Source organism: Megascapheus bottae, chromosome 38, assembly GCF_031878675.1.
Source record: "Megascapheus bottae isolate mThoBot1 chromosome 38, mThoBot2.hap1, whole genome shotgun sequence".
Lineage (NCBI taxonomy): Eukaryota > Metazoa > Chordata > Mammalia > Rodentia > Geomyidae > Megascapheus > Megascapheus bottae.
In genome coordinates, this window is record NC_143546.1 from 1,701,723 (window position 1) to 1,771,004 (window position 69,282).

The window sequence follows — 69,282 nt, forward strand, 5'->3', positions numbered from 1 at the left end:
CGCCCTCGTCGGCCCCCCACCTGGGCCTGACCACGCCCTACCCTCGCCGGCCCCGCCCCAGTCCTGGCCACGCCCTGCCCTCGCCGGCCCCGCCCCGGCCCTGACCACGCCCTCGTCGGTCCCCCACCCGGGCCTGACCACGCCCTGCCGTCACCGGCCCCGCCCCGGCCCTGACCACGCCCTCTCCGCCCCCGCCCCACGCCTCGCTCCGGCCCCGCCCTATCGCCCCGCACGCCCGGGCGCGGAGCGCGGACGCTGGCGGGCGCGCGGAGCCCGAGCCCCCAGGCCTAGCTGCCGGGCCTCGCTCCGCGAGGAAACATGGCGGCCCTGACGACGGTGGTGGTGGCGGCCGCGGCCGCGGCGGGGGCGGGGGCGGCGCCCGGGCACGGCGTGGGGGCCGCGGCGTCGCCACAGGTGACGGAGGGCGGGCGGGCCGCAGGCCTGGGGTCCGGGGCTCGGCTGCGGGGTCCGGGGGTCTCAGGCCTGGGGTCCGGGGCTCGGCTGTGGGGTCCGGGGCTCGGCTGCGGGGTCCGGGGGTCTCGGGCCCGGGGTCCGGGGCTCGGCTGCGGGGTCCGGGGGTCTCAGGCCTGGGGTCCGGGGCTCGGCTGCGGGGTCCGGGGGTCTCAGGCCTGGGGTCCGGGGGTCTCGGGCCTGGGGTCCGGGGGTCTCGGGCCTGGGGTCCCGGGGACGGCTGCGGGGGTCCAGGGGGTCTCAGGCTTGGAGCCTGGGGGACGGCTGTGGGGGGGATGTCATGATGGCACCCGGAGTGGGCCGTGTGGAAGCGGTTGTTATTGTAAGCCACAACTATATCTTCATGATAAAGGAGACGGCAGGTGGGCAGAGCACTGGCGACCCCCAGCCCAGGCCTGGGGCCCGGGAACAAAGGACCAGGGCCTTGCTTTATTCAGGTGGCTGCAGCCGGCAGCCCTGCCCTGTTCTGAGATTCTCTCCCCAGACGGATACTTCTTTTTCCACAAAATGTGTGTGTGTGCACGTGTGTACACGTGTGTACTGGTCCTGAGGTTTGAAGCTGTCCCTGAGCTTTAGTGTAGATCTACGGCTTGAGTCACAGTTCCACTTTGTGCCTTTTTGGCCCACAGACTTTCTTGGGGGTTGGCTTCAAAATCTGATCTTTAGATCTCAGCCTCCTGAGTAGTTGAGATTACTGGCTTGCCCCACCAGCACCTACCCACAAAGTGTGTTTTGTTTAAAAATTGGTTTGACCAAAAATGATCCCGAGAAACGCGCTAGTGTTGATGCTTTATCTGAAGATCATTCCTCATTGATCTTATTACTGATACCAGCGTTTCTGTTCTTTGTGTAGAGCGATGGCTGTGCTTCTGGTGGAATTCGGCCTCAGCTGCAGAACTGGAAGCAGAAGGTTAGTCGCATGAAGAGAGCAGAATTCCTACACACAGCAGAAAAATTAAAAAATCAGTAAGTATAACATTACTAGTAATTTGAAAATGGATGGTATAAGATTAATTCAGTGGGGCCTTAGCTACTCCCACATGATTGGAAATGTCTGTCCAATATAACAACAGAAAGATGGGCTGAGATCTGCAGATCACAGTTCAAAGCCAGCCCAGGCAATAAAGGCTGTGAGACTCTTGTCTCCAACAAATCACTAGAAAATTGGAGGTGTAGGGCCGGGAGTTTGGCCTAGTGGTAGAGTGCTTGCCTAGCATGCAGGAAGACCTGGGTTCGATTCCTCAGTACCACATAACGTAGAAAAAGCCAGAAATGGTAGACTATTTAATAAAGTGTATTTTTACCATATTGAAGTAGTATATTTTAAGGACAATACAATATCTATTCCTTTACACTTTATCAACATACTGAGTACATTTGTCATTTTACAGCTGTGCTGTACATATTTTAACATTAGTCACGTAACATTTCAAACTAAAGTTGATAATTGTCAAACTTAACTCCTCTTTCTGTCGACTAATACTTTGACTCCTAAACTTTGTTAATCAAAATAACTATTTTCTTCCTCTGTAAATAAATTGATCGGAATATAAAGTTCTGCTTCCTACAAACATCTTCATATTTTAAATACATAAATATATTGGAAACGGCCAGGCGCTGGTGGCTCATGCCTATAAGCCTAGCTACTCAGGAAGCTGGGATCTGAAGATTGAATTCCAGGAAAGCCCAAGAGACTCTTGTCTTCATTTAACCAGCAAAAAGCCAGAAATGGAGTTGTGGCTCAAGTGGTAGACTCGAGTGACAAAGTGAGGGACAGCACCCGGCCCCTGAGTTTAGGCTCTAGTACTGGCACTCTCCCTCAAAAAATATATATATGTCTGGGTGTGTAATATGTAAATAAGTATATTTGTTAATTAATTTGAATCAGTTACACCATTTCTTTCTTTTCCTAAAGAGTTATTATCATAGAAAAAGATAAGCACAGTCATTTCTACAACCAAAAGAGTAACTTCAGAGCTGAGCATAACATGCTGGAAGAATTGGAAAACAAACTGATTAACAGCAGGAAAACAGAAAGTAAGTAGAGTTTGTGATGCCACTCTGCCCTTCCTTGCCTGCCTGTGCCGTGTTTTCTGTTAAGTACTTGGTTGGTGTTGCATTTGTCTTTTGGGTCACTAGTCATTCTAATGAGGTTGTTTTGTAGGTATATTTCAGTTTGAGAGAAAAGAGAGAATGGCGGGGCGGCATTGACGGACTAAACAGTACATGCTGCTAAAATCTCTTAGAAGTGGCTTATTTGCTGGGCTGTCTGACCTTCGCTCACAGCCCTGGCCTTGGTGACAGAGTCCTGGCTCCCAACCCAGGGCACACTGTGTACTTAGGAGTGTATGAAATGACAGGTCACATGGCTCCCTCGAGCCTGTGTTTCTGCCTCAGGAGGGCAGAACAGGAGAAGTGAAAGTGCCGTTGTTGGCACAGGGGATCCGCCCCGTGTGTTGTGAAATGGAGTCGCTCTCAGTGCCATGCTAAATGCCTGCCCTTAGACATCTGTGATGGCACTTGTAAACTCGAATCCGCATGCCAGGGAAATCCATATAATACTAAAGCTGCTTGGCTTTGCTTTCAGGAGAGGTAACGGTCCCCAGTCAGCTAAGCTTAGTAACCTGCTGACTTATGGAGGTTGCATTCTGGGTGGTACTCTCTCTTCACCAGTTGATAGAGATGCCTCGTAATTCTTTCACAGTGCAAGAGCACACTGTTTTAAAAAGTGCCCTTTTGCTGGCAGTCAACGGTCTCCCTGGCCTGCTGGGTGACACCAGCACCTCATATGATTGCCATGTCCCTGACCGCCCTACAGTTTGATTCCCAGAGGAAGGGCGGCATACTGGTCCCATCTTCATGCATTGCCTTTGCAGAGAAGCAAAACGGCTGCTTGGTAACTTCACTTTCCCTCTGAGCGAGGAAGGAATGACATTTCTTATTGGAATTCCTGGGTTGTCATCTTTCTAGAGTAGAATGGAGCCGAGCTGTGGATGTTTCTCTGGAGGTTGACTGTGGGTGTTTGCTGGTTCAGGCTGGCGGAGCCTGAGCTCACAGCTCATTGGGCGGAGCTTGCTTCATGTACACAAGGGCCTGGGTTTGATCCTCAGTGCCACCAAAGAGAAAAGAAAAGAAAAAGAAAAAGAAATTTTTGGGGCTGGGAGTTTGGCCTAGTGGTAGAGTGCTTGCCTAGCATGCACAAAGACCTGGGTTCAATTCCTTGGTACCACATACATAGAAAAAAGTTAGAAGTGGTGCTGTGGCTCAAGTGGTAGAGCTCTAGCCTTGAACAAAAGGCCCAAGGACAGCGCTCAGGCCCTGAGTTCAAGCCCCAGGACTGGCAAAAAAAAAAAAAAAAGTAGAAAAAGAAATTTGTAAGGATTTTTGGATTGAGCTATTAGAGTGCTTTGGGGTTCATGTGGGAAAAGTTGGGAGAAAAAAAAGGGTAAAGAACCTAATAATATAAAATAATATGCTGCTCTGTGAATACTTACGTGTGAGGGCAACTATGTATGAGCTACACCCAGTACTTTAAAGAAATGTTAAAATTATTAGTTCAGGAAATAAAAGCATGGAAGGAAAATCCAGTCATTTTCCTGCTGGCAAAGGCCACGCTGGAGAGGTGAGGTGACCCTTGTCTGTGAGGCTTGTGAGGTGGAACTCACATTTTCCTCCATGAGCTTGGCACCTGTGCCAGGCGCTGCCCCTGAGCTCTTCAGCTTAAGGCTACTGCCCTACTGCTTGAGTCTCAGTACTGGTTTTCACAGTCTCACTTCTGGTTTTCAAGAGGTTAATTGGAGATATAAGTCTCACGGACTTTAGTGCTCGGGCTGGCTTTGAACAGCAATCCTCAGATCTCAGCCTCCTGAGATGTTAGGATGACAGGCGTGAGCCACCACACCTGGCCAAAAATGCTTTTAAAGAACAAAGCTTGATCAGCTTCAGGTGGCTGATGAAGCATTTAAAACAGAGTCCAGTAACTCAGTCTCCACAGAGGAAAAACCAGCCACATTCCCTCGGCAAAAGAGTAGAAAAAGATCCACTGTCCCTTCAAATAGTTAGGAAACTGAGAGAGGCTCCGTCTTAGATAAGGCCGAGTGCTCTGCTGCCCTGGCTAGGCTTGTATTTCCAATCCCAGCTGTCGCCACACTTGCAACAGAACCTCTTAAAGGTGTGTATTTCTCCCTTGCAGGAGCAAAGATCCAGCAGCAATTAGCCAAAATACACAACAACGTCAAGAAACTTCAGCATCAGTTAAAAGATGTGAAGCCTACGCCTGATTGTAAGTAAACTGGAACATTGTCGTCTTCCCCCTGCTGCTGTTTCTGACTACTCGCTAGGAACATGTGCCTTTCTAATAAGTTCTCTCCCTCTCTCTCTCTCTTCATCCCCTCCTCTCTTTTAAACCTTGGCTTTAATGCAATAAAATTCTGTCTTTATTGATTGAGGATTAGTAAGGAAGTACGGACAGTTGTATTACCAGCCATTTCTTTTTTTTGGCCAGTCCTGGGGCTTGAACTCGGGGCCTGAGCACTGTCCTTACACTTTTCCTCAAGGCTAGAGCTCACCACTTGAGCTACAGTGCCACTTGCAGCTTTTTCTATGTAAGTGGTACTGAGAAACGGAACCCTGGTCTTCATTCGTGGTAGGCAAGCACTCTACCATTAGGCCCTTACTTGCGATTTCTAAAGGTTTTTTGTTTCTTTTGTATTTAACCTTTACATGCTATCAAATATTTCAAAAGTGTAAGATAGAAGGCCAGTGCCAGTGGCTCATGCTTATAATTCTAGCTACTCAGAGAAACATGATTCAAAGGCAGCCCAGGTAGAAAGATCCATCCTGAGAATCACCAGCCAGAAACCAGGTTGGAGGTTTTTGATCAAGTGGTAAAGCAAAGTAAACAAGCTGAGTAAATATAATGCCCTGAGTTCAAATCCAAGGGAAGGAAGGAAGGAAGGAAGGAGTTTTGTTTATGAGGTAGAAAGTGAGGCACAGAAAGGTTCAAATTCTTCTAATTAAGAAATAAGAGGCCAAGTTGCCGGTGATTCACACCTGTAATCCTAGGTACTCAGGAGACAAAGGTCTGAGGATCACAGTTCAGGCAGGAAAGTGTATGAGACTCATCAAGATCTCAGGAGTGGAGATGTGGCTCAGGTAGTAAAGTGCTAACCTCTAGCAGAAAAGCTCAGGACAGTACCCAGCACCTGAGTCCAAGCCCTGGGTCTAGCACACAAAAAGGAAAAATATGGAGGAGAGAGAAAAAGACTTTTCCCCCTAATTTTTAGCCCAGTACTTTTCTACTCCTTGGTTTTTGGAATAACTCCCTTTAAGAGGCATTTCAAATATGTAAGAAAAGGTCTGATTGTCTCCAGACAGAGCTGGTTTAGGGGAAAAGGGACAGCTGGCTCCTCATCTCCTTGCTGATAGAGCGTCAACGCATGAGGGTTCAAAGCAGTGAGCCGCTCCGCATGTGTGGACTTGGATGCTGGAATGTCAGCCCTAAGTGTGTTGTTTACCAGTCATGCAGCGTCAGGCTCATGGCTTAGCTGTTAAAGCTGCTGTCTCTTCAGCTCTGAGACATCCTAAGAGAGGAGACCAGAGCAGCTCGTGCTAGAGTGAGGACTAAGGATGGTCAGTGGAGTCCTGTGGTTTGGAAACGCCCATCCAGGCACCAGAAGGGAGCCTGGAATATGGTTACATATCTAGGACAGGGAAGATCATAAACCCTGAAGAAAACACTACACACATTTGATTATGTATACACACAATAGATGTTACATGTGTGTACTTATGCATATGTGTTCATGCATATATGTGTGTAATATTATATGTGTGTGTTCACAGGCACATTTATTTATATACACACCATACATCTATATATGTATATACATGCCATGTATACACACACATACATGTATATTACCATAAGCAAAGTTGAAAGACAAGTTAGAAAAGTATTAGTTAGATATATGTGATTCAAGAGCTAATATAGAGGGCGGAGGCATGGCTGGGTTGTCAGAACATTAGCCAGTGAGCAGAAGCATCTGGTACTGAGTTTGAGGTTCAATCTCAGCTCAAAATAGAAAGTTTAAGAAATATAGAACGTTTACAAATTAGAACAACCAAGATAAACCACTGACTAGAGACATTGTCAAAGATTGTGGCATGTACAGTGTATGGAAAGAAATATGATACACATATGAAAAATGCTCAGGCTTACTGAAGGTCTGGGAAATAGCAATGAAGTCTGTAATGACGACCTTCTACTGTCAGGTTGAAAGTGGGAGCTGGGTGTCAGTGGCTCGCCTCTGCAATCCTAGCTACGTAATAGAGCATTATCAAGAACAGTGCTCAGAAGCTGAGTTCAAGCCTCAGGACTGGCACCAGAAATAAGTGAATGAATAAAGTTCGTGGGAAGAGTCCTTTCAGGAGGGCTCTTCGATATATTTATGACTAAATTTAGCCACAACATTTTGTCTGATACAAACTGCAGGTCACACAACAGTTTGCTAATAGGAACTAGTTCTTTTATTTAAAAAATATTAATCATAACTTTTAGTGATATTGATGTATAGGAAAAAATTGCAATGAGAAAAAAATTGCGGTCAAAAATTTGTTTTTGAACAGACTTTTCTTAATTCCTTAGGTTAAGAAATGTTTGTATAGGGGCCAGGAGTGTGGCCTAGTGGTTAAAGTGCTTGCCTAGCATGCACGAAGACATGGGTTTGATTCCTCGGTACCACATACATAGAAAAAAGCCACAAGTGGTGCTGAGGCTCAAGTGGTAGAGCTCTAGCCTTGAGAAAGTCCAAGGACAGTGCTCAGGCCCTGAGCTCAAGCCCAGGACTGACAAAAAAAAAAAAAAAAAAAAGGAAATGTTTTATATTGGGAGTATTCTTTTTTTCCCTCCTCAACTTTTACTTGGCCGTACTGAACTATGACAAGAAAATAACCATTTTCCCCCTGGCTTTGTTTTGACAGTTGTTGAAAAGCTTAGAGAAATGATGGAAGAAATTGAAAACGCAATTAATACTTTCAAAGAAGAGCAAAGGCTGATGTATGTATAACATCACTTTCACATAAAACCCCGGCTCTGTTCTTGTTAGTCTCTCACACCAATGCAGGGTGGTACCTGCCTGTCATCTTAGGCTGTAGACGGCTAGGAGGTGACATGTTTGGGGACAGTAAGAATCTGGGAAGGCTTTTGTATTCCCGAGGGAGCAGGCGTCTTAGAAAGACCCAGATTTGTATTGGCGGTGGCAGCTAGAGGGCCTGAGGGGTCAGCGCGGACTGGCCATATCTTCTTCCTCAAGCTTCCTTTGTCCTGGTTGCAGCTATGAGAAGCTTATTAAGGAAGAGAGAACAACTAATAACGAGCTGAGTGCCATCTCCCGGAAGATTGACACCTGGGCTTTGGGGAATTCAGAAACGGAGAAAGCCTTCCGGGCCATCTCCAGCAGAGTTCCCGTGGACCGCGCGGCTGCCGGCGGCACGCTTCCGGCGGCAGTGGTGGAGTTTGAGAGGTTCCTCCAGCAGTCGGGCGGCCGCCAGGGGGGCTGGGACGAATGCGACCACCAGAACTTCCTGAAGATCCGCCACCGGCACAAAGGGAAGCCGGCCTTCCTGCGGGAGGCGCTGCCCCATCTTCCCGGAAGGACGAAGGATGAGGTAGAGCAGCACGAGCTGTGGTACCAGAAGTTCCTGGCTCTGGAGGAAAGGAAGAAGCAGGTGACCATAAGTGCAATGGCCTTTCCTGTGCCGGGGGGAGGTTCTGCACTCAGAACGACCCACACAGGGAGCTTGTGGGTGTTGACAGGCCAAATTATCCGGGGATTTCCCCACAGCTAGGGTTTCTAGCCCCCGAACCACACCCCCAGACGTAGAGTGTCGGACCATGAGCAAAACCGCTCAGATTTGCTCAGACTTTTTGGAACAAATTTACTTTGCCAGCCAGGGCTGTGCCATTCTGGAAAGGCCATGGTTTTAGGCCATTTTAGTGACAGATGGTATCATGCCTACATCACAGATCAGATGTCCTGGCCACAGGCTCCTACTGGTGTAAAGTGAGGTGACTGCCTGAGAGTCAGCTACCCTGAAAGCACTCTGCATTCAGCTGACTATTTATTAATTTTTGCCAGTCCTGGGGTGGGAACTCCAGGGCCTGAGCACTGTCCTTGGGCTTTCTCAAGACTAGCACTCTGTCACTTGAACCTCAGCACCACTTCTGGCTTTTTCTTCGTGGGGTTTGGACTCTGGGCCTGGGCGCTGCTCCTGAGCTCTTCTGCTCAAGGCTACCGCCCTACCCCTGGAGCCACAGTGCCGCTTCCAGTTTTCTAGTGGTTAATTAGAGATAAGAGTCTCACATTCTTTAGTGCCTGAGGTGGCTTTGAACCTCAGCCTCCTGAGTAGCTGTGATTATAGGCATGAGCTACATCTGCTGGTATAGTGATTTTTACAGTGAAAATAGGAAAACAGTTATTGGTTCAAAGCAAAACAGAAAGCAGAGCATCCAGATCGAGTAGTCAATATCCTAGAAATATCTCTAGAAAGAATGGATTTGAGGTATTTAAAAATACTAAATGTTCCTCAGCTCTGGGGAAAAAAATAAAATACTAAATGTTATTTTAAAACATTTCTTTTTTAAAAATCAGTCTATTCAGAATTGGAAAACTAAGAGACAGCAAAAAAAAGAACTCTTCAAATCAAAAGACAAATCAGACACTGTGTCTACACTGGCTTATAACAAACCAGAAGATGATGAAAAACGTAAAGAGGATCAAAGAAAGAGACAGAAAATGGCAGTTGAAGCTTGGAAACGACAGAGGAGCATGGAGTTGTTGGAGAAGTCCGCTTCTCAGCTGAAGGAGGAAGAGGAGGAAAAGGAGAAACGGGAGCAGAAAGCACGCCAGCGCCAGCTCAAGCTCAAACTCCTGCTGGAAAGTTACACTCAGCAGAAGAAAGAGCAGGAAGAGCTTCTGCGGCTTGAAAAGGAGACAAGGGAGAAAGCAGAAAAGGCAGAAAAGAGGAAAATTGCCGCGGATGAAATTTCCAGGTTTCAAGAAAGAGTGAGTAAAATGTACCTCATAGTGGTAGGGTTTGAACTTAGGGCCTCAGGCTTGGGAGGCAGCGCTCTGTCTATCACAGTGAAACTCCCGGGCCCTTGAGTGGTCTTTGTATGCCACCCACACAGGCATCACTTCTGGGTTCTGTTCAGCATAAGTGAGTGGAGCTGGGTGCCAGTGGCTCACGCTCATAAACCTCAGTCTTCCAGGAGGCTGAGCTCCGAAGATCTTGGTTCAGACCCACGCCAGACAGGGAAGTCTGTGAGGCTCTTACCTTCAATTAGCCAGCAAAAAGCCAGAAGTAGAGCTGTGACTCAATGGTAGAACACCTGACTTGAGTGAAATAAAGCTAGAGGAGTGCTCCCTGGCCCTGAGTCCAAGCCCTAGTACTGGCCTGGAACATAAAAAAAAAAGTTAATCCACTGCATCCTCTGTGTAGCATGTCAATACTAACAGAATACTAACAGCAGCAGGCCTTGCTCCTCACTCCTAGTGGGTTATAAACTGCTGGGAAGCATGTAGCAAGATGTCAGCATAGAAGGTAACTCTTGTCGTGACAGGCGAGGCCCAGTGGTGGGGGTCGGGGTGGGGAGGCACAGTGCTGGATAGAGAAGAAGAGAAGAGATGTCCTGGCAGCGGGGAGGGGAATGCCAGTGTAGTCCATCACAAGTAAAGGGAGATTTGGGGAGCCATACATCCCTGCTGGAGGTGGGGCTTCCTTTCTTTGAGGCTTTGAGGTGCTGGTCCTGAGACTTGAACTTGGGGCCTGGGCACGGCTTTGTGCTTGCCTGCCCAGGCTGGCTTCTCACTACACGTCTCACATCTCAGCCTCCCGAGTATCTGAGATTGCAGCTGTAAGCCACCGCCTTTCTTTCCGTTTCTGTATAGAAGTTTCACTGAATGACGAACAGGAGATCCTATGCCTCCCTCACTCTTGTGGAATAAAAGACAAAACAATGAGTCAAGTGGAGCATAAAGTGGCTGGTGTACACTGCGGGGGGGGGGGTGTATTGATGATTGGGCCTCACTACCTTCTGGGTGCTTTAAACCGAGCCTGGGAGCAGGACAGCTCAGAGCAGTGGTGGAGGGCGCTGCGGTGTGGAGGGAGCCCCGAGGCCTCGATGGGCAAGGTACACAGAAAACGGCAGGTAACTTAACTTTATTTGCAAACAACTAACACAGAAGCAAATCCTAATACTGTTTTCTGCTCTTTCTGTTGGTATGTTTTAGGATTTACACAAGCTTGAATTGAAAATTTTAGATAGACAAGCAAAGGAAGACGAAAAGGCAGAAAAACAAAGAAGGCTGACCAAATTGAAAGAAAAGGTACTCAGTACTGAGGTTTCGGGGTCCTTCTGAGACAGGGTCTGACCGTGTAGGCCACAGTGGGCTTCAGCTCTCGATCTTCCAGTCTCTCAGCCTCCTGAGTGCCTGGATTACAGACGTCCACCACAAGATGCAGCTTTGTTTTTTCTTAGCTGATTCATAGAAGTATAAAATTATATGTATTACTGGAGTCTGATGAGATAGTTCAGTCTATTCACAATGGTGTAATGTTTCCATCAGAATAAAATGTCTTTTCTGTCGTTGGTTATCTCTTTGACTGTAGCAGTCACAGTCCTTTCTAGCTCATACAGCAGGCCTATAATTGCTGTCCCTTCTGTTATGCAGTGCCAAACACAGCGTCTTCCTCTGTGACTTAGTCCCTGCTGCCAGTCCACTTCACCCGCTCATGCCCCTTATCCTACACCTTTTGAGTTGTCGGGATGTTTGTTTTAGCTAGTACCTGGGCTTGGACTTCAGTATCAAGCCCTCACTTGCCTGTCCGCTCATGTCTGGCTCTGTACCACTGAACCCACACCTCCAGTTTAGCTTCTTTCGTGGGTCATGGGGCTTGAACTCTGGGCCTGGGCGCTGTCCCCTGAGCTCTTCACTCAAGATTACCGCCCTACCCTTGAGCCAAGCCCCATTTCCCTTTTTCTGGTGATTAATTAGAGATAAGAGTCTTTATTTCCCAGCTGGCTTTGAACCACGATCCTCAGATCTCATCCTCCTGAGTAGCCAGGATGGCAGGCGTGAGCCACCATGCTCAGCTTCTCTTGTCTTTTTGACGAACGTGTGAACTGGGAGCCTTTGCCCACCACGCTGGAGCCTCTAGCCCTGCTTTTCACTGGTGGTTTTGAGGGTGCTCTTATTTCCTGCTCCCTCTTCCGTGCTGGCCTCAACTCAACCTCCCACCGGAGCCAGGACCACAGGCAGATGATACTGCACTCACCTGCGTGCGGGCAGAGAAGGGGCCTTTTGAGCTCTACCGCCCAAGGCAGTCTTCCCAACTTTGAGCCCTCTGATCTCAGCCTCCCCAATAGTCAGGATTTGAGGTGTAAGCCTCCTTGGTGCTCAACCAGCCATACCTCGTCTGCGTCCAGTTTACAGCGCATAATTGTGTATTAGAAAGCACAATAGTACTTGTTAAGCAGCTGTTGTTTGAATTCTGCCATTGTACATTAGTAAGCACCTCTTTTTCCTCCTTGAATTACTTCTCCTTCCTATGTGTCATTCTTGCTATATATGCCTGTTTTGTGCCTCCAGCGGCTGTGAACATTGCAAAGTGTTGCTCATATATTCAGAACAGAGGGTGCTGGAGCCTTTACAGGTCAGATAGATAGCTCTTCAGCATTCATCTGCTGTGTAATTATATCACCATTACTCCTAGCTATTCTTTCCTAATAGAATAGTAAAAAAGTAAAGTCATCGTTTATGGGTAAATGGCTACAGGCCAAATTCAATGTCAGCTACCTAAACACAATTAGAAGTTCATGATGAACAAATCTCTGGTTAGCTGATATCAAGTATCCTGTCCAAAACTGCTGTTTCAGAGCTTACTCGTGTAATACAAATTAATTTCCTGCAATCTAACTGGCGCTACTTCTGATTGCAGGTTGAGAGTAATGTAGGCAGAGATCCCGCTCGGCTCTATAAAGCTACTAAAGGCTGGGAAGAACGAACCAAAAACATAGGACCGACGGTCTCCGGGCCACTGCTGCACATCCCACATAGGTAAAAACCGTGCATACTGCACACAATTTGCACATTGTACGCCCTGCACGGGTGCACGCACGGCACGTCCGCTTGCAGGGACACTAGACTGATGAAGGCCATTATCTTTCTATTTTAAGTTACTGTTTAATCAGGTAAGGTTTTTTCTTTTTTTCATTTTTCTGCATTTTCGTAACTGCTGCTGTTTCTTCTCGCTAGGGCAATTCCAACCTGGAGACAAGGCATAAAGGGAACCACGTGAGCCGATGGGAATTGCTGTTTGTCTGCAATTCCACGCTGCCAGCCGGGTCAGGTTGGTTGTTCTGTGCGTGGGAGTCAGGGCTGTGTCAGCGTTTCTCTCACCATTTCCTGTTTCCACTGCGAGGGTACTTAAAGTATGCATTGGCCTCTTGTTGATAGCAAATTTATTTAAATACGTTGGTGTTACAAACAGTATGCTACTTAAATACTCAACAACATTTGAGATATTTTGGGTTCTTTTCATGGCATAGCAAAATAACTTGAGATAATCACAAGATTTTTTTTTTTTAAAGCCAAACTTTGTAACTTTTATAACTTGAAAGTTAGCTTGAGTAACAAGAGCAAAAATGAAGTGTCTTTTTTTAAGTGCTAGAAGTTCATTTAATACTTTTTCTACCTTTAACAAATGGGCACTTTGTCAGTTATTACATTTTGTGTAGAAAATTACTTAGTATTTGTTTGAAGCATGGTTTGTTTTTTACAGGTATTTATTAAAACCATATACCTCTCACCTCCTATGCCTTAGTAATTGTGTGACTCACACCGTCCTCATGTCCCCTTCAGCTACCCTGAACATCCCTTCTGCCTTTCTTGGCAAGTTTATAAAGTTGTGTGTCTTTTGTATCTTTCTGACTAATGTAGTTTTCCTTTGTGCTTCTGTTTACTCCCAAGTAGGAATTTGTTGGTGGTGGTGGTAGTGGTCCTGGGGCTTGAACTCAGGGCCTGGGTGCTGTTCCTGAGCAGTGTCACTCAAGGCTAGCACTCTACCACTTTGAGTCACAGCTCCAGTTCTGGTTTTCTTTTCTGTACTTCCTCCCTCCCTCCCTCCTTCCTTCCTTTCTCCTTTTTTTTTGGGGGGGGTCAGTCCTGGGACTTGAGCTCTGGGCCTAAGTGATGTCTTTTGGTCTTTTGCCTCCTTTTGCAAACACTCTGCCACTTGAGCCATAATGCTGCTTCTAGCTTCTAGTAATTGAAGGTGAAATTCTCATGGGCTTCCTGCCTGGGCTGGCTTCACACCGTGATCCTCAGCTCTCAGCCTCCTGCGCTAGAATGACAGGTGTGATTCAGCACTTGGCCGAACAGGGAAATTTTTGCTCTGAAACATCATGTTGTAAGCTAGCTGCAGAATGATCGTTTGGGTGGTGTTTAAAAACTTCTCTAATTCAAAGACAAACAGTTGATCAGGAGAGTAAAATGTTAAATGTGCAGGCTTTCATATGTGAAAACACAATTTAACATGATACATCGTTTCACATTATAAAAATCTTTATATTGATATGAAGGGCACCACATACATAAAAATACAAGAGGGGCCGGGAGTTTGGCCTAGTGGTTAAAGTGCTTGCCTAGCATGCACGAAGACCTGGATTCGATTCCTCGGTGCCACGTGCATAGAAAATATCCAGAAGTGGTGCTGAGGCTCAAGTGGTAGAGCTCTAGCCTTGAGAAAGTCCAGGGACAGTGCTCAGGCCCTGAGCTCAAGCCCAGGACTGGCAAGAAAAAAAAGACTTAAGTGGCGCTGTGGCTGCAGTGGTGGAGTGATAGTCTTGAGCTGGCGAGCTCCGGGAGGCGCCCAGGCCCGGAGTTGAAGCCCTCGACTGCCCAACATAGTAATCCTACCGATGATGATTCAGGAGAGAGTTCCATCCGGAAGGGGCGGGGAGAGCCCCGCGTGCGCGTGCGCCTGCCCCGCGTGCACCTGCCCGGGGGCGGGGCCGGCCTGCCCCGCTTCCGGCCAACTGCTTCCGGGTGGCGGCGGGGCCCGCTTCCGGAGCAAGATGGCGGCCGCGGAGGACGAGCCGCTGGCGGGGAGCGGGGACGGCGAGCGGCTGGACTTCCTGCGGGACCGGCACGTGCGGTTCTTCCAGCGCTGCCTGCAGGTCCTGCCCGAGCGCTACTCCTCGCTGGAGACGAGCAGGTGGGCGGGCGGCGCGGGGCGGGGCGGGCGGCGCGGGGCGGCCTGGCGCGGGCCTCGGCCCCGGGCCACGCCCGGCCAGCGGAGCCCGCGCGTCCTCCCGGAGGAGCGGCCCCGGCGGTGGCCGCAGGCCCCGGCCGACCCCGGAGCCGGCTGCCCGCGGAGCGGGTCGGAGGAAGACGTCCCCAGCGAGGGCGCCCACAGCCGCACCCCCCCCCACGTCCTTACAGCTCGGTGACTCCCGGTTCACAGTGCTCTGAACGCGCCCGGGTTTCCAGACCCCTCGCGGGGAGCACGAAGGGTAGAGGAGTGCGTGACTTCACGAAGTGAATAGGCGGTGGTCTGGGGACCTGCACTCCTCAGTGCGTGCACCAAGAGGTGAATAATTGGAGATTATCCTCCTCCTCCCTCGGGTCTGGCTAGGTGACCGGCTCACCCGGACTCCATAGTGCCAGAGGACAGGCGTCTGCCACTGCAGAGGCCCTTATCTAACTTAACACACTGGATTTTAAAGTCCTTCCTAGCTCCCCGATAGCATATCTTTACAGAAAATAACTTGGATGAATCACACCGGGTGGTTTTTAGTGGTGGTTGTTGTTGGTTATTTTTTCTCTGAATGGATTCACAGTCTTCACTTCCCTGCTTCCCTGTAGTTACATTATGTCTTTTTGTCACACGTGTAATTTATAGTTAATTTTAAAATTAATTGTGTAGGCACTTGAACCTTTTAAGCACAAAACCACCACCTTTCAGTCACAAGTTATCTACTGGTAGTAAGAGTTTTAAAGCGAAGCACTGAGGGGCCTGTTAAGGTTCTTGCCCCGTGCTTCAGTCCAGTTCTTATTGCCTTCACTGAGCCCTTGTGAGGACAGGAGTGCTTGCCACCGGTGTCAGACCAGCTGTTCATTCAGGTCTCTCTGCTCCTTTCCATGGGCACATAACAAAATAGGGCCCTTAAAGCTGATGTTGCTTTGGGCATATAACAATATTTCCCCGCTGTTATGGCAAAATTAATCCATTTCCCTGTTTCTTGCCGTCTGACTATATATATAGTATATATTGTGTGTATATGTGTATATATTACATGTATATATATATATATACGTACAGTTTGTGTGTGTGTGTGCTTGTGTGTGTGGTTGGTTGGTTGGGGTTTGTTTTTTTGTTGGTATGGGGTTTGAATTCAGCGCCTCTGGCTAGTTTGGTTTTCTTGATTGGTACTCAGAATAAATGTTTTTGCCTTTCTAACGACTGTGGCTTCATGAAAATCAGTATAGTGTTTGTGACTTCCTCTGAAGTTTGTTTTGTTTCTATTAGCTTAAAAAAGGAATAGACCCATTCTGGGCCAGGTGTGATGGTGCAATCCTGCAATCCAGCTGTGGAGAGGCAGGGCCGGGAGGGTCACTGGAAGCTAGCATGATGAAAGACCCTTTCTTTAAAACAAACAACAACAACAGAAACCTCACCAGTGTTCTGGGGAGTAGAAAACCAGAGAGTGGCAATCCCTAGATGATGTGAAGAGTACTGTCATATCAGGTTAGATTAGCACTTGAGGAACTGACACGTGCGAGTTGATTATGTTCACAAAGTTTGGGTCACTTGCTTTGCTTTTCCTCCTTTATGGATGTCCCCAAGGGTTTTTAACAATGCTACCTAGATTTCAAGTGGGGACATAGATGTAAAACTATGAATAAATTACTACATTAAAAATAATAATAAAGGGCCAAGAGTTTGGCCTAGTGGTAGAGTGCTTGCCTGGCATGCACGAAGACCCAGGTTCGATTCCTCTGTACCACTTACACAGAAAAAGCCAGAAATGGTGCTGTGGCTCAAGTGATAGAGCTCTAGCCTTGAGAAAGCCCAAGAACAGTGCTCAGACCCTGAGTTCAAGCCCCAGGACTGGCAAAAACAAAAAAACAAAACAAAACAGAAATGTAGGCTGGGAAGAGTAGCTCATACCTGTAATCCCAGCTGCTTCAGAGGTATAGAGCAAGAGGGTCTTGGTTCAAGGACAGCCCAGGAAAAAAATTAAGGACATTTTTTATCTCAGCAAAGAAGCCTGATATAGTATTGTATAGCTATGGTTACAGGTAGGGAAGAAATCAAATGCAGGAGAATTGAATGAAGACCCTGTTTGAAAAATATCTTAAAGCACAATGGGCAGGGGCTGGGAGGGAGTCAAAGCCTACCTCATGAGAGGCCCTCCATTATCCCCTCCCCCCAAAAGAAAAATGCACAGGTAATGCTGCCGCCCCATGGGTGAGGGAGCTAGGGGTGTAGACTGCACACTCAGGCACGCTGTGGTGAATGGCTGAGGTGATGTGTGCGTCTAGAATTTTAAGCATTATTCATTCACACTTTTCAGCAGCTGACTCCTCTGTGACTATTTTTAAGCTTAGTCATACATCTTTACAATTACTTCACGTGGGAAGTGATTCTTCTAGTATCATAAATTCTTAAAAAGAAACCTTTACTGCGCATTTAGTATAGAACTTGTAGGCATCACAAGGCAGAATTGAACTTCCAGACCAGGACCAGGTCATATTTGGAGTGGTGCCAACCTGGAGTCCTGCGGGGTGACTCTGTCCTCTACCCAGCCCAGCCCAGCAAGTTCTCTCTAGTCTTGTCACCCCAGAACGTGGGCCTGGCATCTCGGAATAGGAGGCACAGAGCAGGGACTTGATCCTCAGTTCTCTGAGAAAATAAGGATGCTCTGGAGCAATCAGAAGAAGGAGAAAGGGTCAGAAAGTCCCGAGTGTGCAGTCCGGTGTATCTGGACCTTGGAGGTCGTCTCCCATCTTCGCAGGAAGAAAACTGAGCACTGGAAATCCACTGCTCCTGTGGATCCTTCAGATGATGAAGGTCATAGGACTCTCAAAACTGGGGTCCCAGCCATGCACCCTAGATACTCACAGGGCTGAGCTCTGAGCTTCCAGGTTTGAGTCTATGAGACTCTTATCTTCAATTCACAGTTCTAAAAGCTGGAAGTGGAGCTGTGATTAAAGTGGTAGAGTGCCAACATTGAGCAAAAAAGCTAAGGGACAGTGCCCAGGCCTTGAGTTTAAGCCCTAGTACCCAGAAACCCACCCCACCAATTAAAAAAAAAAGTAAAATCTAGAAGCATGACTGCTTCTGCCATTATAGTGAACATTGACCTTTTTATGCATTCCCAGCCTTTTTAAATCTAGTCCTCACTTGCTTATGTACTGGCTTCAGTGGATTGGTGGATGCTTCTGCTAGGCAATGTTTCTTAGCCCTTAAATCTCTTACTCTCTTCCCCTCCCCCCACTCAAGGTATGACTGATGCTATTAAATAAAAGGTCATTTACGTTTTGCTTTGCGTTGGTAAGGTAGAAGTGTTGCTGCAGTTATTGCAGGCGTAGGGTGTGGGGTGTTACTTTTTGGAGGCAGCCTGGGTTCAGTGGCCTTTTGCGTTTTTTTCTTTTAGGTTGACCATTGCGTTTTTTGCTCTCTCCGGGCTGGATATGTTGGACTCCTTAGATGTGGTGAACAGAGGTGATATAATAGAGTGGATTTACTCCCTGCAGGTCCTTCCCACAGAAGACCGTGAGTGAGTTTTTAGCATTTCATTTTCAGTGTGGCTGGTGGAGCCTGGCGGGGAGTGTTAGTGTTCACTCAAGCTGTGGCTGTGCTCTCTGCCCGTGCGGCCCTGGCACAGAGCTGCCGGGCATCCTGGGGTCCAGCAGACCCTCACCCTGAGCCCTCTCACTGCTGGCTGCTTCCTGATCATCTGTGCTTGCTCTTTACGTATGACTGGCCATGCCCCACCGTTGTTTTGTCTCTTCAGTGTAACAAACTCTGCCATCAAAGTTGCCTTTCCGTCTTTCGGGCACTTTCTCCTGATCTTTGTGTTTAATTAATATTTTTGTACTTTCTTAGCACTCTTATTTCAGCTACTCTACACTTTCTTTTTTCTGAAATCACTATTGGTGGTATTTAATTTTTTTTAATACTTTACACTTCTTAAAACTTCGGGGTTTTGATTGATTCAGTCAATTAAATCCAAGTCAATAAATCCAAAATTCAGAAGGTTTGTGACCAGCTGAATGCATACATTTGTTTTTGTTTTTGGCTCTGGGACATTCAGTCAAGTGTAGAACACTTAGCACGTTCAGGCCCGTGGGTTCGGTCCTCTGTGCGGGATAGTGGACTGTGGAGGGGATTAGAATTGTGAAGTGGTAGTGATTCGTGCATTCTCCATCAGTGGCCGCCACAGCCTGTTTTAGGAAAGTGGTCCTCAGCCAGCTTGGGCTGTAGAGGCAGGGGTCTCTCCAGCACAGTCAGGACCCTGCGCACACAGATCAGAAAAGGTGGAAGTGCACACAGTGAAAGTGTTTCAGTGCTGAAGTCGTGTCAGAGAAAGCCTTACACAGTAAAAAGAGTAAATAGCATAAAAGTGATAGAGCTGGATCCAAAATAGTGGTGGTTTTGCTTGCGGCAGAAATCATTCTGTACATTTAGTGTTTTGCAGTTGTCAGCACTGCCAGAGATGTGGTCGGGTCTGTTCCTGGCTTGACTGGAAGAGGAAAGACAGTGGAGAGAGTGCACCAGAGGCCCCACAGAGGGGTGAAGTAGAGCCAGATCCCCATGCCACTCCGCTGTACAGCAGGCCAGCATGCAGGGCAGCAGTGTCAAGTCCGCCCTCCCTAACCCTGGTGTGCCTAGATCACTGTAGCACCCAAGCCGCTCCACGCTCCCCCTACCAGCTAATGTAGGGGCAAGCTCCATCCAGGGAGCTGCTCTGACTTCTTTACTCTTTTTTTTTTTTTTATTTTTGGTGTGAGGGGGTTGGTCATAGGGCTTGAACTCTGGACCTGACCACTGTCTCTGGGCTCTTCAGCTCAAGACTACAGCCCTATCCCTTGAGCCACAGCCTCACTTCCTGTTTTCCAGTGGTTAATTGGAGATAAGAGTCTCACATTCTTTAGTACCCAGGCTGGCTGTGAACCTTGATCCTTAGATCGCAACCTCCTGAGTAATTAGGATGTCAGGTATGAGCCACTGTGCCCGGCTAGGTTGTTTTTTTTTTTTTTTTTTTTGCCAGTTCTGAGCTTGAGCTCAGGGTCTGAGCACTGTCCTTGGACTTTCTGTAGGCTAGACCTCTACCACTTGAGCCAGAGCACCACTTCCAGCTTTTTTTTTTTTTAAATGTATGTGGTACCAAGGAATCGAACCCTGGTCTCCATGCATGCTAGGCAAGCACTCTGTCTCTAGGCCAAACTCCCGGGCCCCTGGCTAGTCTTTTGATATTCTCATTACCTATTACTGATTCTGTTTAATAGGTGTTGTGTGTCATGTGTATTTTTCTTTAAGATACAGGTTTTATAGTGAGAATCCTGAGGCTGTTTTATGGCATGAAGGGAAAATTGGATCCTTTTTTTCCCTTAGATCCCATAAAATATTGGAATTGAGTGATTAGAAATACTGAAAAAGGTAGCAAGCCTGTCATCCTACCTTCTCAGGAGACTGAGATCTGAGGATTGCAATTTGAAAACAGTCTGGGCAGGAAAGTCGTTGAGACTCATCAATTGACCACCAGAAAATGGGAAGTTGTAAGTAAAAAAACTCAGGGACAGAGTCCACACTCTTGAGTTCAAGCCCCATGACTGACAAAAAGAAAGAAAAACTATAAAAGGTTATATTTTTTAATGTTTGATTTTCAGTAGGCTTTTCAGATTTGTTCCCTTTTTTAAAAAGCATATTTACAGTGTAAACATGTGGCTGATGGAGGCGTTTTGCATATGGACTTGTTGTTCGTCCGTCTGAGAATCGTAACATACCAAAGGGTCTCTGGGAAGGGATCCCTTCCTGACTCGCGTGTGTACCACGCCTAGACGGGTGTCAGGGAACTGCACAGGTCTTCCCTGTCCAGTGGTCACTCTAAACTCTTGACTTGCTGGTTGAAAGAAGTGCTTCATTGAGATACTGAGCCTAACAGATTCAGAATGACAATGTTTGGCGTGGCCACTGATGAGATTGAGGCAGGAGGGTGGAGCTTGAGGCCAAGCGAGGGAGCCCTCGTTGATTATGATGGTGTCTTGGCTGAGCAAGTACTAAGTGCTTTACATACATCCTGTTGTGTAAATTTGGGGTATTTTTTGTTTGATTCCTCATGATCCAAGTTTAATTTTTCTTACAGAATGTGGATCTTTTAGGATATGTTGATATCTAAACTACTTCATGAAATACAAGCTAGATTGCCTTTATACCTCTGCAAAAGCAGGGTTTACCAAAGTAGTGGTCCTCTGTTGCTTTTCTTTATGAATGAAGCAACTTTGTTCCGACCCTAAACTAGGGGTTTTCTGCAGGTCTGGGTGAGAGCTGAGAGGCGCGTGGTGGATTCTGGTGCTCACCTGAGTAGGGGCACTGGGCGGTGCCAGTAGAGGAGCAGAGATGCAGACAGGAACCAGAAAGCCGAGCCTGATAGATTGAAGAGTGGTGTTGAAGAGGGCCTTGCTCCAGCCCGGCATTCTCCTGGTTCATTGGAAATGGCTTTGAACCCCTCCAGGTCGGTCTGGGCCTCCTGAGTACCTAGGTAGGGCTACAGGCCTTAGCAAGGCTGGTGCCATTTAATGAGTGATTGTTCTTGCTTGGGTTTTAGTGTTTAATGTTAGTCAGGTTTCTGAAAGCACTGTTACAATCTTTTCATTGTTGTTTTAGCAGAAATCATAAGTTGTTTTTTTATGCAGCTTCGTAGTGCACAGACAGCTTAGCCGAGGAGACGAAATACCACAATCTCTTAATCTCTTCCATGTACTAACTGCTGCTTGAGATTGTAAATGCTGCCTACCCCCGTTAACCCCCCCTCCCCACGTACTGAGACCTTGCCTTCAGACTCCTTTTTGCTGGGCTGGGACTTTCTTACTGTGCTCACTGAACCCATCTGCTGAACCCGTCTGCCCGCTGTACCTTGAGAAAAGGGGATCTCACAGATTTTTTTTTTTTTTTTTGCCTGGGCTAGCCTTAAACCATGAGCCTCTTGTTCTCAGCCTCAGCTAGGATTCTACAGATATAAACCACCAGTACCCAGATTATTCATGCTTTTATATCCACAGTGACTGTGTTCTCTTTTTTTTGGGGGGGGGGTATGAAGGGATGGAGAGAAGGGAAAGGAAAGGGAGAAGGGAAGAGGGATACTGAAAGAGAAGAAGAGTTTTTGGGTTTTCTCAAGGCTAGAGCTCTACCACTTGAGCCTCAGCACCACTTCCAGCTTTTTCTCTGTACGTGGTATTGAAGAATGAAACCCCAGCCTTCATGCATGCTAGGCGAGCACTGTACCAGTAGGCCAAACTCCCAGCCCAGGAGAGGGTATTTTCACTGGAAGAAACTTCTTCACAAATTGCAACAAAAGCTAGGGATACTGTTCAGTTTTAGTGTTAGTGTGTCATTGGCTGACTCTCCATGGCTACTGTTTGGTCATTAAAGTATCATCTACATAGGTTTTGTGTAAGACCCACCAAGAGCAGTCGCACACTATTAGCGTCTAGTTGAAAATGGGGAAACTTGTTTTCCAGGCCTGCAGAGCTAGGAGGAATGTGACCTTTTTGTGTAGAGTATTTTTATTTTATTTATTTTGAGGAGCAGGACTAGGACTTGAACTGGACTTCCTGCTTGCCAGGTGGCTTAGCACCCCCTGAGCTTTCCATGCACACCAATCTGTGGTCCGTTTCCTAACCTTGATGGCACACCTGGGGTTGGACGTTATTTTTAGGGTCCAGCACTGTAAGTCAGGTGGTAAGAGCCACGGTTCCTGCTCTCCCATCTCTCACCAGGGCTGCTTGACCGAGCTGCCTGACCCCACTCAGAGCCCCTGAAGCCAGCCTGAGCTGTCACACAGCCGGCTGTAGGTTCTTGTGTGTCTGAATGGCAGAAACACCACATTGTGTGCTGAAATGGGCAGAGAGGGATGTGTTACACTTTGAGTGCTAACAATACAAAGAATGTGGTTCCTCTGGCTGTCCCTGCTCATCTGTCAGGAAACAGTGGGTTGAAGCGGTGAGGAGGGTGGGCCTCTGGTGTTCCTGAGTGATCCCCTGAACTTGACCGTGTACAGGGCAGGGCCGGTCATTGGAGGACGTGCCAGAGGTCCCCTCCAGAGTGTCCCTGACACTCCCCAGGGAACCTGGCACAGACACACAACCCACCAGCTGGGTGGGCAAGGTTGCAGAAGAAAATGAGGACTGTCCTAAGGCAGTGCATGCTTCATTTTCTAGGATCCAACCTAAATCGCTGTGGCTTCCGAGGCTCTTCCCACCTGGGCATCCCCTTCAACCCATCCAAGGTCAGTTCCCACCCGGGCATCCCCTTCAACCCATCCAAGGTCAGTTCCCGCCCAGGCATCCCCTTCAACCCATCCAAGGTCGGTTCCCACCACATCCCCTTCAACCCATCCAAGGTCAGTTCCTACCACATCCCCTTCAACGCATCCAAGGTCAGTTCCCACCCTGGCATCCCCTTCAACCTGAGCAGCCAGGGTAATAGGCATGAGCCTATAAAAGAGCACCCAGCTCAGTTTTTGTAAAAGATATTTATGATATTCTATTTTCTCCTGTATGAAAGAATCTTTGTCTTATAGATCATTTTATGTAAAAGATGATACTCTTATCTATAAAATGAACTATAAATGAAAATTAATTGAATACAGTTTAAATAAAAATTTTGAGTATCAAAAGTGTTTCCATTAACTTGAGATATCACTGAGATAAATTTTTCAATTGTGTAGCTTGGATTTATGCAATCATAATTATATTAACATGTATACAGAAAATGTTTGTTTTTCTCAGTTGGATGTCTTTGCAGGTTGGTGCAAACATTTCACTTTATGAAAACCTTATGAAGTGCTTGTATTTCGATTCGTTAATTGCCATAAAATGGGTTTTGAATTTAGAGCCCTGGAACCGCTCATCCTTACGACAGTGGCCATATAGCAATGACCTACACCGGCCTTTCCTGTCTAGTCATTCTTGGAGATGACTTGAGCCGCGTCAACAAGGAAGCTTGCTTGGCGGGCCTGAGAGCCCTGCAGCTGGAAGACGGCAGGTAGGAGTCACTGGGGATCACTTTAGGGGTGTGCGTGTGTGTGCGTGTGGGTGTGTCTAATTCTTGGAACAACAGAGATGAGCATAGTAACTGCAGTCGATGGCTCGAGGGTCCTGTGTGCTTATTAGAATCACCTAGTTCCAGGCATTCATCTAGCATGTCCAAGCTGGGGTGTTCACCCAGTACAGCCCAAAAAATCCACGGCAAGCACTGTTGAGTGCTCAGTCAGGACAATCCTCCTTGAAATCCTGGCTACCTGGAGTGGAGATTATGGTTTGAGGCTGGCCTGAGCAAAGAGCAGCTCCTGAGACTCCATCTCATGTCAGTAGCATGGCGTAGGCTGAAGCTCCATAGCCTAGGCAGAGGAGCCAGACCCCACCTCCAGAACAGCCCGCGCATGCTCAGGGGTGGTGGGCGCGGCTCAGGAGGGAGAGGGCCTGTCTGCCACATTGGAGATTTCAGTCCCTGCCCTGATTTCAGGCTCTGAGGTTGCAGGAAGCAAAAGTAATTCAACTTATTCTTGGGAGCTTTCTGGTGCTGTGAGGAGAGGGCGTGTGTGCAGCGCTCGGTGTGGGCCGTCTCATGCTGTCTGAGGAAGACTGCAGACACACAGACGGGCTGCGTCTTGTGTCATCGAAACTCCTTCCCATTGGTTTCTAGATAAAGAGGCCTGTGATACCTACTGTGGCTCCACCACTAAGTGTGAGATGGAGCCGCCGGATGCCCCATACACGTGGCAAACCAGCGGCTTACTGCCTGCCTGCAAGCTGCCTTCTGCCAGGGCAGTGCTCCCCTTTGCCTCCCAGCTGGGAGTGGCAGCGCCTGGAGACGAGCATTGTGCAGGTGTGGGCGGCCAGTAGAGATAGTGTCATGTCAGTCGTCCTAGCGTAGCAGAGATACAGAATAGGTGTTTTCACCCCCCCGTGAAAAGATGCCCGTCCAGCGTGGTAACGGAAAGTCTCACTCTGGTTCCTTTCAGCTTCTGCGCGGTTCCGGAAGGCAGTGAAAACGACATGCGGTTTGTGTACTGTGCGTCCTGTATCTGCTACATGCTCAACAGCTGGTCAGGCATGGATGTGAAGAAGGCCATCAGCTACATCCGGGGAAGCCTGGTGAGTGGCCTGGGTTAGCGCCGCCAGCATGTGCTATGGGCTCCCTCCTGCTCCTGGGCGCCAGCCTCGAGACCCCAGAAGAGCGGACCAAGCCCTGGGCCCTGAAACAGAGTCATTGTGTGGGTTTTTAGATTTAACATTTTTTAGGAAAAACATGTTTTTCTTTAAGATTCTATACATAGTAATCTTAGCCAGAAGTATACTTTGCTATGGCTTTTTATCACCCGAGCCACAGCTCCACTTCTGGGGTGTTTTTTGACGCTTAATTGGAGATGAGACTTACAGATTTTTGTTTTCTTTGAACCTCAATCCTCAGATCTCTGCCTTTTGAATAGCCAGGATTACTGGTGCCCACCTCCACTGCTCTGCTTTAAGTAAAACTGTAAAAGTAGAGCTGCTTCCTGCAGGGATTGCTTCTCAGATGTAATGTTTGTAATGCTCTATTTAGAGCATTTAAAACATAATTCTGTTACTCCAGGCTTAAGCCAATATTTATGAACGGAAGCGTGTGTGAATTCTCAGAGGAATGGAGTTGGTTTTGAATGGATATGGGACTATGGATCAGGTTATGTCAGAATTTGCACTCTTGTTTAAAAAGCATGCACGAAGCCCTGGGTTCAATTCCTTGGTACCATATGCACAGAAAAAGCTGAAGTGGTGCTGTGGCTCAAGTGGTAGGGCGCTAGCCTTGAAAAAGCTCAAGAACATTGCTCAGGCCCTAAGTTCAAGCCCCAGGACTAGCGCACGCACGCATGCACGCACGCACGCGGAAGCAGAGGTACCTTGAAGGAGTATAGATAGGTGTCACAAGGGTGGGGAGATGCATATTGACTTCCTGTTTGTGGATTTGTCCTATGTTGGTTCCTTTGGGTGAGGTGATGTGTGCCGGAGATTTTTCTGCAAAGCTCTATCCCATGATAGAACATCTGGAAGCTTTAAATGCATTTTAAATATACCGTCGTGAAACTTCTGTCCATTTGTGTTTAATGTGCACTAATAGTTTTCTGGCTCTGACTGCTGTGCTGTAAATGACGACTGAAATTCTGCCGACTGTAAATTCTTGTTATTCCAGAGGTGATGTAGACTGTACTGTCAGTGTTATTTTGATGCTCATGGAGTCTTAGCTTCCACTGGGAATCTTTTCACCCGGGCTCAGCGCTATCTTGAACGCTCCCTTCTCCTTCGTTCTCTCAGGCCCTCCATGCTTGCCAGCATAAGGGATTCCGGGTTCTTGTTGGAGGACAGTGTGTGGCGTGTGCACAGCGCTTCTCGGCCCCACCTCGTAGCAGCGCTTGAAAGTGTGTTCCCCCAGCTTTCCCACATGGAGACACTCAGTGTGTGCCTGCCCATCCACACACTGCACACTGTGACCCAGTGCCAAAGAGATTCGGCCATTCTTAGTCTGACTATGCATGGTTCGTTTATCTTCCCTCTTCAATATGCTTATGTGTTATTAATTTGGAGTTGGCTTCCGGTTGTTTTTATTTGGATTCCCATTTCAGGTGTTTGCTCAGTGTCGATACCCTTCCCTTAGTTGATCTTCATGTATGAAATGCATGTCAGCACTGGAGGAGAGCCATGTTTAGAGAGGTGTGCCTCCCCAATTCCTGCCACCTTCCGCCCTCCGCCCTCACCTCCACTCACATCCACTCCCATCCCCTTCACTCTGCAGGCGTTTTACTGGTTTTCCCGTCATCTTTCCTGTGTCTCATCATCACATGGGACAATATAAATATACCTTATTTTTCTTTTCTTACTTAAAAGCTATCCGAGACAGGTGTGGTGGCTCACGACTGTAATCCTAGATACTCAGGAGGCTGAGATCTGAGGATCGTGGTTCAAAGCCAGCCTGGCACCAAAGGACCTGAGATTCTCATCTCCAGTTAGAAAATGGGAAGTGGGGCTTGGCTCAAGGGTAGGGTGGTAGCCTTGAGCCGAAGAGCCCAGGAACAGTGCCCAGGCCAGAGTTCAAGCCCCATAACTGACAAAAAAAAAAAAAAAAGATAGCATACCAGTGATTTTGCTTATTTTTCCTACTGAACAATATACATTGAGAACTTGCAAATTCAAGTTTTTCTCATTCTTTCTGTTGAAGTTTACGTTTCTCAGATGCCTTGTTGTGTTTTCCAGTAGTCTAAATGTGGAGCATGTGTTTTCCGGTTGTGAACACGGTATAAGTCTCCGTCTGATGTCACTGCTGCATGCTTCTTTACTACACTTGTCAGCCTCTCTTCATGATGCCTTCTTAGGAAGGAAAGTGTCCTGTGTGCTAATCACCCACCGGGCCATGGTAGTGCCACGTTTTCCAGTCTGTAGTGACTGTGGAAACGGGACCCATCAGTGGTCACAGCGGCTGGCCTTCAATATCTGCGTATGCATTTCTGGATCAGAGAGTTTACGTATACCTGATCCTGTTGAAGTCAGTCTGCCGTGATTAGTGAGCTTTAAGGCTTGAGGGCGAGGTTGCCTGCGTCCCGGGTCTCTGTGTGGACTGTGTCTGGAGGCAGTGAGTGTGGAGGAGGCTTGGCTCCCATCAGTGCCCCTTCCACCTTCACAAACAGCTCTCAGCAGAGACCACTGCTCCCATGTGGTCTACATGTGTCAGAGCTGGCTGGCCACTGGGCTGGCCCTTGATCCTGTCTTCTAAAACCACACATTTCCTCTTGCTCTCCTCGCTCTGGGTTGACTGTGGAGGAAGGGTAAGGAGAGGAAAACTTTATGACCAGGGTCCTTGCATTTTCAGTCCTCTGATCGCTACTAGAAAGTGCCAGGGCAGTAAGCGCTGCAATAAATGTGAACAGCTGGGTCTCAGAATGCTCCTCTGTCGGCTGAACGCACTCAGGAAAGCTCGGTCTAGGCTCGGTCCTTGAAAATGACTAGTTCTGTTTCTCTGGTGGAGAAAGTGCATATTTTGGAAAGATACAATAAAAACACCCAACAACGGAGTGTTCAGTTCCCCGTGCATTCTTATTTCTCTGTAAACTAAGCCGTGTTTTCTTTTTCAGTCCTATGACAATGGGCTGGCACAGGGAGCTGGACTGGAATCTCATGGTAAGGCTTGCATGGATGTGGTGGGAGCTTCTGCTTCTTCAAGAGCACCAGACTTGACTTCTGTGTCAGCTTTCTCCCCTGCTCCTCTATCCACTCGGGGTTCCCGACCGTACCCTTCTAGTCACTAGCTGTTACCAGGCTGGTGAAGCGCCATGCTCGCAGGGCACCTGCAGTATGCTGTTTACTAGTCAGCTTTGGGAAAGTGCCTTGCAATTATTCCTTAAGTTGTTGTTTAAAAAAACAAAAAGCTTAGCCCGGCACCGGTGGCCCAGGCCTGTCATCCTAGCTGCCCAGGAGGCTGAGATCTGAGGATCACAGTTCAAAGCCAGCTCCGGCAGGAAAGTCCATAAGACTTACCTCCAGTCAACCACCAGAAAACCAGAAGTGGCACTGTGGCTCGGAGCAGCAGAGGGCTAGCATTGAGAGAGAGGGCTCAGGGATAGCGCCCAGGTTCTGAATTCAAGCCCCACAACTGATAAAAATAAATAAATCAGCTAATAAGTAACAAAAGCTTAGTTTTCTTTAGCTTAACACTTCTTTCCTTCCTTAAGTATAATCTTTCATATGGCTTCAAATTATTTTACATCCTGTTTTCTCAACACAGCATGGGAGAGTTCTGTGCTGATTGGGTATTTTGAAATTGTCCTTTTAAAATGTTTCACTGTTTTCAAGGTTCATTTAACCACTCCCCCCATACACATACACACACACGAATTGTGCATTATTTCCCTCCTCAGTTTATGGGGTTTTGATTAACAGGAGGATCAACTTTCTGTGGCATTGCTTCACTGTGTCTAATGGGGAAATTAGAAGAAGTGTTTTCAGAAAAGGAGCTGAACAGGATAAAGAGGTGGTGCATAATGCGGCAGCAGACTGGCTACCACGGAAGGCCCAACAAGCCCGTGGACACCTGCTACTCCTTCTGGGTGGGGGCCACTCTCAAGGTAAGAGGTCATGGGGGCGGGACTCACCATGATTAAATTTAGGCTAGTTCTCTTCACTGTGCTATTTGAAAATATCCATCCTTACACAACACCAGTGACCCAGAACTTGAACTTTGTGCTGTGTGTGACTTCGGCAGAGCCCTCGGCCCTGGCTTTCCTGGAGTCATAAGTATATGTCACTGAAACCAACCAGTGCTTTGTGTAGAGCAGCTTTCTTTCTGGAAAATAGACCAGTGAAGATCCTGTGGGAGCTTTTAATCTAAAAAGGCCAGGTGCTTGGTGGCTCACGCCTGTAAACCTAAAAATACGAGTAGATGACGGATTTGTGGAGTGTATTGAAGGAGTTGTATGTGGAGGCCACATCCACGTGGCTTGATCCAGAAGGAAAAGCAGTGGGTCAGGCGAAAGAGTATAGATTTAAGAAAATAAGAACTTGGGTGGGGGCGGCGTGACTGCTTTGAAGTGCCCGAGTCTGTGAGAGTTGCCCTGGGAACTTTAGGCAGAGACACTTACTTAACTGCGGACACAGCTGAAATGTGAGCCACAGGGCAGTAATACGGCTTGTATGTCATTCCAGCTTCTGAAAATTTTCCAGTACACTAACTTTGAGAAAAATAGAAATTACATCCTGTCAACTCAGGACCGCCTTGTAGGGGGGTTTGCCAAGTGGCCGGACAGCCATCCAGGTACGGATCCAGAGCAGGGCCCCCCTCCCCTCCTTCCTCTCCCATCCTCTTCCCTGCCTGCCTGTTTTCTGTGCTGGTCCTGAGGCTTGCACTCAGGGCCTGGGCACTGTCACTACGCTTTTATGCTCAAGGCTAGCACTCTTCTGCTTGAGCCACAGCTTCACTTTGGCTTTAAGTGTTGGTGAGTGCTGGTGTGAGCCTCGGGTGTGTCACCCTGATTGTCCACAGGCGTGGCAATGGATTGATTGTACACTTGAGGGAGGGTGGGGCCCTTGGGAAGATAGCTCAGCAAGACTCCTGAGACCCCCACCCACCGCCTGTGCTATGCGGTTTAAAACTTGTTGGTCTGGGAGTGTGGCCTAGAGGTCGAGTGCTGGCCTAGCACGCACCAAGGCCCGGTTCCGTTCCTCGGTGCCACATACGCAGACAAGACCGGAGGTGGTGCTGAGGCTCCAGAGGTAGAGCTCTGGCCCAGGACTGGCCATGCGAGAGGAGAGAAGAGGGCAGCTGGTGTGAGGCGTGAGGAAGCTGCTCTTTGGTTGGCCGGGTGTCGTGTTCTGAGCACGGCGGTGGGGTGGGGTGGGGTGGGGTGGCGGGGCGGTGATGGCGATGGTGATGGTGAGATGGTGAGATGGTGACGGCGATCCGCCTGGCCCGCCTTTCAGACGCCCTGCACGCCTACTTCGGGATCTGCGGGCTGTCCCTCATGGAGGAGAACGGGATCTGCCAGGTCCACCCGGCGCTCAACGTGAGCACGCGGACCTCGGAGCGCCTCCGCGACCTCCACCGCGCCTGGAGCGGCCAGGGAGGCCACGGAGGCCCGGAGCGCGCGCACCTGGAGACGTGACGGCGGCGGGGGCGGGGGCTCGCATGCTCGGCCAGGCCCGGCCCGGCCAGGCCAGGCCAGGCCAGGCCCTGCCCTGCCCTGCCCTGCCCTGCCGGGCCCCCAGACCAGCGGGCCTGCCTGCCTTCCCTCCCCACAGTCCCCGCGGAAGCCCGGGCCCCCGCGGCCGCTGCTGGGTGGCGGCGGCGCGTCCGGTCTGTGCGGTCTGGAGCCCGGGGACCTCCCAGAGTGCAGACCCCGACTCAGCCCCGGGCGGAGAGGGGAGCCTCGCAGGCACGGCGGTCAAGGATCGCGTTCCTGAATGACAGAGAGAGAGGGGATCCCATCATTGTTTTTAGAAAAAAAGAGTGGCTTATTTTGTTTTATTCCTAAGTGTGCCAATTAAACTTTGGTGATCTGCTGTTCATGGGAAGAGGGAGTAGGCCCAGCGAACACTGTCGTTTTCTATAGGGAACTGGTTGGAGGAGGGCTGTTGTGAGAAAGACGGATGAGGGGTGAGGAATTGCGGGCTAGGTGAGTCTTGAGACATTGCTGAGGGCATGCCCGTGTTTGGGCTTTCTAAATCTGGAACATTCCTTGCCTTTTGAGGGCTGTGAGGAGGAGACTTTCTTTTCTAGACGGAAAGACACTTTTTATTTTTCTGAGATTTTTGATACTGTAAATTATACTTATTTTATAACTAATTTTTAGCCATTTGGAGATTTTCTTCCTTTAAAATTTTTTTTTCCTGTTGCTCTCTGTGTGTTAGCTGCTCTAATTTCAAACTTCCACGTTGAACATCCTTAAATCTAAAATCTGCAATGCTCTGAAACGCAAAATTTTACATACCTACAGGACACCCAGGTGTAAAGTTTCACAGATAAAAAATGCAGGCATGCCAAAACTAGCTTTAGCTATTTGCAGCCTTGGATCCTGTCCATGAGATACGATGTGGGTACAGAAAGCCCAAGTCTGAATCCCTTCTTCTAATCCCACATATTTTGAGTAAGGGATGCTCAATCTATACTAGTGTGTGTGTGTGTTTTTTTTTCCTTTCAATTCAATTAAGAACTCAAAATACAAAAAGGGAATCCTTCAAGTAAACTTAATGGTGCAGCTCTATACATGTTCTTTCTATTTTTATAATTCAGGTAAGTGATAGGGAGATAGAACCATTTAGAGCTTAAGAATGTTGGTTTGCTTTCATTGTTTTGTTTTCACTCAGTGAACTAGCTCACCCTAAAGGAGCTGGGGTAAAGACCACTCTGTGTGGTCACCAACTCAGCACATGCCAGAGTGTCCAGGGCTGAAATGGAGAAAGAAATGTGGGCTTACATCAGTCCTAGTAATAATGAAAATCAAATTCTCCTACAAACCTCAACAAAATGAAGTGATTATTAGTATCTCCAAGTATTTTTTTTAATTTGCTTTGGTTTCTAAGACATGCCCTATGAAAGAAATCCTTCTAAATTGAAATGGGGATACCTTGAAAAAATGATTTGTTTATGATTGGTATGCTTAGTTTTAAACCTGACTTTACAAAGTCCGGAGTGCACTTTCTGTCCCATCCCCACAAAAGCCATGTGGAAGGTGGAAGAAGAGAGTTTAACCTCAGGACAGGCGATGGCCTACAATGAAGAGTAAAGGAGTGGGTTGGTGGATAGCCAAGCACACTGTCCACAGAGCCAGGCAGCAGGGCTTTCCTTGGGACAGTCATGGAGCACACCCACCCCCCACGTGGTGTCTGTGGGAGCAGGAGGACCGGAGACAGCAGCTGGAGCGCCGGGGCACTGACCACAGCTCCTGTGAGAGGCGAATGCACTGGTGTCCTGAGGCACTGCTAGCCTTGTAGTCCAGCCTGGACAGGACAGGCACGCTCGGCAGGAAGCCCGTGGACAGAGGCACAGCCACGTGCACACTCACGTGTGGGAAGTGGCCTCGAGCACCCTCCTGAGAGCACAGACGGCACCCTGGACTGTTACCCAGAAAGCCTGGAGCCCTCTCTGGACACAGGTGCCTGGCCAATCACCCAGGCCCTCGCCGGCCGGCTGGGTCCCCTGCAGCCTGTGCTCTGGACGGGCCCACAGGGCCCTGGGGCCAGGAACGCCCTGTTTCTCCTTCGGCAGGTGCATCTGCACCTCCGTTTGTCCTCCTCTGTACACGTTCTTTTTTTACAATGTTCTGTATGTATGATTATATTTCAATAAAAAAGGTTTAGAACAACAAAAAAAGACTTTCTGCATACACGCATATGCAGATACATACGTGTTGAACTGAGGTCCAGGCACCCAGACTGCGAGAGGACGCCTTGCCTGCCACTGCAAAGAAAAGAGCCAGCTCGGATGGCAGGCATTCAAATGAAGTCTCATTTCCTGTGCTGGCTAGTCTAGAATCTCAGTCCTCCTGATCTTCACCCAAGTAGCTAAGACTGCAGCCACAAGCTGCCAGTGCCCCTAAGGTACGGGAATTTGAACTTGGAGACCTGAGCTTGCTAGGCATGTGCCTAGCCCTGTCTGTTGTTTTTATTTCTTCACTCACATGTCCAGTGTGTCACCTCTGGATCTGTTGATTGCCAGAAGCTGTGTTAACTTACGTCCCCACCAGCGGTGTCGTCCCCCCAGCTTCTGCTGTTACTTGGTGTTAGCTGTTGCCCCGACAAGGTGGAGCCCAGGGTGGTTCTGCTGGCCAGAGGCGTGGTGAGAAAGGCCAGTCTTCCCTTTAGCTTCAAGCCCCTGAGCAGGGAACTTCCTACAGATTTCAGGCCTGTGCAAACTGTGAACTTACAAATTGGTGGTGTTTGAAGCTGCTAAATGTACAGTAATTTGTTGCTCAACAATAGAAAATGAGTACCTCATAAATTGTGAGTAGTCATTAGAGACAGATCTGCAGTGATTTTCAGTGCAAGCAACAAAACAAAGGCATACAACATTAAGCCAGGAAGAAAAACAACAACTTGGGGCCGGGAGTTTGGCCTAGTGATAGAGTGCTTGCCTAGCATGCACAAAGGCCCAAGTTGGATTCCTCTGTACCACATACATAGAAAAAGCCAGAAATGGTGCTATGGCTCATGTGGTAGATGCCAGCCTTGAGAAAGACCAAAGACAGTGCTCAAGCCCTGAGCTCAAGCCCAGGACTGGACTCTCAGCTCACACTGTCGCACGTTCCTTGTTTACCAGTTCCATGACCTTAAGCACACCAGGCAGCGATGACTGGAACTGGTGGAATGGTGGCACAGCAGTGAGCTGCTGCCACGAGAATTGCAAGTGTATCACAAGCACCCAAGCAAGGCGGCCCACAGAGATCTGCAATCAGGAAGAACGTGAGTGGTGAGATAAGCCAGGCTGGGACGGCGTGTGAATCATGCTTGGTACGTACACTTGAAGGCTACCTAGTTGCATCCCCTTTGAACTTTTTCCCCATGCAATATTGTGAATATCTTCCATGTTTCCAGGATTGCTTTTTTTTTATGGGGGAGTGCTGGTCCTAGGGTTAGAACTTAGGCCCTAAGTTCTGTCGCTGAGCTTTTTGCTCAAGGATAGCACTCTACCACTTGGGCCATAGCTCTACTTCCTGTCTTTTGCTGGTTAACTGGAAATGAGTCTCATGGACCTTCCTGGCCAGGCTGGCTTCAGACTCTGGCCCCCAGATCTCAGCCTTCCGAGTAGCTAGGATGACAGATGTGGGCCACCAGTGCTTTTTTGATCCCTAAGGTGTGCCTATACCTTTGATCCCCCATTAATCCTGAAAACGGGCTGCACAGTCCTGGTGGAATAGAGAACATAGGACATCTGAAGGAACTTCCAGGCTGAGAACCTGCTTTCCTTCTAGGGAAGAGCTTGACGCTGCCTCCCGTCCTGCTGCTCTGTCCTGATACATCAGATTCAGGGCCTGCTCCACTCCACGCTCCTCAGCGTTCACTCCCTTCTCCATCCCTCAGTCTGCCGCCAGCCAGGCTAGTTCGGCTGTGATTTTGCTACTTGTGTTTCAAGAGATCTTCCACGTTCTCACAACATGGGGCCACCAAAGGGAAGACTAGACCCTGCTCAGAGCACTGGCACTGAGTCACCTTCCGCAAGAGACCCGGCTTGGGTGGTTCCCTGGGGGCCCTGGTGGTCGCCCTTCGTGGCCTGCCATGGTGCTTTGCCTGGGGACGAGATGGTCTCATTCTCCAGCTGCACCGCGTGGTCACCCTCAGCCTCTGGACGCCCCGGGAGCGGGTACACTGTTGGCCCCACACCCAGCCATGCCCTGTGCTGGCAACCCTTCCCGGCGCCAGCTCCCATTGCCATGTAACCGGAACCATCAAAGTCGCCACCTGGCTGAGCAGACAATGAAAAAGAATGTGTGCCTGTCTATAAGGAGGCCAGAGGAGGGGTGTTCCCTTCCACAAGAAGCAGAAGCCACACACAGGACAAGACTTAACCACATTTCTTGAACCCAGGACCTGTTGTAAAGCTAGGGCTTTTCCACGGAGCTCCATGCCCAGCCCTCAGTTTTCTTTTTTTCTCAAGCCAGAGTCTCCACACATGTAGCAGCATTCAATTCAGTACTCCATTTGCCTGCCATTAACATCTTCCTTTATTGTTTTTTCTTTTATTAGTGCCAATTCTGGGGCTGGAACTCAGGGTTTGGCACCACCCTTGAGCTTCTTTTATGGTTAGTGCTCTGCCTCTTGAGCCACAGCACCACTTCAGCTTTTTCTGAGTAGTCTATTGAGGTAACAGACTTTTCTGCCCGAGCTGACTTTGAGTCTGTCTCAATAATAATAAACACATACTACTGCATGGTGATTGCATACATTCGGACTTATCCCCATTCCAGACCCTGTCCACAAGGTCACTTCCCATCCAGCCCTCTCCTCTTTTCCTTGTTCATGCTGCCTTTGGGGGTCTTGAGGAATGCTGGTCAAATACGTTTGTAGAGTGCCCTCTGCTGGGATTTCTAATGACTACTGACTGGACTGGCGTCGTGATTGGGCAATGGGTTTGGGAAGGAACCAAAGTAAGCAGGCACTTTTCCTTCCTGCCTTTTAACCATCCTCTTATCGATTCCTCCATTCCCCACAAGCTATTGCTATATTGATTATGGCCATTAGGATGGAGAAAAGGAGGCAATGTTCTAATGCTTGTCCCAGGAAATTATGTGTACCAGGTGGGAGGTTGCCAGCAGCCCTGGAATCTTCAGGAATGATCCCCTGGAGAACTGACCTGGGACTGCCAGGGTAGAAACCTCTCTGGGGCTTCGTGGTGTGTGAAAATGAGTGGGGCTCATGTTAACTCATCTGATCCTTGAATAGCTCTTGGAGCCAACCAATTTGTTATCATGCTCTTTTTTTTTTTTTTTTTAAGTCATCTAAGGTGCTGGATGGGTGGGGTTGCATGTGACAGGACATAACATCCCTTCCACCAGTCAGTCTGGAGGGAGGAGGGCAGGAAGAGTGACAGGTAATGGCTTCCCCACACTCGGGCACGTCTCTCGTCTTGGACAGACAGCTAGCTTTAGGATCTTCTCAGAGATCCCAGGTAGCTGATCACTTCTGTCCTCATTACTCTTAGTTAAGTGACGCTTGACTGTGGATCAGATCTTTCAGTCTCAGCTTCATCATTTGCCAAGTAGATTCGTTCATTCCTTCCTTTTCCTTTTATATTTCCATTGACTACATACGTGTCTGGAAATTGGTTTTGGATAGTTTTTCTTGGGAAGTCATTTTGGTTTCATTGTTTACAAAGCAGTGAGGTAATGTGTAGCAAAAGATTAAAAGTTGTTACTCAAGTACTTTCACGATTGGACATACAGCACTTCTTTTTTGTGTGTGATTTTGTTATCTTGAAATAGTGGCAGGCGGGGATTTCCACTCAACATGTCTTTTCCAATAGGTAAGCCAAATTTGTCTTCATGGGAGATGGAAAAAAGAGATTCCTTTTGGAATTATGCAGCGAGGTGCCCATCGCGCGGAGCAAAATGCACGATATAAATGTTTAACTACCAGTGTGGCGTTTTAGGAGTCACCAGCCTGCTGGGGAGGGCTGTTGTGAAGGGCGGCGCTGCCCCCTCTGACGTTCTTCTGGTGTGTATTAGAAGGTAGGGGAGTTGTGTAGAGACTGCTGCTGTATTTCAGGAATGTGCTCAGGCCAGCCAGGCAGCCCCACCGGGCCGACGTTATCCGCTCGCGGGCTTTGTGTGTAAAGGCAGCTAAGAGGTCCCTTTTTCCTTGAGGGTCTGCAGGAAACGCCGGCTTTGTGTGCGCGCTTGGTCCACCCTGGGGGCGGGGCCTCTGGGCTCCGGGGGCGGGGCCTCGGCGAGAGCTTCCCCCCTTCGGGGCGTGGCTTCTGCACTCTGGGGCGTGGTCTCGGCGGCCCTCGGGGGCGTGGTCTCTGCGCTACGGGGCGACATCTCGGCTGCCTTCCCGGGGGCGTGGCCTCGGCGTTCCGGAGCGTGTTCTCGGCGCCCCTCGGGGGCGTGGTCTCTGCGCTCCTGGGCGTGGCCTCGGCGTTCCGGGGCGTGGTCTCGGCGGCCCTCGGGGGCGTGGCCTCCGCGCTCGGGGCCGAGTTCCCCTCGACCCTCCCGGGGGCGTGGCCTCGCGCCGGTCCCGCCCACCCAGGGTGGCCGGGTCGTCGTCGCCGCCCGCATTTGTTCCGCTAGCTCGAGCCGCCGGGGCTGCGCCCCCGGTCTCGCCCCGCGCACCCCGCGGCCCGGGACCCCGCGGGGGCCTCCATCCTGCCCGGCCCCGTCCCGGGTCTCCCCCGGGCGCCCGCAGCCATGGCGGGGCCGGGGGACCGAGGCGAGTTCAGCTACATCGTGGACCTGCTGGCCAAGGGCCGGGTAAGCGGACCCGGGCGCGGAGCGCGCTCGGCGGCGGCGGCGGGCCACGCCCTCGGCAGGCGGGCGCGGGCGGGTCCCGGACGGCCGGCGGGGTCCCCGCGGCGCCGCAGGGCGCAGCTCGGCCCGGCCCGGTGGGGTCCCGGCCCGGTGGGCGCCCGGGGAGGAGCGCAGCGGCGTCCGCCGGCCGGGCCTCCCGCTGGCTGGCAGGCAGCGCTCAGGGTGCAGGGGCGAGAGGACCCGGAGCGGGGAGTGCAGGGGTGGACAGGGGAGCGGAGTGGACGGGGGAGCGCAGGGGCTTAGGGATGGACAGGGGTGGACGGGGGAGCTGAGGGGTGGACGGAGGAGTGCAGAGGGACAGGGGTGGACGGTGGACGGGGGAGCAGAGGGACTCAAGGATGGACAGGGGTGGACAGGGGAGCGCACAGGGACAGGGGTGGACAGGGGAGCGGAGTGGACGGGGGAGCGCAGGGGCTCAGGGATGGACAGGGGTGGACGGGGGAGCGCAGGGGCTCAGGGATGGACGGGGTGGACGGGGGAGCTCAGGGGTGGACGGGGAAGTGCAGAGGGACAGGGGTGGATGGGGGAGCAGAGGGACTCAAGGATGGACAGGGGTGGACGGGGGAGCGCACAGGGACAGGGTTGGACGGGGGAGTGCAGGGGCTCAGGGATGGACAGGGGTGGACGGGGGAGCGCAGGGGCTCAGGGATGGACAGGGGTGGACGGGGGAGCGCAGGGGCTCAGGGATGGACAGGGGTGGACGGGGGAGCGCAGGGGCTCAGGGATGGACAGGGGTGGACGGGGGAGCGCAGGGGCTCAGGGATGGACAGGGGTGGACGGGGGAGCGCAGGGGCTCAGGGATGGACAGGGGTGGACGGGGGAGCGCAGGGGCTCAGGGATGGACAGGGGTGGACGGGGGAGCGCAGGGGCTCAGGGATGGACAGGGGTGGACGGGGGAGCAGAGGGACTCAGGGATGGACAGGGGTGGACGGGGGAGCAGAGGGACTCAGGGATGGACAGGGGTGGATGGGGGAGCGCAGGGGCTCAGGGATGGACAGGGGTGGACGGGGGAGCGCAGGGGCTCAGGGATGGACAGGGGTGGACGGGGGAGTGCAGGGGCTCAGGGATGGACAGGGGTGGACGGGGGAGCAGAGGGACTCAGGGATGGACAGGGGTGGACAGGGGAGCAGAGGGACTCAGGGATGGACAGGGGTGGACGGGGGAGCGCACAGGGACAGGGTTGGACGGGGGAGTGCAGGGGCTCAGGGATGGACAGGGGTGGACGGGGGAGCGCAGGGGCTCAGGGATGGACAGGGGTGGACGGGGGAGCGCAGGGACTCAGGGATGGACAGGGGTGGACGGGGGAGCGCAGGGGCTCAGGGATGGACAGGGGTGGACGGGGGAGCGCAGGGGCTCAGGGATGGACAGGGGTGGACGGGGGAGCGCAGGGGCTCAGGGATGGACAGGGGTGGACGGGGGAGCAGAGGGACTCAGGGATGGACAGGGGTGGACGGGGGAGCAGAGGGACTCAGGGATGGACAGGGGTGGATGGGGGAGCGCAGGGGCTCAGGGATGGACAGGGGTGGACGGGGGAGCGCAGGGGCTCAGGGATGGACAGGGGTGGACGGGGGAGTGCAGGGGCTCAGGGATGGACAGGGGTGGATGGGGGAGCAGAGGGACTCAGGGATGGACAGGGGTGGATGGGGGAGTGCAAGGGGTCAGGGGTGGACAGGGGAGCGCAGAGGGACAGGGGTGGACAGGAGAGGAACAGCCTACCACCGTGCATTCCCCACAGCACAACACAGCACAAATAACACCCTGGCCTCCTGCCCTGGCCCCTGGCCCCTGGCCCTCTCCACCCCCACCCCCACCCCCACCATTTCTACACAAGGAAAGACTTGGCTTTAGGCTGAGGCTCCCGGTCTGGCTTGGGGGTCAAGGGTGCCAGGTGTAATCAGGGGAGGCCCAGGTGTGATCAGGGGAGGCCTTGGTGTGAGTGGGGAGCCCAGGTGTGATCAGGGGAGGCTCTGGTGTGATCAGGGGAGCCCAGGTATGATCAGGGGAGGCCCTGGTGTGATCGGGGGAGGCCCTGGTGTGATCGGAGGAGGCCCAGGTGTGATCGGGGGAGGCCCAGGTGTGATCGGGGGAGGCCCTAGTGTGATGGGGGAGGCCCAGGTGTGATCGGGGGAGGCCCAGGTGTGATCAGGGGAGCCCAGGTGTGATCAGGGGAGCCCAGGGGTAATCAGGGGATCCCAGGTGTGATCAGGGGAGGCTCTGGTGTGATCAGGGGAGCCCAGGTATGATCAGGGGAGGCCCTGGTGTGATCGGGGGAGGCCCTGGTGTGATCGGAGGAGGCCCAGGTGTGATCGGGGGAGGCCCAGGTGTGATCGGGGGAGGCCCTAGTGTGATGGGGGAGGCCCAGGTGTGATCGGGGGAGGCCCAGGTGTGATCAGGGGAGCCCAGGTGTGATCAGGGGAGCCCAGGGGTAATCAGGGGATCCCAGGTGTGATCAGGGGAGGCCCAGGTGTGATTAGGGGAGGCCAGGTGTAATCAGGGGAGGCTCAGGTGTGATCGGGGGAGGCCCAGGTGTGATTAGGGGAGGCCCAGGTGTGATTAGGGGAGGCCCAGGTGCACGGTGACCCTGAAGCCAGCCTGCCTGGGGTCTAGATGCCTGTGCGATGGCCTCACAGGGTGTGAGCTTGGTTTCCCAGAACTGCAGACTCTTCAAGCTTTGGAAAGGTTTTCTGGACTCAGCCCTGGAAGTCCATCTTCTTAACCATTCGCTCTTCTTCCTTCCAGAGACCCCTCTCTCCCCCCACCCCCTTCTCCCCCACAGCCCTTCTCCCCCCTCCCCATGGGCTCCAAATTCAGTCGGCTGATGGCATGTTCTCTGTAGTGGGATGAGAACCTTTTTATCTTTGTAACCCAAGACCCACAGCACCAAACCCGAACTCTATTGTGAGGCTGGCGTTAATATTTAAAGCACATCACACAATACTTTGCTGATGGAGTCTCTCGGGAGGCTTAAAATCAATGTTAGAATATTTCCTCCCATTCCACTCGGTGAAACTTTGTCCATTTTGGAAACCTCCATTATTTATTTATTTATTTATTTATTTATTCAAAACTCATCTCTTGGACTAAAAGCATTTTAAAGTGGTGTTCAATATCTAGGATTACTCAAAGCAATGTTTTCAGGCACCATTAGCATCTTGGAAGCTTTTTTTTTGCCAGTCTTGGCTTGAGCTCAGGGCCTGAGCACTGTCCTTGGGCTTTCTCAAGGCTAGAGCTCCACCACTTGAGCCTCAGCACCACTTCCAGCTTTTTCCATGTATGTGGTACCGAGGAATCCAACCCGGGTCTTCATGCATGCTAGGCAAGCACTCTACCATTAGACCTACTTCTAGCCCCAAAAGGTCATCGTCGTCTTGTCGTTCCTCCTCCTCCTCCTTCTCCTCCTCCTTCCTCTTCCTCCTCCTTCTTCCTCTTCCTCTTCTTCCTCCTCCTCCTCCTCCTCTTCCTCCTCCTTCTTCCTCTTCTCCTTCTTCTTCCTCTTCCTCCTCCTCTTCCTCCTCTCCTCCTCCTCTTCCTCCTCCTCCTCCTTCTTCTTCCTCCTCCTCCTGCCAGTCTTGGGGCTTGAACTCAGGGCCTGGGCACTGTCCTTGGGCTTTCTCAAGGCTAACACTCTGCCATCTAAGCCATAGCACTACTTCTTGCTTTTTCTATGTATATGGTACCCAGGAATAGAACCTAGGGCTTCATGCATGCTAGACAACCACTCTACCACTAGGCCAAACTCCAGCCAAAGTAGTCTTTAAAACGTGTTTTTTTTTTTTTTTTTTTTTTTTTGCCAGTCCTGGGCTTGAGCTCAGGGCCTGAGCACTGTCCTTGGACTTTCTCAAGGCTAGAGCTCTACCACTTGAGCCTCAGCACCACTTCTGGCTTTTTCCTATGTATGTGGTACTGAGGAATCGAACCCGGGTCTTCATGCATGCTAGGCAAGCACTTTAACCACTAGGCCAAACTCCCGGCCCTAAAACGTGTTTTTTAATCAGTTGGGACTGAGTGAACTATATGTGCTTTGGGGGGAAGAAGGGGAGGGAGGGAGGAAGAAGTTTTAGTTTGTAAGAGCATTCAAAGCATTAATAAATAGTTTATGCATAAATACCACCACTTTTTTCTTTTTTTTTTTGTCAGTCATGGGACTTGAACTCTGGGCCTAGGCGCTGTCCCTGAGCTCTTCAGCTCCAGGCTACCACCCCACTCCTAACGCCACAGTACCACTTCCATTTCCTGTTGGTTCATTGGAGATAAGCGTCACGGACTTTAGTGCTTGGGCTGGCTTAGAACTGCGATCCTCAGATCTCAGCCTCCTGAGTAGCTAGGATGACAGGTGTAAGTCACCATGCCCGGCCATACTTTGTTTTTAATGATATTGTCCTTGATATAATTCAAGCGACACATCTCTTGCTTTTAAAGGAGTAGGTCAGATAATGTATGAGATTGTCACTCAGTTTTTGGTGTCCCTGTGGCCGATCTGGGTCCCACCCAGGCTTGTGCTCTGGCAGTGTGGCATGTAGCCAAGTCTCTCTGCGTGTCTGCATGAGGAGGGAGTGGCTGCATTTATTATGTATGTCCTCCGGGCAGAGTTCTACCTGCTCCATTGAGCTGTCGCAATAATTACATCCATATCTCATGTAGGCTTCTTAAGACTGCTGTGGGCACATAATAGTAAGTACTAGGCTTGAGATACAGCTTACATCCAAACCCCGTGGCATGGCCTAGTGCAGGCGGGATTTCCAGATAAGACAGGGTTGAACATGACTAAGATTTTTTGTTAGCACAAGTGTATTCCGTACAGTTTCACAGTGTCGTCTGTCAGCCCCGACTGTTCAGTCCCTGGATGCCATCTGGAGGTGGTCCCGCACGCATACAAACTGAAAAGCGAGGGAACGGCATTCACCATTTGCGTGTGGGATGGGTGTGGGTGGCCATGCAAGAGCAGGAGGCTGGGTGGGTCGGTGCTCAGAGAAGTCAGTCAGCGGAAGCTAAGCAGTTGAGCTCCCGGCCTGTGGCTTGAAAGGTGAGCAGGCGCTGACAGGTGGCAGGGAGCTGAGCTTCCTGCCTCTCCCCTGACTTTGTTCCCATAGAAACGCTTTATGGCAGGCGCCTGGGTGTGGGTCAGCCACGGACATCGGTCCTGGCTTCTGGGCACTCAGCAGGACAGAGGACAGCGCGTGTAGAGCTACTGTAACTCCAGCGTTTGCCTCACCCTTGTTGGCTTCCTTATTTCCTGATAGTCCTGGAGCTCTTTGGATTTTGTACGGAGTTGTTAAAGACTAGGAGTTTCCAGCAGGAAGAAGGTTGAGGCGTTGGCAAACGTGTGTGTGTGTGTGTGTGTGTGTGTGTACTCACACCCATGTGCACATGTGTGTGTGCACACCCAGTGCTGAGGCTTGAACTCAGGACCACAAGCTCTCCTTTCTGGCCAGGTGAGGTGGCTCACGCCTGTCATTCTACCTACTTAGGGAGCTGAGATCTGAGGATCACGGTTCAAAGCCAGCCTGGGCACTAAAGTCTGGGAGACTCATCTCCAGTTAACCACTAGAAAATGGGAAGTGGTGTTGTGGCTCAGGGGGTAGGACGATAGCCTAGAGCTGAAGAGCTCAGGGACAGCGCCCAGGCCCAGAGCTCAAGGCCCACCACCACCACCACAAGTCTGATCTGTTGACCTTGGCTGGGTTTTGAGCTTCAGTGTTCACATGGTCAGATCTCAGCCCGCCAAGGAGCTGGGATTGTGAGAGTGAGCTTGTTTCCACCTTCTATTACAGACACACTAGCAGTGTACTGCCCTGTCTGATTTTAGTGCAAACAGGAGGTGTAAGTCCTGACTGCAGTCTGTCAGGGCCCTGGCACAGTTCCATGTTTGCTGGTAAGGGGACTCAGTTGGGAAGATGTGGTCTGCTTAGCCGTGCGGGGCTGCAGGAACTCATGTTTTACACAGCACACATGCTGTGCCACCACCTCCTGGGAATGAGAAGGGCCAGGCGGTAGCCAGCCTTTGAACTTGGGAAATCATTAGCCCTGAGAGCTGAGCTCACTTTCTGAGGCAGGAGAGTGATTCAGCCAGCTCCCCATGTCAGCTGGGGTCTGAGCAGTGTGGCCTAGGGCCCTCGAGGCTCTGGGTTCAAACCCCCCCCAAAAAAATGCAAACAGGAACAGAAAAAGAAAACTGAGCTGGAGTGCTGCCAGTCTGTGAAGGAAGGAAGGGGCTTCAGGCCGGACCCACCTTAGTTTAGAAGAAACCACCAGGGGGAAGTGCTGGGATGCCCCCACTGGCTCCGCAGGCTGGGAACTTAGCCAAGAGCGGGACAAGAAGGGGATGGTGGGATGGAGGAGGAGGAGGAAGAGGAGGAGGAGGAGGAGGAGGAAGAGGAGGAGGAGGAGGAGGAAGAGGAGGAGGAGGAGGAGGAGGAGGAGGAGGAGGAGGAGGAGAGGGAAAAAGAAGAAAACGAACCCAGGAAACTCACAAAGGTTGGGTGTGGTGGGTGGCACACCCCTGGGATTCCAGCCTGGGCGAAGGCGAGGCGAGGTCACCATTTCCCAGTGGCTTTGGCCGCTGGGCCGGTTGTCACACGAGTGTGTGTGAGTGAGTGTGTGCGCGCTGATCAGCTGAGGCAGCTGGCGAAGTCCGGTCTGCATGGGTGGAAGTCTTTCAGGCCTATTTCCACCGCCGTGGTCTGCAGGGCACTTCCCCTCGGCTCCGGGGAGCCCCGCGGGAGTCTGGGCCAGGCCCACCCTCGGGGCCCCGCCCCCGCGCGCCCGCGGCCAATGGCGCTCGGCGCGCCGGCCCGGCCCCGCCTCCGGCCACGCCCCTTTGTGCGGCCCGCGGTTGCCGCGGCGACGCCCCGCCCCGCCCCGCCCCGCCGCCCGGCCGGCGCGGCCGCGGCTCCCGCCGCCCGCCCGCCGCAGTCCGCAGAAGCCGCCGCCGGCCGAGGGCGGATTCCCGGGGCCGCCGCTGGGAGCCCGCCGAGCCCCCCGCGCTGCCGCCGCCGCCGCCGTCGCCGCCCCGGCTCTCCTCGCCGCGTCGGGCCGCTGGCGGAACCCGGCTCCGAGCCGAGGCTCGAGGGCCGCCGCCGCCGCCGCAGGGACCCGCGCCGGGGCCGCCGGACCCCGCCCGCCGCCGCGCCCCGCCCGCCGCCGCGCCCCGCAGGACACCGGGCCCGGCCGCCATGGAGGGCGACGCGTCGGACACGCTGGTCAGTGCCGGGGCCGCGTCCCGTCCGACCCGGGGTCCCGGGGCGCGGGGGTCCCGAGGCGCGGGGGTCCCGGGGCGCGGGGGGCGCGGGTGCGGTCGCGGAGCAGTGGGGCGCGCGCCGGGGTCCGGGTTGCAGTGGGGCGCGGGCGCAGTGGGCGCCGTGGAGTCGCGGTGCGGTTGCGGGGCGCCGAGGGGTTCCGTATGGGGCGTTGAGGGTTGCGGGGAGCTGAGGGGCTCAGGGTGCGGTGCGGGGTGGGGCGCCGAGGGGTTCGGGGCGCCACGGAGTGTGGGGCGCCGCGGGGTTCGGGGTGCTGAGGTTCGGGGTGCTGAGGGGTTCGGGGAGCGGGGCGGGGCGCCGAAGGGTTAGGGGTGCTGAGGTTCGGGGTGCCGAAGGGTTAGGGGTGCTGAGGTTCGGGGTGCCGAGGGGTTCGGGGTGCTGAGGGTTCAGGGGCGGGGCGGGCGCCGCGGGGCCCGGCTGGCGGCTCGGGACCAGGACCCGTGCCCTCCGGAGAGGCCGGGCCGAGGCCCCGCGGGGTGGCCCGAGCGCACTCTGACTTCACCGCGGACTCCGGGGCTGAGGCGGGGCCAAGCCGGCCGCGCCCGGGATGCCGCGCCCCGGGACAGCCCGACCGGCCGCCGTGACCCGCTTCGCCCCACCGGGGTCCCCAGGGCCCAGCCGGAGGCCGGGCCGCCGGGCGGGGGAGGCCCGGGCCCGAAGCGAGGGCCCTGGGATGTCAGTGAGGAATCCGGAGCCCTGCGACCCTGCCATCTGGGGTCTGGGCTGGCCGGCCAGGCTCCTCCACCCCCAGCTGCTCCTTCTCCAGCCAGAGGCGCACCTGCTGCTCCTGAGGGGGTCCTGAGTGAGATCCACCACCCCACACCACACACACACACACACCCCAACCCTGGAGCCTCAGTGATCCACCACCCCACACATACACACACACACACCCCAACCCTGGAGCCTCAGTGATCCACCACCCCCCCCACACACCCCAACCCTGGAGCCTGAGTGATTCACCACCCCACACCACACACACACACACACCAACCCTGGAGCCTGAGTGATCCACCATCCCACACCACACACACACACACACACCAACCCTGGAGCCTGAGTGATCCACCACCCCACACCACATACCAACCCTGGAGCCTGAGTGATCCACCACCCCCACACACACCCCAACCCTGGAGCCTGAGTGACACACACACCCCCCCCAACCCTGGAGCTTGAGTCTCCTGGCTGCTGGGATTACAGGCATGTTTCAAGCCCAGCAAACTTCCATTGAACATGAACTGTATCCCTCGTATTTCACGTCAAGTCTTCTTCTTTCTTGTTTAACTTCCTGTCTCGTAGTCTCAGGTTTCTCAGTTCCGAGCCTCGGCTGGCTGCCGGAGGGAGAGGGTAGCCTCCATTCTCGTAGGTTAAGAGAAGTGGGTTTCTCAGTTCCTCTTGGGCTGGCAGACAAACGTCCACATGGAAGAAAGCATGGCAGTCCGGGTGCCCACTGCGTGCCCTGACTGCCTGTCCTTGCGTTTGCAGGTGACGATTAAGAATATCGAGAGAGAGCTCATTTGCCCAGCCTGCAAGGAGCTCTTCTGCCACCCGCTAATCCTCCCCTGCCAGCACAGCGTCTGCCATAAGTGTGTGAAGGAGCTCCTCCTGTCTCTGGACGACTGCTCCACCGACGTGGCTTCCGACCACTCCAGTCAGAGCAGCCCCCGCCTCCGCCTCCCCTCGCCCAGCCTGGACAAAATCGACAGGATTAGCCGGCCAGGTACCTGTGTGGGGGTGTGGGGGTGTATATGAGAGAGAGAGAGAGGGCGAGGAGATGCAGAGGAGGGGTGAGTAGAACAGAGACCGAGCTTCTGCTCTGGTGTCATTGTGGAAGAATTTTTTTTTTTTTGTCGGTTGTGGGACTTGAACTCTGGGCCTGGGCTCTGTCCCTGAGCTCTTCAGCTCAAGGCTACCACTCTATCCTCTGAGCCACCAGTTTTCTCGTGATTAATTGGAGATAAGAGTCTCACGGACTTTTGTGCCCGGGCTGGCTTTGAACTGTGATTCTCAGATCTCAGCCTCCCGAGGAGCTAGGATGACAGGCGTGAGCCACCGTGCCTGGCAGAGGAATAACTTTTTATTCACTTGAGTGTTGTTTTCTTCCTAGGTGAATAACTAAAACTGTAGTTTTAAAAGCCCCCTACCCCACATACACTTTAAATGTTAAAAATAAACGCATTTTCTTTTGGAATGTCCTTAAAGAAGACAATCAAACACCAACTTTGTGGTAAAGCTTGTCAAGGAGTCTGTGTTTTAGGGGATATTTGTGACCTGTGGTATTTTCCACACAATAATAAAATGATGGCCCACGGAAACCCCAGAGGAGGAGCCCTAATGCACCAGGGAAGGACTGCAGAGTTAAGTGGCTCAACAGGAATGAGGAGTGCTAGAAACTTCTTTACACAGATGATCTAATATCAGTCCTTCAGTCATTTTTAATAAAAGTTTTTGAGGATCATAAAAGGTAGTGGAGCTGGGCTCTGGTGGCCCAGGTCTGCATCCTAGCTACTCAGGAGGCTGAGATCTGAGGGTTGTGGCTCGAAGCCAGCCAAGGCAGAAAAGTCTGTGAGACTCTAATCTCCAGTAATCTGCTCAGAAAATGTGGACGTAGGTGCACAGCTGAGGCTAGAGCGCCAGCCTCGAGCACAAAGAGGCTCAGAGACAGCACCTAGACCCCGAGTTCAAGCCCCAGGAAGGTTTGGGGGGATTAGTGTAGACTGAGGTTCATTAAACACCACCAGGCTGCTGAGTGTGCTGGAATAGCACGGTGTGGGTGGTCACCCCATCTCCGCTGGCCAGCAGGTGTCAGGCCTCTGCCACTCTCCTGTGGGACCAGAAGTGTTGTTGATCTTGGTCCTTTTCCAGAGACTGTGGAGTCCGCTCTGTGCATGCATGGCGCCCAAGTAGCTCTCAGGCTGAGGCTTCTTTAGACCTTGCTGATAACCGGAGGATGTTTTGTACACATAAAAATGACGTGTCCACTCCACAGAGGGCCGTCAGGCCCTTGTGCACTGGAAGAGCGTGAGGATAGCTGGGATTAGGCTCTGTTCACACTGGAGTCCTTACTCTGTGTGTGTATGTGTGTGTGTGTTCATGTAAACACAAAGGCAGGTGTGTACACGTGGGTAGTTATGTGAGTATGTGAGCACACGTGTTCACATGAGTGTGTGCATCTGTGTATAAGCATGCCTGTGTATGAATACACACACGTATGGGTACGTGCATACTGTTTGCATATGCACGTGCACATGTATACGTGGGTGTATTTCTCTATACCTGTGCACATTTTGGATTTGACAGGTTAAATAACACTATCAAAATTTTACTGATTAACTTTAAAAAAGATAGCTAGTGGAAATTTTTGGCTCAAATGTTTTATTAGTTTAGAATTCACAAATAGGTGTCTTGAAAGAGGAAGAACGTATCTGTGTGTCACCGCTGCACATTAAATTATGCAGAAATTAAAGCCACATCTATACTTCCAATGTTATAGGTAGAATTGCTTCCTTTCCTTTTTTTTTTCTTTTTGTGTGTGTCAGCTGTGGGGTTTGAACTCTGGGCCTGGGCAATGTCCCTGAACTATTTAGCTCCTTGAACCTCAGCGCCACTTTCTAGTGGTTAATTGGAGATAAGTGTCTCCCAGTCTTTACTGCCCAGGATGGCTTTGAACCGCGATCCTCAGATCTCAGCCTCCTTGAGTAGCTAGAATGACAGGCGTGAGCCACTGTGCCCAGCTCCTTTCTTCTGCACACTCCCTGTGGTCAGGAAAAGCTGGTCCGTTTTAGTAGTGTTTCCTAGCAGCCTTTAGGCCAATGAGTGAAACAGAAGAGTCTTCCCTTTCTTCCACCCCCAGGTGGCATGGCTGGGCAGACCAGGGCCGGTTCTAGGCTGGAGGAAGGGAGGGGGACTGTTTCTGTGTCTGGCCCTGAAATACAGTTTGTTAATTGAATAATTGTATTGTGTGTAGGACACAGCTTGTGCTTTCTGTTTTGTTGACAAATTGTGATTGTTGGTGAATGAAATTGTGAATGCGCTTTCTGTTCATTATCCACAGCGCTGCATCTCTGAGGGCAGGGAGGCCAGGGGCAGGGAGGCTGGGGGCAGGGCAGCCGGAACAAGCGATGCTGAGGGCAGGGTGGCCCCAGGCAGGGCCGGGCAGCTTGGACTGCGAGTCTTAGGTATTAAACTTTTGATTAACGGTTTCCTTTTTATACTTAATAAAACAAAATCTTGTTTTAGTCACATGGTGCTTTATTTTTTTATTCTGCCAGTCCTGGGGATTGAACTTGGGGCCTGGGCACTGTCCTTGGACATTCTCAAGGCTATCCCTCTACCACTTGAGCCATAGCACCACTTCTGGCTTTTTCTTTGTAGGTGTTACAGAGGAATCCAATCCAGGTCTTTGTGTATGCTAGGCCAAACTCCTGGCCTAGTTCTTTTTATTTGTTGTCAATGTGTTTTCTAAGGTATTTGGCACCAGAATTTTAGCATCCACCCACCTGCTATCTATCCATCCATCCACCTGCTATCTATCCATCCATCCACCTGCTATCTATCCATCCATCCACCTGCTATCTATCCATCCATCCACCTGCTATCTATCCATCTATCCACCTGCTATCTATCCATCTATCCACCTGCTATCTATCCATCCATCCACCTGCTATCTATCCATCCATCCACCTGCTATCTATCCATCCATCCACCTGCTATCTATCCATCCATCCACCTGCTATCTATCCATCCATCCACCTGCTATCTATCCATCCACCCACCTGCTATCTATCCATCCATCCACCTGCAATCTATCCATCCATCCACCTGCTATCTATCCATCCACCCACCTGCTATCTATCCATCCATCCACCTGCAATCTATCCATCTATCCACCTGCTATCTATCCATCCACCCACCTGCTATCTATCCATCCATCCACCTGCTATCTATCCATCCATCCACCTGCTATCTATCCATCCATCCACCTGCTATCTATCCATCCATCCACCTGCTATCTATCCATCCATCCACCTGCTATCTATCCATCCATCCACCTGCTATCTATCCATCCATCCACCTGCTATCTATCCATCTATCCACCTGCTATCTATCCATCCATCCACCTGCTATCTATCCATCTATCCACCTGCTATCTATCCATCTATCCACCTGCTATCTATCCATCTATCCACCTGCTATCCATCCATCCACCTGCTATCTATCCATCTATCCACCTGCTATCTATCCATCCACCCACCTGCTATCTATCCATCCATCCACCTGCTATCTATCCATCTATCCACCTGCTATCTATCCATCCATCCACCTGCTATCTATCCATCTATCCACCTGCTATCTATCCATCTATCCACCTGCTATCTATCCATCCATCCACCTGCTATCTATCCATCCATCCACCTGCAATCTATCCATCCATCCACCTGCTATCTATCCATCCATCCACCTGCAATCTATCCATCTATCCACCTGCTATCTATCCATCCATCCACCTGCTATCTATCCATCCATCCACCTATCTATCCATCTATCCACCTGCTATCTTTCCATCCACCCACCTGCTATCTATCCATCCATCCACCTGCAATCTATCCATCTATCCACCTGCTATCTATCCATCCACCCACCTGCTATCTATCCATCCATCCACCTGCTATCTATCCATCCATCCACCTGCTATCTATCCATCCATCCACCTGCTATCTATCCATCTATCCACCTGCAATCTATCCATCTATCCACCTGCTATCTATCCATCCATCCACCTGCTATCTATCCATCCATCCACCTGCTATCTATCCATCTATCCACCTGCTATCTATCCATCTATCCACCTGCTATCTATCCATCCACCCACCTGCTATCTATCCATCCATCCACCTGCTATCTATCCATCTATCCACCTGCCATCTATCCATCCATCCACCTGCCATCTATCCATCCACCCACCTGCTATCTATCCATCCATCCACCTGCAATCTATCCATCTATCCACCTGCTATCTATCCATCCACCCACCTGCTATCTATCCATCCATCCACCTGCAATCTATCCATCCATCCACCTGCTATCTATCCATCCACCCACCTGCTATCTATCCATCCATCCACCTGCTATCTATCCATCCATCCACCTGCTATCTATCCATCCATCCACCTGCTATCTATCCATCTATCCACCTGCAATCTATCCATCTATCCACCTGCTATCTATCCATCCATCCACCTGCTATCTATCCATCCATCCACCTGCTATCTATCCATCTATCCACCTGCTATCTATCCATCCATCCACCTGCTATCTATCCATCCACCCACCTGCTATCTATCCATCCATCCACCTGCTATCTATCCATCTATCCACCTGCCATCTATCCATCCATCCACCTGCCATCTATCCATCCATCCACCTGCTATCTATCCATCTATCCACCTGCTATCTATCCATCCACCCACCTGCTATCTATCCATCCACCCACCTGCTATCTATCCATCCATCCACCTGCTATCTATCCATCCACCCACCTGCTATCTATCCATCCATCCACCTGCTATCTATCCATCCATCCACCTGCTATCTATCCATCCATCCACCTGCTATCTATCCATCCATCCACCTGCTATCTATCCATCCATCCACCTGCTATCTATCCATCCATCCACCTGCTATCTATCCATCCATCCACCTGCTATCTATCCATCCATCCACCTGCTATCTCTCCATCTATCCACCTGCTATCTCTCCATCTATCCACCTGCTATCTATCCATCCATCCACCTGCTATCTATCCATCTATCCACCTGCTATCTATCCATCCACCCACCTGCTATCTATCCATCCATCCACCTGCTATCTATCCATCCATCCACCTGCTATCTATCCATCTATCCACCTGCTATCTATCCATCCATCCACCTGCTATCTATCCATCCATCCACCTGCTATCTATCCATCCACCCACCTGCTATCTATCCATCCATCCACCTGCTATCTATCCATCCATCCACCTGCTATCTATCCATCTACCACCTGCTATCTATCCATCCACCCACCTGCTATCTATCCATCCATCCACCTGCAATCTATCCATCCATCCACTTGCTATCTATCCATCCACCCACCTGCTATCTATCCATCTATCCACCTGCTATCTATCCATCCATCCACCTGCTATCTATCCATCCACCCACCTGCTATCTATCCATCCATCCACCTGCTATCTATCCATCCATCCACCTGCTATCTATCCATCCACCCACCTGCTATCTATCCATCCACCCACCTGCTATCTATCCATCCATCCACCTGCTATCTATCCATCCATCCACCTGCTATCTATCCATCTATCCACCTGCTATCTATCCATCCACCCACCTGCTATCTATCCATCCATCCACCTGCTATCTATCCATCTATCCACCTGCTATCTATCCATCCATCCACCTGCTATCTATCCATCTATCCACCTGCTATCTATCCATCTATCCACCTGCTATCTATCCATCCACCCACCTGCTATCTATCCATCCATCCACCTGCTATCTATCCATCTATCCACCTGCTATCTATCCATCCATCCACCTGCTATCTATCCATCCATCCACCTATCTATCCATCTATCCACCTGCTATCTTTCCATCCACCCACCTGCTATCTATCCATCCATCCACCTGCAATCTATCCATCCATCCACCTGCTATCTATCCATCCACCCACCTGCTATCTATCCATCCATCCACCTGCTATCTATCCATCTATCCACCTGCTATCTATCCATCCATCCACCTGCTATCTATCCATCTATCCACCTGCAATCTATCCATCTATCCACCTGCTATCTATCCATTCATCCACCTGCTATCTATCCATCCATCCACCTGCTATCTATCCATCTATCCACCTGCTATCTATCCATCTATCCACCTGCTATCTATCCATCCACCCACCTGCTATCTATCCATCCATCCACCTGCTATCTATCCATCTATCCACCTGCTATCTATCCATCCATCCACCTGCCATCTATCCATCCACCCACCTGCTATCTATCCATCCATCCACCTGCAATCTATCCATCCACCCACCTGCTATCTATCCATCCATCCACCTGCAATCTATCCATCCATCCACCTGCTATCTATCCATCCATCCACCTGCTATCTATCCATCCACCCACCTGCTATCTATCCATCTATCCACCTGCTATCTATCCATCCATCCACCTGCTATCTATCCATCCATCCACCTGCTATCTATCCATCCATCCACCTGCTATCTATCCATCCATCCACCTGCTATCTATCCATCCATCCACCTGCTATCTATCCATCCATCCACCTGCTATATATCCATCCATCCACCTGCTATCTATCCATCCATCCACCTGCTATCTATCCATCCATCCACCTGCTATCTATCCATCTATCCACCTGCTATCTATCCATCCATCCACCTGCTATCTATCCATCCATCCACCTGCTATCTATCCATCCACCCACCTGCTCTCTATCCATCCATCCACCTGCTATCTATCCATCTATCCACCTGCTATCTATCCATCTATCCACCTGCTATCCATCCACCCACCTGCTATCTATCCATCCATCCACCTGCTATCTATCCATCCACCCACCTGCTATCTATCCATCCATCCACCTGCTATCTATCCATCTACCACCTGCTATCTATCCATCCACCCACCTGCTATCTATCCATCCACCCACCTGCTATCTATCCATCCATCCACCTGCAATCTATCCATCCACCCACCTGCTATCTATCCATCCACCCACCTGCTATCTATCCATCTATCCACCTGCTATCTATCCATCTATCCACCTGCTATCTATCCATCCACCCACCTGCTATCTATCCATCCACCCACCTGCTATCTATCCATCCACCCACCTGCTATCTATCCATCCACCCACCTGCTATCTATCCATCCACCCACCTGCTATCTATCCATCCACCCACCTGCTATCTATCCATCCACCCACCTGCTATCTATCCATCCACCCACCTGCTATCTATCCATCCACCCACCTGCTATCTATCCTCCATCCACCTGCTATCTATCCATCCATCCACCTGCTATCTATCCATCCATCCACCTGCTATCTATCCATCCACCCACCTGCTATCTATCCATCCATCCACCTGCTATCTATCCATCTATCCACCTGCTATCTATCCATCTATCCACCTGCTATCTATCCATCCACCCACCTGCTATCTATCCATCCATCCACCTGCAATCTATCCATCTATCCACCTGCAATCTATCCATCTATCCACCTGCTATCTATCCTCCATCCACCTGCTATCTATCCATCTATTCACCTGCTATCTATCCATCCATCCACCTGCAATCTATCCATCCACCCACCTGCTATCTGTCCTTCCATCCACCTGCTATCTATCCATCCATCCACCTGCTATCTATCCATCCATCCACCTGCTATCTATCTATCCACCCACCTGCTATCTATCCATCCACCCACCTGCTATCTATCCATCCATCCACCTGCTATGTATCCATCCACCCACCTGCTATCTATCCATCCATCCACCTGCTATCTATCTATATATTTTCACTGCAGTTGACATTTATTTGTTTTTTTTTTTTTCTGTTGTGGAGCTTGAACTCTGGATCTGGGCACTACTTCTTAGCTCTTCAGCTCAAGGCTACCGCCCTACCCCTTGAGCCACAGCACCACTTCCGGTTTTCTGGTGGTTTACTGGAGATACAAGTCTCATGGACTTTAGTGCTCTGGGTGACTTTGAACCTCGATCCTCAGGTCTCAGCCTCCTGAGTAGCTAGGTTGACAGGCGTGAGCCACTGCATCCGGCTAGTTGACCTTCATTTTAAAGGAGAATTATCTGCTTTTTGGTGAAATGCTGGTGGGGAGCAGTACAGAAAAAGGATGAAACATCCTTATCCAAATTTCTAAGCAGGGAGAGCAGGTCCTTGTGTTGCAGTGTACCTGCGCAAGCAGCATTTTACATCAGGATTTAACTTCATTGTAGCTTCTTCACTCATCTTTCCACCCATAAAACCTAGAGTAGGTTCTGTACATTTTTGGGCTGGGAGTTTGGCCTAGTGGTTGAGTGCTTGCTTACATGCACAAAGACCGGGGTTCGATTCCTCAGTGCCACATGCATAGAAAAGCCAGATGTAGTGCTGTGGCTCAAGTGGTAGAGCTCTAGCCTTGAGGAAAGCCCAAGGACAGTGCTCAGGCCCTGACTTCAGTCCCCAGGACTGGCAAAAAAAAAAAAAAGTTGCATTTGGTTACACCTGGCCACTGTTCTTGGCTACCTGCCTGGCTTGGCTCCTTCATGCAGCCCCGCTGGCCGGTTGTGTGTTTCTCAGCTCCATTGGCTGCTTGCTTCCTCTCTCTCTGCTGTGGTGGGAAACCTCTTCTAGGGTGACAGGTTTTTGGGTGGCATTTCCAAACCTTCTGGTACCCATCTATGTTTAAAGGTGTAACTGTGCTGAGCACTGGGGTATCGGAGGCTCAGGCTTGCGTCAGCCTGCTTACTCAGGGGGCTGAGATGTGAGTTGTGAGCCTCATCTCCAAGTAATCACCTGGGGGGAAAAGCCGGAAGTGGCGCTGTTACCAGTCTTGAGCAAAAGGAGCTTAAGGGAGAGATTTCAGGCCAAGTTCATCCAGAGTTCAGGGCCCCGGATTGGCAGAAAAAAAAAAAAAAGATGAGAATCTCAAACGTTTCCCCTCAGCGTGTCCCTTCTGCGTGGCTGGAGTTAGACGTGTGAGCCACCTTTCTGGCCCAAGGGTAGATTTTTATATTTATTTTTATTGTAATGTATAGAGGGGCTACAGTTACATTCTCCAGGTCGTAGGTGCGTTACTTCTCACACATAGATACCCCTTTTCATGCTTTTGTCCCCGTTTCTCTCCCCCCGCCCCACCAAAGGTCGATTTTTACGGGAGGGGAGGAGCACAGCACGCCCCGCAAGGTAGAGAGCTAGGTTTTCTTAGGAAGCTGTGGGTGGAGATGGTTGTGCCTTAACTCCTTGGTATTTCTAATGTGAGAGTGGTAATCGTGACCAAAATGGTGATGCTTGGGGTCCAGCCCTCGAATTACACGTGTTACAGAAGACTACCATACCTTTTGGATGCCCTGTGCCTTGATGATGAGTTTTAAGTAACCTGACTTGTTTGTTTCAGGTCACAGGAAGATGTTACTAAACGGTTGGTCCCCCTTACAGTTACTAAATTCTAGCTGTCCTCGTGAGTGGCTTTTCTTTCTTCTCTAGCTTGCACTCAATTAGCTAGTGATGCTGCCTGCTGGGTTGCTCGAAAAAAACAAACAACCACAACAGAAAAACCCCAACAAAACCCCCCCGGTGCCGCAGTGCATGCTTCAAGCTTTCTTCGCGCTCTTTGTGGTCCTAAAATAAGCCTTTGAGGGTCTGATTTGCGTGTGTGACTAGACGGGGTTTATGCACACAATTTGGTTTGTGTCCACGAGAGCCTGTTCCCGGCTGTGGGTTCGGGACCCCCATTTGCCGGAGCAGTGTGTCGGTGCCCCGTGTGTGCCTTTGGATCTCTGGGTCGGTGACCGGCACTGCTAACCCTGAGGTCACAGGCCCGTCCCCTGTGGCCTTGCCTTCAGTGCTTCTGTCCTCTGTGGCTGTGGTTTGAGTTGGGTTTCGGGGGACAGCATCTGCCTTCCTGGGTTCAGTGTCTGTCGAGCCACCATCTCCTGTGCTCGGGGGAAAGGCCTTTCCTGGAGACGCGTGCGGTGCTAGTGGATGGCTGTCTCTCCGTCCCGTGTGACCTCTGTTCTGTCCTGGACTCCCGACCCTCACCAGGCCCCGCCTGTCCCCCCCAGGCTGGAAGAGGAGCTCCCTGACCTCCCCCAAGACCATAGCGTTCCCCTGCCCCGGCTGTGAACATGACGTGGACCTGGGCGAGCGAGGCATCAGTGGCCTCTTCCGGAACTTCACGCTGGAGAGCATCGTGGAGCGCTACCGGCAGGCGGCCCGGGCAGCCACGGCCATCATGTGTGACCTGTGCAAGCCGCCGCCCCAGGAGTCCACCAAGAGCTGCATGGACTGCAGTGCCAGCTACTGCAACGAGTGCTTCAAGATCCACCACCCCTGGGGCACGCTCAAGGCCCAGCACGAGTACGTGGGCCCCACCACCAACTTTAGGCCCAAGGTGAGGGCCGCTCGAGGGCTGGGGCGGGGCGGAGGTGGCTGCGGGAGCCTGTCTGGGATTGTAGGCCTCAGAGTGACCCAGCAGGCCTGAGGCCTCCCTGGCATCATTTCACCACAGTCCAGACCTGCTCAGCACAAGAAGTGATTGCTCCTTAGCATAATTCTCACTAGGAGGGGAAGGGCTGCCTCAGATATAGAGAACTGAGTACTTACAACCTCTGTGCTTCCCTGCAATAAACTCACACTTGCCTTTCCTGGAGTGGATTTATGGATAGCTCGAGCCCTCTCAGATCCAAGTGACTTCTCAAGGCTGTTGGCTTTATGTCTTGGCCCTGGTATTTTCTTTGCTCTCTTTCTTTCTTTCTTTCTTTCTTTCTTTCTTTCTTTCTTTCTTTCTTTCTTTCTTTCTTTCTCTCTCTCTCTCTCTCTCTCTCTCTCTCTCTCTCTCTCTCTCTCTCTCTCTCTCTCTCTCTCTCTCTTTCTTGTTCTGGGGCTTGAACTCAGGGCCTGAGCACTGTCCTTGGACTTTCTCAAGGCTAGAGCTCTACCACTTGAGCCTCAGCCCCGCTTCCAGCTTTTTCTATGTATGTGGTACCAAGGAATCGAACCCGGGTCTTCGTGCATGCTAGGCAAGCACTCTACCACTAGGCCCAACGCCCGTCCCCTTTTCTGTTTCTTTCTGATGAAGCTGGTTGCTACTGTCCGGTGGTGGAAAGCCCCCTGATGATCAGCTGCCTCGGGCTCTTGTGAATGGAGGGTTTCATGTCATTCGCCAGGCGCCCGTGGCTCAGGCTTGGCATCCTAGCTACTCAGAGACTGTGTTCTGAGGCTCGAGGTTCAAAGCCAACCTAGGCAGACAAATCTGAGAGGCCCCTACTTCCAGTCAGCAGAATGCTGGGAAATGTTGAGTCAGCGCCTGCCTCAATGGCTTTACTTATGCCACTAAGCAAGTCTTGGTGTGCTGAGGCTGTTGGACTCCTTGAGGCCTGGGTCTTCATCATGCTTGTGTTCATTTTCTGAATGCGCTAGGTTCTGATGTGCCCAGAGCACGAGACAGAGAAAATCAACATGTACTGCGAGCTGTGCCGGAAGCCCGTCTGCCACCTGTGCAAGTTGGGCGGGGTTCACGCCAACCACCGGGTGACCACCATGAGTTCCGCCTATAAGACCTTGAAGGTAGGCGGGACTTCCCCCGTGTGCCCTGGGGAGGGGCACCAGTGGACCCTGACAGCTGTCCATCAGCAAAGCTTTAAACAGGATAGATAGATAGATATTTTTTTTGCCAGTCCTGGGGCTTGAACTCAGGGCCTGGGCACTGTCCCTGAGCTTCTTTTGCTCAAGGCTAGTGTTCTACCACTTGAGCCACAGCACCACTTCTAGATCTTTTTCTGTGCATGTGGTACCAAGGAATCGAACCCAGAGCTTCGTGCATGCTAGGCAAGCACTCTACCACTAAGCCACACTCCAGGTCCTAAACAATGTTCTTTTTTGTCAGTCATAGGGCTTGAACTCTGGGCCTGGGTTCTGTCCCTGAGCTCTTGAGCTCAAGGCTACCGCCCTACCCTTGAGCCACAGCCCCACTTCCCGTTTTCTAGTGATTCAGGACACTGAGATCTGAGGATGGGGAAAATCAGAAGTGGCGCTGTGGCTCAAAGGGACAGGATGTTAGCCTTAAGCAGGAGACTTGAGGGACAGTGCTCAGCCCCAAGCTCAAGCCCTACGACTGGAAAATACATACATCCATATATACATTCGTGCTTTCATGCCTGTACTGGCCTTATGTATGACTGCATATGTGTAGTTCTATAGCTTCCATCTGTCATGCTCCGTATTCCATCTCCCTCGAACCCATGTACTTACTGTTTTTTGTACTCATTCTCTTCCTCCGCAATTACTGGGTCAATTTTAATAGATTTTTTTCATATGTATAGCATACATATATAGTATAGTGTGTTATACATCACATACAACATGTATGAAATATAATTGAATGTAATATATGTAATATCCATTATGCATTATAGGTTTGTATATAACATAATAAAGTAATTTATTGTGCAAGGTTAATGGAAGGCTAATCACCATAGCAGAATTTTACCAAATAGGAATCATAAAGATGTCTACTGTATAGTAAGTTGGGGGTCAAGTGGCTCACACCCGTAATCTAGATAGCTAAGATTAATCAAGAAGCTGAGATCTAAGGATCTCAGTGTGGAGAAAATCCTCCAGACTCCATTTCCAATCAAAGCAGCAAAATGTTAGGCTGAGGCGTGGCTCAAGTGGAGAATTCTAGAATACAAGGTCCTGAGTTCAAGCTCCGATACAGACAAAGAAAAAAATCAGAATAAACTGAAATCCACAGGGTCCCTGCTGACGTCTTTCTGTCTGCTGTGTTTGAATGTTGGACAGGAAAAGCTTTCGAAGGATATTGACTACCTGATTGGTAAAGAGAACCAGGTGAAGAGTCAGATTTCTGAACTCAACATGTTAATGAAAGAAACGGAGGTGAGTGAGGCCGTGGCTGGTGTGGTATCTGCTGGGACCTGGCCCTGGCTCACAGCTACCAGGGCCACGGGGTGTGAGTGGGGGTCAGACCTGGGCTCCCTCTCGGCCCCGCCCTCTGTGGGGTCCGTGCTGTGACCGTGATGAAGTGACATCCTGGGTACCCAGGCAGAAGGGCACACCTGTAATCCTCAGCACTGAGGAGACTGAGGCAGGAGGATTTGGGGTGAGCCTGGACTTCTAGTGAGGCAGAGGACTGGACAGACAGACAGGCACTCTCCCTTCAAAATGAAGACGTTTAATAAATGGTAGAGAGGATCATGTAATAACATGCTGCCTGCCCAACAATCAGAATGTTCAGAACACGTGACTTTGCAGCATGAAGTTGACATCGGTAATTCACTTTATCTTTTTTTAATATTTATTTATTTATTTTTTGTAGTTCATGGGGTTTGAACTTGGTCTGGGTACTGTCCCCGAGATCTTCAGCTCAAGGCTATCACCCTACCCCCTGGGCCTGAGTGCTGTCCCTGAGCTCTTCAGCTCAAGGCTACCACCCTATCCTTGAGTCAAGTCCCACTTCCCATTTTCTAGATGTTAATTGGAAATAAGAATCTCAGGTCCTTTTGTGTGTGGGCGGGCTTTGAACCTTGATCCTCAGATCTCAGCCTCCTGAGTAGCTAGAATTATAGGTGTGAGCCACCCTACCTGGCAATAATCCATTTAAATCTTCTAAGCACCTAGGTTTGTTTTCTTGTTTGGTTTGGGGCGGGCAGGGTGTGCTGTCCAGGCCACAAGCTGCCCTGAGTTCTAGCTAGAAGCCACCGTGCAGGTGGCTTCAGTGACCTTGTCAGGATTCAGTGACCATTGTCTCTACTTTTTTTTGTCTTAGAAAATTGTGACTTGGGCCAAGCATTTGGCCTAGTGGTAGAGTGTTTACCTAGCATGCACAAAGACTTGGGTTGGATTCCTCAGTACCATGTATGTAGAAAAAAGCCGGAAGTGACGCTGAGGCTCAAGCGGTAGAGCTCTAGCCTTGAGAAAGTCCAAGGACAGTGCTCAGGCCCTGAGTTCAAGCCCAGGACTGGCAAAAATAACCCAAAAAGAGTGACTTAAAAAATAAAAAATATATAGGGCTGTGACTTTGGCCTAGTGGTAAGATTGCTTGTCTAGCATGCACAAAGACCCAGGTTCGATTCCTTGATGTACTACATACATAGAAAAAGCCAGAAGTGGTGCTATTGCTCAAGTGGCAGAGCGCCAATCTTGAGGACAGTGCACAGGCACTGAGTTCAAGCTCAGGATTGGCAAAAAAAAAAAACCCCAAAAACAGTTGTATAGAAAGGCAATGAATCTGAAAGGAAGGCAAAAGTTCAGTCGTTTTGTGTTGTCATGTGTGGTTCCTGACAGTTCATTTCTACCACGAGATGGTTAGTGACCTACTGTGATAATCACTATTGTTGATGGCCAGAAGTGAGTACTAGTAAGTAGTGATTTAGTTATCAAGCGTGGATACGTCCTCATGAGGAGAACCGCTCGTCTGTCCGTCTGTCCGTCTGGGTCTCCTTGGCTTGGTCGTTTCCAAGGGCAGCTGGGGTGACTCGCATCCCTCCCTGCAGTGCAACAGCGAGAGGGCGAAGGAGGAGGCCATCGTGCACTTTGAGAAGCTCTTTGACATTCTGGAGGAGCGGAAGTCATCAGTTTTGAGAGCCATCGAGGCCTCCAAGAAGCTGAGGCTGGACAAGTTCCAGACGCAGGTGGAGGAGCACCAGGGCCTCCTGGACAGCAGCGGGCTGGTGGGCTACGCCCAGGAGGTGCTCAAGGAGACCGACCCCTCCTGCTTCGTCCAGACGGCCAAACAGCTGCACCTCAGGTGCCACGCCCCGTGTGCCCCCCCCCCCTACTTCCCCACCCATGCCAAGCCAGCCACAGGCCAGGCCGCCCCACTCCTGAGCCCTCAGCACAGCGGGATGTGTCTTTGTCTCACATCTGTGTGTGTGTGTGTGTGTGTGTGTGTGTGTGTGTGTGCCGGTCTTGGGGCTTTTGAACTCAGGGCCTGAGCAGTATGTGAACTTTTTTTTTTTTTGTCCAAGTCTAGCACTCTACCACTTGAGCCACGACTCCACTTCTGGCTTTTTGACGGTTCCTTGTAGATAAGCGTCTCATGGACTTGCCTCCCTGGGCTGGCTTTGAACCTTGATCCTCAGATCTCAGCCTCCTGAGTAGCCAGGACGACAGGAATGCGCCATAGGTGGCCTACGTGGTCTGGGTTGTTTTTGGTAGAAAACGTTTCCTTCTCCCTACAGAATACAGAAAGCCACGGAGTCTTTGAAGAGCTTTAGACCTGCTGCGCAGACTTCTTTTGAAGACTATGTTTTGAATACATCCAAGCAAACAGAACTTCTTGGAGAGCTGTCATTTTTCTCCAGTGGTGAGTCTCGGGGCGGGCAGTCTGAAGTCACCTGTGCAAGGGTGCTTCTGACATTAAGAAGGACCATCACCTGGCCTGGGTCCTTGCACCCCGGAATTGTATACCTTCTGTGGTTTTTACTCACAAAACTATACTCCATTAGGCTATGACTGGTGCTCAGCCACTTCAGTCACCTCTCCAGTCCAGCATTTTGCTGTTTTGGTTTTCTGCCCATGCTGCTTTGAACCACAGTCCTGTAAACCTCAGCATCTTGGGTTGGTCGTGGGGCTTGAACTCTGGGCCTGGGCGCTGCCCCTGAGCTCTCCAGCGCAAGGCTGCCGCCCTATCCCTGGAGCCACGGGTGGTTCATTGCGGGAGTTTCTCAGACTTTCCTGTCCCGGCTGGCTCTGAACCGCCGTCCTCCGCTCTCAGCCTCCGGGGGAGCTGGAGTGACAGGCGCCGGGCCCCCAGCGCCCGTCGTAGTGTGACCCTGTTTCCTGAGCGTGGCTGTGAATTCCGCGGTCACGCAGGGGCGGCCGTGCCGGAGATGAGCGAGGAGCAGAGCAAGGTCTACAACAACGCCCTGATCCACTGGCGCCATCCGGGCGGGGAGGAGGCGGACAGCTACGTGCTGGAGTACCGGAAGGTCTGCAGGGAGGACGAGACGCTGCAGTGGGAGGAGGTGGAGGTGCTGGGGACCAGCAAGGTGGTCTCCAACCTGGACAGCAACGCGCTCTACGCCTTCCGCGTGCGGGCCTACCGCGGCTCCATCTGCAGCCCCTGCAGCCGCGAGCTGGTCCTGCGCACGCCGCCCGCGCCAGGTACCCGCCCCGCAGCGTTTAGCCACGCGTTTAATGGTGTGCTGCTTCTAGGGCTGTCCCCCCCCCTTTTTTGTTGTTCAAAATAGAGAAGCCCTCCCTTCCACTCACTGTGCAAGGCGGGGGCTTCAGGAGTGGAGAAGAGGCAGGAATGGTTTTGCCAGGGTGCTGGCGTGACCTGAAGTGTGCTGCCGCCCGCCCGCCTGTGCACACGGGATTAGCTCTGTGAAGATTCGTAAAAACGTGGCCTAGTATCACATGGAGGACATGTACTCATCTGACCACGCAGTTCAGGGGCGTCCACAGCACTCACTGAGCAGCCACCGTCAGTCTCCCCATCCCCTCCGTGATCATAACCCCTCTGGTGTGATCAATAACCCCCCCCCCGCCACGCGTGATCAGTTGTTGTGGAAGAGGTCTTAGGCAAACGTTTCAAAGTGTCTGAATATGAGCGGTGCAGTCAGCACACGCAGACTTGAAGGATAAAGAAAGATCGTAAAACGTCAGGTTGAGGATCTGTGCCCCACAGAGGTGCCTCCTGGGGTTGGGGGGACACTGGTGTGTGGCAGGGGGTGGGGGGGCGCCTCCCTCCTTCCCTCCTTCTCGAGACTCACTCTGCGCCGTGTTCAGTTTTCAGCTTCCTCTTTGATGATAAGTGTGGCTACAGCTCGGAGCGCCTGCTGCTGAGCTTGAAGAGGGAGCGGGTGGAGAGCCGGGCTGGCTTCAGCACGCTGCTGGACGCCCAGCGCATCCAGGCCGGCCGCTACGCCAGTCTGGACTACATCATCGCCGACACGGGCATCTCCAAGGGCAAGCACTTCTGGGCCTTCCGCGTGGAGCCCTACTCCTACCTGGTGAAGGTGGGCGTGGCCTCCAGTGACAAGCTGCAGGAGTGGCTCCACGCGCCCCGCGAGGCCTCCAGCCCCAGGTAGCCCTTCACCCCCCCCCCCCCCCCCCCCCCCCCCCCCCCCCCCCCCCGCCGCCGTCCTGGCAGTGTGCACTACACCGGGAACACATGTTTCTCAGACACACGGAGTCTGGCTGTGATTAGGAGGGTGGCTTAAGAGGCAAGTGGCTGAGTGCCAGTGGTCATGCGTGTCATCCGAGCTGCTCAGGAGGCTGAGATCTGAGGATCGAGGTTCAAAGCCAGCTCGGGCGGGAAAGTCCTTGAGACTCTTATCTCCACTGAAGCACAGCAAAAAAACCCCAGAAGTGGGGCTGTGGCTCTAAGTGGTAGAGTATAGCCTTGAACAACAACAAAAAAGAGCTCAGGGATAGCACCCAGGCCCTGACTTCAGGCCCCAGACCCAGTGCATCCACACGTCCACATGAATACACACGCATGCACACGCAGGCGAGCGTGGCGTCAGGCTGTCTGAACAGTGAGATTTAGGAGTTCGTTTGGATGCCACAGCAGGAAAGTCTGTTTGGATAGTTTTGTTGATGGTGCAGCTTCTGATGGTGCCGGGCGTGGGCACGGAGCCCTGAGTGTGTGGGAGGTCGTGGGGCCCTTGGTGGGCTCTGGTTTAGCTCGTCCCCGGGCAGCTCTGGGAGGGCGGAGGCGGAGTGGACTGGCACCGGACAGAGCCCAGCGGCCGTGTCCCCGCAGGTACGAGCAGGACAGCGGCCACGACAGCGGGAGTGAGGACGCCGGCCTGGACACGCCGCAGCCCTACGTGCTGGTCACGGTGGGCATGAGGAAGTTCTTCATTCCCCGCGCGCCCTCGGCGCCCGGCGAGCCCGAGGCCCACGTGCTCCCCATGCCGGTCAGCATCGGCGTGTGCCTGGACCACGACCGGGGCCGCGTGGCCTTCTACGACATGGCGCGCATGCGCTGCCTGCACGAGCGCCCGGTGGACTGCTCGCACACCATGTTCCCCGCCTTCGCCCTCATGGGCGGCGCGTGCGTCCAGCTGGAGGAGCCCATCACCCCCCAGTACCTGGACTACGCCCAGGATGCCTAGCCACGCCCGCGTGGCAGGGCGACACGCGTCCCCATTACATGGTCGCATGCGTTCCTGTCTCTGCTTCTTCCTCGGTCCACGCCGGGCCAGGCCAGGCCACTGCAGAACACCCCGTGGCCCCCCTGGCCACCACAGGCCACGCCAGGCCCACCCCCAAGTCACTGTAGGCTGGCCACACAGGGCCACCATGGTGGCAGGGCCAGGCCCCCCTGCCCGGCCCTGAGCAGACCTTGGCACGGAGGCTCTCGTGGGTGCTGCTCATGCCATCCCGGCCCTTGGGCTTGGTGGCCCCTGTACTTAGGATTCTGCACCTTGTGTGTGGGTTTGTGTTTTTGTACCGTGTGCACATCTTGAGAAGCTATTTTTTAAATGCTTATGTATAGATATTAGCATGAGGCCGCACGTCTTGCATTTGGTCTTCATAGGAAAATTGATGAGGAAAGACAGATGGCCAGAAAGCACTAATGTATCATTTATTTATTTAATTTGCCCACCTTGGGCTTGAGCTCAGGGCCTGAGCACTGTCCTTGGTCTTTCTCAAGGCTAAAGCTCTACTACTTGAGCCTCAGCACCACTTCCAGCTTTTTTTTCTATGTATGTGGTACCAAGGAATCGAACCCAGGTCTTTGTGCATGCTAGGCAAGCATTCTACCACTAGGCCAAACTGTGGGTTCCTAGCACTAGTATATTTAAATTAAATCATGTGTTTAAAATGTGAAGCTAAGGAGAGCCAATAGCCTGGAAGATGAGCACTGCTGGTTTTTGTTTTGATTTTTTGAAGACCACAAAACTGTTCTGGTAAGAAGGATGTGTGTATGTGCGTGTGCGTGTGCGTGTGTCTGCGTGTGCACATGTGTCTGCACACGCCACTCCTGAGCCTTGAACTCAGGGTCTGGACACTGTCCCTGAGCTTCTTTTCTGCTCAAGGTTGGTGCTCTACCATGTAAACCACAGCTCCGCTTTCACCTTTTGCTTTTTAGAGCTGAGAGAGAAGAGTCTGACAGACTTTCCTGCTCAGACTGGCTTCGAACCTCCACCCTCAGATGTCAGCCTTCTAAGGAGCTGGGATCCAGGCGTGAGCTGTGGGCGGTGCCTGGCTGGTGAGGGTGTGGTTTTGGTTTGTTTGGCTGGCACTGACACCATGCCTTGAGAGATGCATCAGCTTCTCCTTAGCCCCCGACACTTCTCTCACTTCCTGTTTTTCCCAGGATGGGGGAGGGAAGTTTTGTTCCCCTTCAGTTGTCCTCCCCCCCTCCCCCCCCAAGTCCTGGCCTGAGCTTCTCAAGGCTAGAGCTTTACTACTTGAGCCACAGCACCACTTCTGCCTTTTTTCTTGTGGTACCAAGGAATCAAACCTGGGTCTTCGTGCAAGCTAAGCAAGCACTCTACCACTAGGCCAAGCTCCTGGCCCCCCTTACCCGCTTTGCTTTTTTTTTTTTTTAACTTGAAAGAACTTGTGTTTATAGCAAAGCATTATTTTTCAGGAGTGATGTGAGGATGGAGTGAGGTTGAGGTCCTATTTGTCTGCTTTGTCTCTCTGGGTGACTTTTATGTTTTGACATATCAGGCATTCCCAGTTTTATGTTTACAATTGTGAAGAGTTCACAATATATATTTTTAGTCGCATTAAACACACTTGAAAATGTGGAGCAGCTAATTGTTTAGTGTGGCATTGTCTTTGGTTCACTGGTGAGAACACTTGTAGTATAATCAAGTTAAATGACAAAATAGGAGTAATGGCTAAAATCACAGAAAAGGGGCACCCTTCGCTGAGTTTTCTTTTAATTTGTCTAAATTATTTATTTTTGAAAGTTGTGTACGTTTGTTTGTTTTTGGGTCCTGGTCCTGGGGCTTGAACTCAGGATCTGGGTGTTGCTTTTTCACTCAAGGCCTATTGAGCTACTACTTGAGCCACAGCTCCACTTCTGGCTTTTTGGTCATTTATTGGAGGTAAAAGTCTTATGGGTGTTCTTGCCTGGGCTGGTTTTGAACCAGATCCTCAGCTCTCAGCCTCCTGAGAAGCTAGGATGATGGGTGTAAACACTGGTGCGGGACTAAATTGTTAATTTCTTTTTTGGGGGGGGGGCAGTCCTGGGCCTTGAGCTCAGGGCCTGAGCACTGTCCTTGGGTTTTCTCAAGGCCGGAGCTTTACCACTTGAGCCTCAGCACCACTTCCAGCTCTTTTCTATGTATGTGGTGCTAAGGAATCAAACCCGGGTCTTCGTGCATGCTAGGCAAGCACTCTACCACTAGGCCACACCCCCGGCCCAATTTCCATTTCCTTTTCCTCCTTTTCTTTAGAATGTTCAGAAACTAAGCCATGCACTAATAATTTATGGACCGCTGGCAGGAAAACCCAAGCCCATGGAACTTGAGTTTTGGTTGGTTTTGTTGGTCGTGGGGCTCGAGCTCTGGCCTGGGTGCTGTCCCTGAGCGCTTCAGCTCAAGGTCACCTCCCTACCCGGAGGGAGCCACAGGCCGCTTCTCATTTTTGTAGAGGTTCACTGAAGATAAGAATCTGATGGACTTGAGTGCCGGGCTGGCTTTGAACTGTGATCCTCAGCCTCGGAGCAGCCAGGATGACAGGCGTGAGCCACGGCGCCGGTGACTGATAGCCCTGATAGCCGGGGGACCCGCGGAGCTGCTGGCCCGGCCACTGGCCTGCCCCCCCCCCCAGTCACTCGGGAGGCCGAGACCCGCGGGACCAGGGGTGGGCCGGGCTGCACGCAAAGTCCACCGGACTCCATCTCCACCATTAGCGAAAAGCAGGACTGCAGACACGGTTCAAGCACCAGAGCCTTGAGCTCCAGCTCCAGCGGCGGCAAGAACCAGAGGAAGGAGACGCGGAGCGCGTCGCCGTCCTTCCTTGGCACCGCGGTAGCACTTTACGGCCCAGGCTGAGCCAGGCGCCTGCAGGGCGCGGCCCAATGACGCCCCCCATCCCCGGGCCCGACGCCCCCCCATCCCCGGGGCCCGATCCCCCCCATCCTCCGGGTCCCGATACCCCCAGCCGGGCGGCCCCCGCCCTCGGACTGCGCGCCGTGTGTCACGGTTCACGGGGACGACTTCATTTGTAATAAAGGCTCCGAGTTCACCGTCCGCGTTTCGCCCCCTGTGTTCGGCGCTAGGGAGGCCGCGCGGGGCCTGCGGGCGAGGAGCCTCGGGTGGTTAAGTCTCAGGGACGTGCATCTCCTGGCCAGGCTGGCTTCGAACCGGGATCCTCGGAGCCCAGCCTGGAGTCGCAGGGACGCCAGGCGGCGGCTCGCTGGCGGCGCCCGGTCCGGGTCTGCTCACCAGTGCTCACCCCGACGTGGACCCGCTGGCAGCGGTGCGCAGGCGCGAGGCCCCCGCGCGTGTGCGCACGCGCCGGCCCCGCATGCTGCTCATGCGCAGTCCGCCGCGACCGACCGCGAGGCCCCCGCGTGTGCGCGCAGGCGTGAGGCCCCAGGTGCCGCTCGTGCGCAGTGTGCCATCAACCGCGAGGTGATCGCTTGTGCGCGCAGGCGCGAGGCCTCCTCCCCCCCCCCCCGCGTGTGCATGCGCCGGCCCCAGGTGCCGCTCATGCGCAGTCCGTCACCGACCGCGCGGCGCCACGCGTGTGCGCACGCGCTGGCCCCAGGTGCCGCTCAAGTGCAGTCGCCACCGACCGCGAGGCCCCTCCCCCATATGTGCGCATGCGCCGGCCCCAGGTGCCGCCCATGCGCAGTCCACCACCGACCGCGAGGCGCCCGTGGCTCGAGGCGCCGTCGCCGAGCGCCCGTTCTCCTGAGGGCCGGCCGCCGCCATGCCGCTGCCCCACGCGTGCCATCGCCCCAGGTAGGCCGCAGGCGCCTTGCGCGCAGGGCTCCCCTCAGCGTAGCGCTAGTCCTGGCGTGCTGGGCCCGGGCCTGGCTTCCGGGGCGCCCCGCGGCTGCTCTGACGGGAGCCGGGGACGCGTCCCCCACCCCTCAATTCACGGCCCCTCCCCAGGCCTCCGAGGGCTCTGCGGGGCGGGGCCGCGGGGAGGGGAGGTCGGAGCCCCTCGAGGCCCCCGTGGGAGGAGCGGGGCCGCGGGGAGCGGAGGTCGGGCCCCTCGAGGCCCCCGTGGGAGGAGCGGGGCCTCGGGGAGGGGAGGTCGGGCCTCGCTGGCCCGAGGGCGCCGGGCGCATCCCTTTCAGCCCGGGCGCGGGCTCCGCGGGTGTCTGCGGTCCGGCGTCACTCCTGGGTGGGTGGGGGGGGGGGCGTGCGTGTCTCTGTCTGGTAGGGAGACGTGGCTTTCTCAGCCACCCCAGGCTGGCGGGCTCTCCCTCCTGAGTGACAGCTCTGTAGAGATGGCCACCCTGCACAAACAGGAGCTTCTGAACCCGAGTCAGCCTTTGTGCGCCCCAGGGACTAACCTAGTTAGTGTCAAAATTAAAAGCATTGGTTTCCCAGACAGTGGAACGGGACCCAGCTGGCAGGTGAGAACTTTCCACCAGCCTGGGAAGCTCCCTAATCCCTGTCTTTACCTCTCTCGACCACCTGACGGCTGTAAACCTGTGATGTTTGCCTTTAAAAAGACTGTGTAAACCCTGATTAACAACTCCTCCTCCCACCTCATGTGCATGTGGACTAGTTCCCTGCCTGGCTTGTAACCCCGCAATAAAACTTGATTCTGCATTTCGGACGCCTCTATCTAGGTGGACCCCGTCTCAGGGCACAACAAGCTCCACCTGCGGCTTTTTGCTGGTCAGTGGGAGTGAAAAGTCTCACACTTTTCTGCCCCGAGCCGGCTTCGAAGACCTGGGTCCTCAGTTCAGACCTCGGCCTCTGCCGGCACCGCCCTCCTCAGGAAAATCCATGAGACTTTTA

General features: G+C 51.9%; 3 protein-coding genes across 5 annotated transcripts; all 3 read left to right on the plus strand.

Annotated features, from left to right (window-relative positions):
- The first annotated feature begins 274 nt into the window (after nucleotides 1-274).
- Nucleotides 275-13,341, plus strand: Ccdc112 (coiled-coil domain containing 112). Its single transcript, XM_090325362.1, has 10 exons — nucleotides 275-414; nucleotides 1,325-1,437; nucleotides 2,387-2,508; nucleotides 4,664-4,753; nucleotides 7,453-7,528; nucleotides 7,806-8,199; nucleotides 9,123-9,536; nucleotides 10,764-10,859; nucleotides 12,472-12,590; nucleotides 12,789-13,341. Exons 1-10 carry the CDS (start codon nucleotides 319-321, stop codon nucleotides 12,829-12,831), a joined length of 1,563 nt encoding a protein of 520 aa, XP_090181488.1. The 5' UTR covers nucleotides 275-318; the 3' UTR covers nucleotides 12,832-13,341.
- A 1,267-nt stretch (nucleotides 13,342-14,608) lies between these two features.
- Pggt1b (protein geranylgeranyltransferase type I subunit beta) lies at nucleotides 14,609-30,505 on the plus strand. Of its 2 annotated transcripts, none has more exons than XM_090325367.1 (9): nucleotides 14,609-14,748; nucleotides 18,194-18,312; nucleotides 22,980-23,161; nucleotides 23,654-23,805; nucleotides 24,785-24,917; nucleotides 27,923-27,968; nucleotides 28,728-28,912; nucleotides 29,490-29,598; nucleotides 30,264-30,505. In XM_090325367.1, the coding sequence occupies exons 1-9, from the start codon at nucleotides 14,609-14,611 to the stop codon at nucleotides 30,443-30,445; spliced, it is 1,248 nt and encodes a 415-aa protein (XP_090181493.1). In that variant the 3' UTR covers nucleotides 30,446-30,505. The 2 variants fall into 2 exon arrangements, with proteins under 2 accessions (XP_090181493.1, XP_090181494.1); XM_090325368.1 differs by having other exon boundaries at nucleotides 22,980-23,047.
- A 13,920-nt stretch (nucleotides 30,506-44,425) lies between these two features.
- Nucleotides 44,426-67,301, plus strand: Trim36 (tripartite motif containing 36). Of its 2 annotated transcripts, XR_016533696.1 has the most exons (12): nucleotides 44,426-44,499; nucleotides 46,045-46,279; nucleotides 56,431-56,759; nucleotides 57,788-57,934; nucleotides 59,168-59,263; nucleotides 60,880-61,133; nucleotides 61,567-61,691; nucleotides 62,201-62,491; nucleotides 63,119-63,416; nucleotides 64,098-64,176; nucleotides 65,433-65,527; nucleotides 66,950-67,301. XR_016533696.1 is itself a non-coding variant. In XM_090325391.1 (10 exons), exons 1-10 carry the CDS (start codon nucleotides 44,473-44,475, stop codon nucleotides 64,450-64,452), a joined length of 2,157 nt encoding a protein of 718 aa, XP_090181517.1. In that variant the 5' UTR covers nucleotides 44,426-44,472; the 3' UTR covers nucleotides 64,453-64,503. The 2 variants fall into 2 exon arrangements, 1 of the variants encoding a protein (XP_090181517.1); XM_090325391.1 differs by lacking the exons at nucleotides 65,433-65,527; nucleotides 66,950-67,301 and having other exon boundaries at nucleotides 64,098-64,503.
- The last annotated feature ends 1,981 nt before the right edge of the window (nucleotides 67,302-69,282 follow it).

Coding starts and splice junctions, on each gene's coding strand:
- Ccdc112 (XM_090325362.1), top strand. CDS start 319: ATGGCGGCCCTGACGACGGTGGTGGTGGCGGCCGCGGCCGCGGCGGGG. Junction 415..1,324: donor GGGCCGCGGCGTCGCCACAG/GTGACGGAGGGC, acceptor TTCTTTGTGTAG/AGCGATGGCTGTGCTTCTGG. Junction 4,754..7,452: donor TGTGAAGCCTACGCCTGATT/GTAAGTAAACTG, acceptor TTGTTTTGACAG/TTGTTGAAAAGCTTAGAGAA.
- Pggt1b (XM_090325367.1), top strand. CDS start 14,609: ATGGCGGCCGCGGAGGACGAGCCGCTGGCGGGGAGCGGGGACGGCGAG. Junction 14,749..18,193: donor TCCTCGCTGGAGACGAGCAG/GTGGGCGGGCGG, acceptor TTTTTCTTTTAG/GTTGACCATTGCGTTTTTTG. Junction 28,913..29,489: donor GGGTGGGGGCCACTCTCAAG/GTAAGAGGTCAT, acceptor ATGTCATTCCAG/CTTCTGAAAATTTTCCAGTA.
- Trim36 (XM_090325391.1), top strand. CDS start 44,473: ATGGAGGGCGACGCGTCGGACACGCTG. Junction 57,935..59,167: donor CCGCCTATAAGACCTTGAAG/GTAGGCGGGACT, acceptor AATGTTGGACAG/GAAAAGCTTTCGAAGGATAT. Junction 62,492..63,118: donor GCGCACGCCGCCCGCGCCAG/GTACCCGCCCCG, acceptor CGCCGTGTTCAG/TTTTCAGCTTCCTCTTTGAT.